At 35.6% G+C, this 71652-nt stretch overlaps 5 protein-coding genes and 2 non-coding genes across 9 annotated transcripts; 2 read left to right on the forward strand and 5 right to left on the reverse strand.

Moving 5' to 3' along the window:
- Positions 1–81: 81 nt before the first annotated feature.
- On the reverse strand, positions 82–12017 carry LOC147277597 (inactive poly [ADP-ribose] polymerase RCD1-like). Of its 3 annotated transcripts, none has more exons than XM_086253684.1 (8): positions 11838–12017; positions 11144–11260; positions 7103–8361; positions 6144–6385; positions 5644–5747; positions 2377–2604; positions 2166–2261; positions 82–297 (listed from the first exon to the last, which is right to left on the reverse strand). In XM_086253684.1, the coding sequence occupies exons 3-8, from the start codon at positions 8233–8235 to the stop codon at positions 277–279; spliced, it is 1824 nt and encodes a 607-aa protein (XP_086109810.1). In that variant the 5' UTR covers positions 8236–8361; positions 11144–11260; positions 11838–12017; the 3' UTR covers positions 82–276. The 3 variants fall into 3 exon arrangements, with proteins under 3 accessions (XP_086109810.1, XP_086109808.1, XP_086109809.1); XM_086253682.1 differs by having other exon boundaries at positions 82–416; positions 11838–12015; XM_086253683.1 differs by having other exon boundaries at positions 82–416; positions 11144–11266; positions 11838–12015.
- Positions 12018–19468: 7451 nt separating this feature from the next.
- LOC147277598 (protein NRT1/ PTR FAMILY 5.9-like) lies at positions 19469–21781 on the reverse strand. The gene is made up of 3 exons (XM_086255669.1): positions 21724–21781; positions 21104–21327; positions 19469–20929 (listed from the first exon to the last, which is right to left on the reverse strand). The coding sequence occupies exons 1-3, from the start codon at positions 21779–21781 to the stop codon at positions 19469–19471; spliced, it is 1743 nt and encodes a 580-aa protein (XP_086111795.1).
- Positions 21782–26986: 5205 nt separating this feature from the next.
- On the reverse strand, positions 26987–27093 carry LOC147277599 (small nucleolar RNA R71). Its single transcript, XR_015124141.1, has one exon. It is a non-coding gene; the product is annotated as a small nucleolar RNA R71 (small nucleolar RNA).
- Positions 27094–33153: 6060 nt separating this feature from the next.
- On the reverse strand, positions 33154–34944 carry LOC147277600 (protein NRT1/ PTR FAMILY 5.7-like). The gene is made up of 2 exons (XM_086255670.1): positions 34759–34944; positions 33154–34584 (listed from the first exon to the last, which is right to left on the reverse strand). Exons 1-2 carry the CDS (start codon positions 34942–34944, stop codon positions 33154–33156), a joined length of 1617 nt encoding a protein of 538 aa, XP_086111796.1.
- Positions 34945–40591: 5647 nt separating this feature from the next.
- Positions 40592–49560, reverse strand: SAR3 (SUPPRESSOR OF AUXIN RESISTANCE 3). Its single transcript, XM_086255218.1, has 6 exons — positions 49407–49560; positions 45683–48284; positions 44369–44492; positions 42908–43059; positions 42131–42228; positions 40592–41100 (listed from the first exon to the last, which is right to left on the reverse strand). The coding sequence occupies exons 2-6, from the start codon at positions 48227–48229 to the stop codon at positions 40905–40907; spliced, it is 3117 nt and encodes a 1038-aa protein (XP_086111344.1). The 5' UTR covers positions 48230–48284; positions 49407–49560; the 3' UTR covers positions 40592–40904.
- Positions 49561–63748: 14188 nt separating this feature from the next.
- On the forward strand, positions 63749–70054 carry LOC147277602 (protein LIKE COV 2). Its single transcript, XM_086253327.1, has 7 exons — positions 63749–63991; positions 64137–64189; positions 64340–64449; positions 65989–66156; positions 66913–67010; positions 68679–68805; positions 69675–70054. The coding sequence occupies exons 1-7, from the start codon at positions 63890–63892 to the stop codon at positions 69779–69781; spliced, it is 765 nt and encodes a 254-aa protein (XP_086109453.1). The 5' UTR covers positions 63749–63889; the 3' UTR covers positions 69782–70054.
- Positions 70055–70363: 309 nt separating this feature from the next.
- TRNAN-GUU (transfer RNA asparagine (anticodon GUU)) lies at positions 70364–70437 on the forward strand. The gene has a single exon. It is a non-coding gene; the product is annotated as a tRNA-Asn (tRNA).
- Positions 70438–71652: the final 1215 nt, after the last annotated feature.

The raw sequence follows: 71652 nt of genomic DNA on the forward strand, positions 1-71652 counted from the left end.
TCAGCACTCTGATAAGAGAGCTACCAAACAGTTCAAAATATACACACACAAAAATGACATATAGCAACTATTCACATTAAGTACACCAGGTTCATACTTTAATATAGTTTCAACGCTACCAAAATATGCCACAATAGGTAAACATGTTTGAGATAAAAAGTTTGATAAAACTCCGCTAAAGAAACAAACTAAATTTTCATATCCCTAAAATACAAACCTTTACTAGATCCAGCATAACACTCACTTCATGTCGACGCATTTCTCCCATGCAAAGCTTCAATCTTTGTTTTCAGATATCTGAAACTCCATGAACAGGCAATATACCATAATCAGAGGCAGGAACATGCTACCATCAACTAGGGGTAGCCAAGATGTGTCTTTGACACTTCATATTCAGTCTTAGATTTAAAGGGTATCTGCAAACAACAAAATTAAGAATAAATTTATACCATACAGGATTTGATCATTCTAAAAGCTCCATTAAACCACTCTTAAACTGAACTGGATGGACCAATCCGACCAGGTTAACTGGGATCCTATCGACCAGCCAGTTTGGTTTACCCTTAAAACCTGTTGACTATAAGAACAGACTGGAGATGATTACCCTTAAAACCTGAGCCTTTTATAATTGATTTTGCCAGGCAGGTGATCAGTATAGAAGTGGAGGAAATAGCTTCCGTTCTGGGGTGTGGAGTAGGTAGATGGCCAATGAAGTATCTGGGATTGTCGTTGGGTGGAAATCCTCAAGCAGTCAGTTTTTGGGATCCAGTAGTGGACAAAGTGGAGAGGAGGCTAGAAGGTGGGAAGAAGGCTTTCTTATCAAGAGGGAGGAGATTAACACTAGTGCAATCGGTTTTGAGCAGTTTGCCCACTTATTATCTTTCACTTTTCAAGATACCGTGCTCTATAGCTACAAGGTTAGAAGGGCTGGTGAGGGATTTTCTATGGGAGAAGCTGAAGGAGGGAAGGAAATTCATTTAATTAGGTCTCCCGGTGGTGTCTCAAACAAAGGAGAAAGGGGGTTTGGGGTGGGGAATTTGGTCATAAGGCATTGCTTGGAAAACAGCTTTGGAGATTTCAGTTAGAGAGAGGTTTCCTTTGGCATGCAGTCATAAGAGTATGCATTGCAAGAGAATGGATGGGATTCGAATATTGTAATTTAAGGCTCAAGCCGATGCTCATGGAAAGACATTTCACAAGGATACAATTATTTCTCCCTTGCTGTCAGTTTGTGGTGGGAAATGGGGAAAGGATGAGGTTTTGGGAAGAGAGATGGGTGGGGGAAACAACTTTGTGCTACTCTTATCCTCGTTTATATGGATTATCACATCATCACAACTCTTCCATTGCAGGGATGTGTGTCAATCCTTTCTTTAATTTGAGTTGGGAAATTGATTTTAGGAGACATTTCATTATGGGGATGGATGGAAGGGTGACATTGATAAAATTTGAAATTTTGAAATTGGCAATTTTTCAAATAGGTTTTCTGGCAACAAAAAAAAAATCAAAATTGGGAATGGATGTACTAAACAGAAATAATAAGCAATATTAGAGGGTCGTAAAGGTCAAATTTTTTTTTAAATCAATCAATGTAGAAACCTCCAAAAAAAACAAGCATTCAAACTCAAATGAAATCAGGTGCAACCCTTACACTCTCTGCATTGTAAATTTAATCAATAATTACGATGAGGATTGAAAGAAACTCAAGACAGAGCAAACCTGAAAACAAAAAGAAATCTAGAAATATGATCGAGTTTGGGCCCACCTTATGAACCTCCAGCACTGTACAAACTACAAAGGCATCTTTCTTACGTTGAAGTTTACATCTTACATGTATAGCTATAGCTTGAGTTTCACACATATAGCTATAGCTTGAGTCTTTACATGTGTAGCTATAGCTTTACAAGTCTCGGAAGTTTCTTTTTACTGGACTCGGACATTGTGTGCATAATCACATTCAAAAGTCTGACTGCTCAATGAGTCAAGACTCACAAAGCATTTTATGGGGTAACCAGAAAACTCCAGACCCATTATCTTTAACATGTAAACTAAAGATCCATGTTGATGTGCATGAGGGTGTAAATATGAGACCAGCTTACATTCTTAATGTTCTCTGTGAAACCACATTGCATTCTAAATGTTTAAACTGCAGAAGTATAATTTACCTTGCATTGAAGTTCCGTTATCGTAGACCTCAACAAATCATCTCCAACAATCAACCTCAACTTTTTCACAAATTCATCACGGGCTATCTTCTTTGCCTGAAAAAATATCATCACAATCAAACACACACAAGTGTCAGGAAATATTTTGAAGCAAAAAACAAAAATTGAAAGTAAAAAAGGAAGAAGGGGAAAATAACAATATTAATCATACCCTGAATAAGTGATAATGAAAATTAACTTGTTCCAGATCCTTGGAAGGAATTTCTTTTGCAATAGCAGCAAATAACATAGGGAAAGGCATCCAAGGCGATCTAGGGGTTCTTTGAGTGGTAGAACCAATATTAGTGATTTTCCCCACAGATCTCCCAGACTCTGAAATCAGTTGACTATCGCTTCCATGAGATCTCCCAGAATTGGAAGTTGGCTGAGTGTCAGTGCCCTAAGAGAAAGAAAACAAATACTACTTGTTGAGTACTGTGGTGGATTAAGCCTCAATGGCCAATAAAGGGAAGAAAGAAAAAAAAAAAAGAACTTATATGGCAATACAAGATTATTGTTAAAAGTAAAAATGTAACTGTAACAACAAAAAAAACCGTAGTTCATTCTAGCAAGAATGAGACAAATAACCAACAAGTGGCACAAAGCATTTGCATGGTTGACTGCCAAATGCAAATTTTGAATTTTGAAGACAAGAAAATGTGTGGCACCCTTCACATGAATGTAACCAGGGCAAGGATGAAAGTGTCAGAAATTCCTTAAATATCAGTACTCAAATTTGTGGATATATCACTGGATAATTTGATATTGATATCAATATCGGTGACCATCAGCCGAAACAAATACTAATTGTTGAGTACTATGCTGGATTGAACCTCAACAGCCAATAAAGGGGGAAAAATGTGGCAATACAAGATTAGAGTTAAAGTAAAAATGTAATTGTAACCAAAAAAAAGTAGTTCATTCTAGCATGACTCTGACAAATAACAACCAAGTGGTGCAAAGCACTTGCATTGTTGACTGCAAAATGCGAACTTCGAATTTTAAGACACTGAGCTGTGTGGCACCCATTGGGCATCACATGGATGTAAGTAGGGCAAGGAAGAAGATATAGGAAATTCCTTATATATCAGTATCAGATTTACAGATATATTAATAGATATTTTGATATTGATATCAATATCGGTGAAGGGTACCGTGGTGGATTAAGCCTCAACGGCCAACAAAGAAAAACAATAAAAAAATAAATAAAAAAGCAACAGAACTTATATGGCAATACAAAATCATTGTTAAAAGTAAAAATCTAACTGTAACAAAAGAATAAAGTAGTTCGTTCTAGCATGGATGCGACAAATATGAAACAAATTGCGCAAAGCACTTGCATTGTTGACTGCAAAATCCCAAATAACAAACAAGTGGCACAAAGCGCTTGACTTGTTGACTGCAAAATGCAAACTTCAAATTTGAGGATAACAAAATGTGTGGCGCCCATCAAATGAATGTAAGTATGGCAAGGATGAAAATATCGAAAATTCCTTCAATATCAGTATCAAACTTACGGATATATTGATAGATATTTCAATATTGATATCAATATCGGAGACTGTCAGCCAAAAAGATGGATATTTACTTCAAGACATGAAAATTTTAATAGAAAATGTTGAATCAATCATTAATGCATGTATTAAACAGATAATTCCATAATATACCGTCTGTAATTATATGATATGTCGGGTGAATGCCAAGTAAGAAAAAATAAAACTTGAACTATATGGATAATTTATACATAACTTCATTGATACTCTTACAATTAGCTTAGTTGTTTAATTAGTTTGTTGGGTTAGTGAATGAGTAAATTAGCATTCGTTTTAGATTCTTACCCGATCAATTTCATTATTATACATACATTGTATACTAATAAACACTAGGTCAATCAAAATTGTTATATATTTATGAAGAAGAATATGTTTATTGTACTCCTTTTATTACTTGTTCTTTAAATATTTATTAGTAATACTAAAAGTTGAGTTCTGGGGTTAGAAAGTAATTATAGATGACAAAATGTTATAATTATTTCCATACTAAATTATATCCAGCTATGATTTTTCTTTCTTTGGAATATTTGGTTATCATTAAATTAAAGTTGAAACTATTAAAGTCTTTTTAATAATTTTAAAAGGAGGGAGGCAAGACAGTTTATGCCACTTTAATTTTGTTTACAGTTGTCCAACATTAAATGAATTGAAGAGGACGTTCCAAATTCCAAGCAGCAATATCGACTGTCCTTATGTTTCCTTTCTTCCTCCAAAACTCTTCTAATCTCACCCCCACAGTGCTATCTGTTGTCCAAGGCTATCCAACCAGCACCGACAATCAGGTTTCATCCAAGTTCTCTTCTTCCTTTTCTTTTCAAAATCAAATATCAGTTTGGGTTGCGCTATCCAAATCAGTGTTTGTTTGGGAGAGCTTCGATCCTGGTTTTTCTTCAAATATCAGATGACTGCCCTTTTTTCGGTGCAGATATCTGCCCTATATTTCACCAATATCAGTGAAATATCAATAAATCTCGTGAAGATATTCCTTCACCCACCCCCTCAATTTCAATGTTGGTAGCTGGAAATTCCGATATTTCTTCCACCAATAATGAAATATCGGTGATACGGCTAATATTTGCAACCTCAGGGTATGGTGCTAAGCAAAACATGGACCAGAGGTATACAAATAATTCTTCATATATAGGTGAAGGCCAACATAAGGCTCCAGATAGCCCAAAGCACCTTTTCTATCAAAGCAATACAAGTCCCACAAGTTTTTGAATGACCAATCATGCTCACCAAGCCTCTAAAAACTACATACATCAGCAAGAATATGCCATGCTATAATGAAACTAATGAAGAGACCCGATGTATATTGGCCCATAATGCACAAACCTTGTTAATTAATTTTACGGAGCCAGCATATCAAGTTATCAACCAACATGCACACTAAATCTAGGCTGAGTGCATTCCATAACCAAAGAAAATTCCCACATGTAATATATATCGCACAGTGAAAATTGGTCTTCGGTGTAGATGGTTCTATAAAAGCAACCAAATGCCATCAATCCAAACTACATAATCTAACTATATAGTAATTTAATCTCAGCACAACAACTAGAAAGCCTAACGTTTCCCTGAACAATTCCAGTTTAATCAATCAAACAGCAAGAAAATAAGGCCTAAGCAGCCCCATGGAACGGAACCTACATACCAAACCCAGTTCATTAGACTTTCAGGTGGTCTGGTGGCCACTGCTTGAATTGGCTGAACATGGTATTATAGTTAAAGCACTCTACAATGCAAAATAGTAAATATAAAATGGAAAAAAAATAAACAGCACAATAATGCTTGCTGCATATAAATGATAGGGTAAAAATACAAGCATCCCAATGTTACAAAGCCAAGAAAACCAGGAAAAAAAAAAAATTTATGATGGCACATACTGTATCAACTGCAGATGACTTTAATTGCAACCAGCCCTGAGGTCCTTGACAGGGTGTTGTAACTCCTGAAACACCAAGCTTATTCTCACTACCAACCAGATGCCCTGTAAAAACAACATCAAGTACCAGTTCTCAAGTGCTAAAAAAAATTTCAAAAAATTAAATCATGGTATTCATACAGTATTTGTAGAAGATACAGCCAGCTATCACATTGAATCAGTAGTTGGAGAGGTGATTCATCATTCATCTCTTGGATTTGGTCACAAAGCCCAACCATGAGTTGATGTCTATGATCAATGGATGAAGCCCTGTTTTCTTAAACTAACTTCTAAACATTTTCCATCCAAATTGAAACAGAAATTGGGCAGATGTTATCAACTAGTTTGTTTCTGTTCCGTAGATTTAGCAGCAAATAAAAAGCATGGGCAAACAAGTTCCCATGAAATGTTAGCTAAAAAAATGAAGAAACAAACAGGAAGCTATAAGGAGTAGTGTATCACCTTCAGTATTAGAAGAGACCTTGAAACTAACAAAAAATTCTGGATATATGTGTGTATTCATGTTCATATTCCAGACAATATAATGTTTTGGATCCTGAAGATCATCCACTCCACTATCAAAGTCTTTGCTACTGGGATGGAATTGTTTACTTCCAGGATGGAGTAACTCCATATTTCCCATTATGACACGACAGAATAACATGTGTCGTACCCCATTTTCGTCAACATCACAATAATTTGCACTGCGAACAAATGAAAAGTTCATTCCTTCTCTGATAAGCATGTTCATAAAAGTAACCAAATGTAAAATTAACCATAAGGACAACAAGTCAAATTATCAGAAAAGAAACAATATTAGCAATCAATACCAAGAACTTCTCCTAAATGGCAGAGGAAGCAAACATCAGCATATAATCATAACAATACAATAACAAAAACCGAGAAAGACCTGGAATGTCAATACATTTATAAAATGGAGGTAGTGCACCCAAACTAATGGTGGACTAACACTTTAGCAGTGTCACTCAAAATAGCCCCTTGACAGACTAATATTAAAAAACAGCTTCGAGCCCTAGAGGGATATCCCAAATGGAGTATCTACATCTACTAAAGCATTAGCTGGCAATAACGGTGTAACACACAGAAATACCATCTCCATTACTTCGCAGTAATCATGTACAGACCTCAATACCATCCACTACAATGCAGAAAATGTTATTCAACAGTCATTATCATATCAAACACAAGAAGCCACACTAGGTAGGCAGCTCAAAGGGGCATACAAAAACAAATCTCCCCTTTGTTTCTCATATGATATGACAAAATGATGGAAGAAGTTAGCCCCACCCATGGAAGAGTTAACTATTTTCAAATATGTCATCATTAATAGTAAGCAAAGATTCCACTTCAACAGTTTGAACATAATTGACAAATGAAAAACAAAACAAAAAACCACTAACCAGGTATTAGAGAAGCTAGCTGCGGTGAGATGAACACCAGTGCCATATATGGACTTAATTGTTGATAGTCCACAATGACCAAGCCCATACATCATTATAGTCGACAGTTCTCCTTTGGAAGAAGCAAGCCAAGCATATCGTACATTGGCATCCCCATGAAATTCTTTTGTAATTTCTACCTGCTTCTGAAAAAGTTCCAACCGAGCTTGCATCAGAGTACTTGTGCATTGGTACATATCAAGTATCTCTGCACCACCAAAGGTGCTCATTCCTTTAAGAAATGTCTCGCGCACAGTATCACAATCCAACTTTCCATTTACAGTGTCACTTTCTGTAGTTAAATTATTTTTCATCTCTTGATTATCCCCAACATCTTCATCAACTTTTGGATCACGTTTCCTGTTGCAACTATTCTCAACTTCCCTAACGTAATGATTACAGGAAGGTATTTGATCAATCTCATTCTTCTTTACTAAATCATTTGACTCCCCACTACATTCCTTCAACTCAGATTGATCCATTACATTTATTTCAATTTCCAATTGCAGTTTAATCTCATGAGACCTACAACGCTCTTCAAACAAGGGTTCCTGACCTTCGCGGCCATCATGTAGGTAGTTCCCCTCTGGCTCATTATCATCATCAGCATAAATTTCTGGAAAGAAGCACCTACCAGCTTCATCAATCCAAGCAATGGGTTGCTGCAGACCTGTTTTCAAGTCCGATCGGAACATATGCAAAAAGTCCAGCAAATAATGTTCACCATTTGACTCGATGTTCACAGTTGCCTTCTTTACCTGAAGATCTTTCCTAACCAAGTCAACCATATCCTGAGGAAAATCGGCCCATTCACCATTCTGATAAAACATCAGACGCTGTGGCACACCGCTTTTTGTATAATTCGAATAAGATGCAAGTAAGGATCGTCGAAAATGAGATCCACTGCTCATTTGCTTGCTTTTGCATCCATATAATTTCCTTCGCTTTCCAAGCTTAATCAAGGTCGGCCTCTGTGGTAACACTCTCTGGGTAGCTCCAGGACGATATACAGCATACTGAGTTGCCCGCTTTCTCTTTAAATCGAGCATAACTCTTTGACCACTACCCAATGCCTTTCCGATCTTTGCTTCCATTTCTTTCTACTAGACCAATATCTATCAGCAAGTTAAAATCCAAAAGCTCAAATGTAAACTTAAAACAGAACTCTAGCCCTGACCAGTCTTAAAGAAGCTAAATCACTGAAGATAATTAAGCATATCCTGGGTAGGAGAAAATAGTCAGTATATATGAGAACAAAAATATTATCAAGTTTCTATATAAAAATCGGACAGAATAGATAAGAAAGGTTAAATGAACACAAATAATATCATGCATGGTTATGCAACCAATTCATTCAAAAACAAAACAACTTAAATAGAACTTGAGGGTGTCAATAGTTTAGTGCACATAATTTAGTAGACTAATGTTCCTGTAAATGAATAATATTTACAAAATCAGGGTAAAAAACATATCATGGTACAGTTGTTATAAAATCAGCTGCATTCTGGATGATGTGTTTCATCTGTGACAGGAGGAAGAAACATTTAATAGATTTTTAAGGTCTCGTCCGAAGCAATAAATGCATTGGCATCCACCTCATAATTTAATATTGATCATCTTAAATTATATCCCCCTAGATTTAACACAGTAAAATGTATTACAAATTAAAAAGTTTCAATTGATTCCTTCCACACTTTTGCCAAAAGCTTAGTAACAATTAATAAAGATTACAAAGAGAATAAAACAAATAGTACATATATGGGCACATTGGCTTAAGGCCACCCAGTGACCAATGAGAGTTATGGAGATAACTTCTGCATAAATGAATAAAAATTTACAATAGAAGCAATTAGTGAATTCAATAATACTATAATAGCAAAAAACCAATAAAACTGATTACTCAAGTTACCAATCTTAATTTACATGGTTGCTACACCTTAAAATCATATTTCTAATAAATAAAAGTAATAATATAACTCAAGAACATATTTTATTTCACAATTTAACAATGGTTTTCGTTTCTTATTTTAATTTTTAAATTTTGATCAAACATATTCTAGAGGTGATCTTGCTCATGTTTATCCCAACTTGCTTAATTGTTTAATAGAACAATAAAACAAAATTTTAATTTATCCAACCCATTTCCATCGTTTAGTAACAAACACTTCGCCTAATTCTTTTGAATCCCGACCCAGTTTTCCCCCCAAAAATTAGGGCCCGTCCTGGAGAGAGCCAAGTGAGACAAGAACCTCTGGCCCCCAAATTTTAAAGACCCCCCCATATATTGTGTTTGGCCCAAGTAATGGAAAAAAAAAAAAAAACAGCCTAATTCAAACAGGTCCAACTATTCATTAAACCCACAGCCCAACTATTCATTAAACCAACCACCCATATAACCTAACTAAATAAAACAAATAAGTAAAAAGATAAAAACCCCCAAACATGAAAAAACAAAAACAAAAAATTTTAGTACGTTTGGCAGCTAAAAATGCAAGACGAGTAATGTTTAAGTTACACTTTGATGCAACTACAAAATTTTAGTTTGTGATATATTTTGTTTGTTGTTCTGTTATGTTACAATCTTGATTTGGAGTTATTATAATTATTTTTTTGAGTACATGATGAAAGAAGAATCGCGTATAATGGTATAAGTATATGGAGAGTCAAGGGCCCCATTTTTATGGTTCGCCTCGACCCCCGAAATCTAAGGACTGACCATATCCAAAATAAACAAATAATTAAAATTATTCCATAATATTATATGTATTTTACAAAAAGAAGAATTTAAGAAAGCGGTACTTTATGAATTCACATCATACATGAATCAAAGTTAATTTCATATAACATTTAAGATCTTAAAAGATTTGAACTCTTTAAAAATAGAAAATAAATGAATTACTTAATTATATTGAATAAAATATTTGAAAATAAAAATTTTATTCTAATTCTTTTGATAATAAAAAAAAAATCTTATTCTAATCAGAAAACATTTAAGTGAAATGCATGTATCGTGACGCTAGTGATACCATACCTCCCGATGACAACACCCACCACCACCACCCCCCCTCCCCCAAAAATAAGAACAGAAAAATGAAAACAATCCAACATCTTTCAAAGGCATGGGAAGATGACACAAACAACCTTAAATTAGGGTACGGGAGAACAGCATGGGCCCGCTTAAAATGGACACAGAATGTGCCATGCTCTTGGCACAGGAACTCGCACCAGTATTGGACCATCCCACCAACCCAGTACCCCTGCATGACTCGAGTAAGTAATGGGTACATGCAAGGCACAGGCTGAGCACATTACGGGCTCATGTTTGACACAGCCTGTTAAGTTTGTTTCCTTAAAAAAGGAAAATATCTGTCAAATCACATTCTGTTTAGATAAGTCACCTTTGTGCATTTTTTCTTTCAGATGCCACATATAATTTGTTATCTTCTCTTAACAAGTATAGATATGTAGCCTGCTTACCTCTTAGTACATAAATCAAGCAAGAACAGTGAAACTGAAAACAAAAAATAAATCCTCAAAGGACATTTGAATAAAAAAAAAGTATTGGTGATAGAAAATAATATATATTATATATGTATTCACGCATCATTTATATGTCTCCGCCCATATGTAAGATGGGTCACAGTGACGGAAAAGAAGGTGCATGTTCTTTTTTTTTCCTCCAGTTATTTAATGGATCCCCATCACATGACCATTTACATATTCTAAACTGCTCTTTCACCTTGATATTGAGTTACCTTGGCTGCAAGCAGTTCAATGTGTCCGACCAAAAGGTAGGTTACGTTAAATAAAAGAGTGCCTCCCATTCAAACCAACGCACCCCCGCAAAAGAAAAAAAAAAAACCCATGACTACGGCTACTACTCACAAGCAGTACAACGAAAACATGAAACGTGTAATAAAAAAAATTATATGCAAATATAAGAGTGTATACTAAAATCAAGTGATCATGCAGGAAAGATAAGGTGCAAAAACCTGTACGTACCTAGAATTGCTGTTATTGTTCACTCTGTACATGTTCCTCCTGTCTATGAACATTGAATTCAATACAATTCACAAAAGAGAAGCCAACTGCTTATTTACTTTACAAGACCAACGCGCTCTGCTCCTAACACAAAACATATAACAATATAATTTAGAAACTTCTAATTCCAGAAAGACTGGTTGAGTTCTCAGCCTTATACTGTGACTAAAACCCAAAAAAACAAATTACAAATTCAGGCAGTAAATTTTAAACTCCATAAATTCAATTGTTCAAATGTTTAGCTTCCTTAAGTTTTTTTTTTTTTTTTTTCAATTTACTAGTAACAAAAAAGGCAAAGATTTTTAGACTTTTATAATGTAATTTCAACAGTTTTTCTTTATTTTCCCAGCAACCAAACAGATCATAACCCAATTAAGCAACCAGCACCTCTGGTCTACCGATTTGAAACCAGTTCATACAAATTTGGACTAAGACCACAAAAATGACTCCTAAAGTTACATAATTTTACCAAACCAAAAACAAAAAGAGACAAAATTTCATATCTATCAGAATCGACTCCGATCTATGCCAATTCCGCTTCGAAACCAAAAATAAAAAATATATATATAAAGCATAAATCAAACTCCGGAAAAAAAAAATTATAAAAAAGTAGAAAAAAAAATTTTTTGAATTGAATGAAATTCGAAGAAATCACCTGCGAATACATAGAAATTTAGCGAGCCAAGAATTGCAAGAGAAAGGGTTTGGAGGCCGAGACGAAAACCCTAATAAGCCCTTTTTCGTTCCCTCTTTCTCTGCTTCTTTCCAGTATTTTTTTTTTTTTTTCAGCCTGAAGCAACAAACTTTATTTGACTTGGAACCAAAAAGATAACCACTATTTGACTTGTCATCCTACGAAAGCACCGACTGTCATGCTTCAATTATTATTAGGCCCGTTTCGGATTATAATTGGACAATCAAAAGTGATCGTAAATGACAATTTTAGGTCTGTAATAATCCGGAAAATAATAATAAATATAATAAATAAATGAATTTTTTTATTAGAAAATTAGAATTAAATGTTAAATTTTAATAATTTTTTGGTATAGCATGAAAACCATATAATATTTCAATTGAACTACCAAATTTAAATGTAGTTTTTTAGATTAGGTCACAAACATGTTGGCCCTTTTGATTTGAGCTTTTTTCATTTGACATTTTTGTCCTTTGGCCTACATATGATGGGTGTTAATTAAAATTTATAAGGTTTTAACAAAATTATCCTTGAGACTTTTATATTATCTTGAAAATTGGCTAATGTAGTCTCAACTTCACATTTAGTTGTGATTGTATGACACTCAACTTTAAATTTAGTTGTGACTGAACAACAGTCACATCTAAGTTGTGAAACAGTCACAATTAAGTTGTGACTTAATTGAATTTTCTTTAGAGAAATTATACTACAATATAGTATAAATAGAGGTCAAAACAATACTTTTACTCAAAATAATATATAGTATAGTGGTGTGAGTTGTCTCTTTCAATTTACCAAGACAGTCACAGTTAAGTTGTAACTGGATTGATTTCAAAAAAAAAATAATAATAATAATACAATATAGTGTAAATTAATGTAATATTTGTGATGTAATATTATTTTTATTATTTTATTGTAGTAGCATGTGATGTAATATTTGTGAATTCTAATGCATTTTACTCTATTATTTTATTTGACTTCTCAATTAGTACTTAATCTAAAATGTTATTTAATTTTGATATCTAAACTAAAAAGTTATATAGTATATAATTATATAGTATATGTTATATAATTTATGTTATATAGTATATAATTATATAGTATATGTTATATAATTTATGTTATATAGTATATGTTATATGTTATAAGCTATAAATTATATAAAATATAAAGTATAAACTAATATTTTTAGACTTTTTTGCAATGATAATATTTAAATAGAGATCTAAAATAATATCTTAAATCTAAATGAATGATATATAAAATATATTTAATTTTATGAATTATTATATCAAGTCAAAATGAATATATATAATTTTTGTTTACACTTAATAAAAAATAATAATAAATTTTGGTACGATACGGGATGGTATGAGATTGAGATGTTGAAACCACTCTCATCTCATTGATGATCGGTACGATATGGGTTTGGTATGAGATATTGGTCGGTATTATTTTTTGGCACGAAATTGACACGGAACGGAATAGAATCGGTATGGTTTTCGGTATACAGTATTGGTGCCTAGTCCTAGATTTCATAAATTTTGTGAACTTGTATTTTGCTTGAAAACTTTAAAGCTCAACTATTTTCTTTAAAAAGCCTAATACTTACCTAGGTAGCAACAAACTTATTTTACCCACTAATCCTTTAGCAGCCCAACCCATTGAAAAATAAAAAAATAAAACGGAACGAAAATAGCAAATCAAACAAGTAAGGTTTTAACTAGATAGTTAGATAAATAAGTTAATTAGTGGTAAGTCATACCCCTACGATTCCTAAATCAATTATTGCCAAGAGAGGATAAGGAGACTCATCTAAGTTAAATAGTAGTGTTATATGATAATCTGGAGAGCACACAACAATATGAAAACAGAGAAAGAAAGAATGTGTGTGTGAGAGAGAGAGAGAGAGAGAGAGAGAGAGAACTGAAGGCTCTGTCAACATCATAGTAAATAATTTCAACTCACCTTAGATAGATACTTGAAGTTTTAATTCCAAAGTAAAAGATTAAACATACTAACTCTTTATACATTTTTTCTTCTATTTGTAGGCTCTATTACACTGGTAACCTAAGTTGAAAGTGGAAATAGAAGGTGAGCTTAAGAAATCCATGGAAACATGGGTGTCCTTATCAAATTTTTTTTCAAAACAATTTTGTTTTAAAACTTTGATTTCACACTTTGGTTTAATGTCATAAAACTAAAAATAAGTTGTATATAACCTTATTATAGCCCTAGAAATATGTTTTGAGGTTTGTATTTGAACGAAAGTGAAAAATAAAGAAAATTGAAAAATATAAATTTTTTTCCAGAAAATTCACAGTTTCAAATGGCTTACTTTCGAGCCTTATAACTTGAATTCTATAACTCTATTTTGAAATGTTTTTATATGGTCATAAAGATCGTGTTACTAGCTTAAAAAAAAAGTGTAAGGTTGTAGGATTTGATGAAGTTTTGATAGGGTAAAATACTGGTTAAAGTCAGACAAAAAATCTATTCAAAATCCAGAAAACAGAATGCTAGAGGTTGAAGATGACCTCTTCCAGCCAACTTCCAGTTGCACCACCGACGTGTGTCAGCGTGTGTCGTGGTTTTCAGCGACCTCAACCCCTTATTTTTAATCCTCTTAACTCTAATTTTTGAATTATGTTCAATGGTATATTTTTTGGAACCATCCAAAACCCAAAAGAAAGAGTGTGACTAACACTCTCTTCACATAGTGGAAAAAAATATAGTTTTTACACTAACTGTTTCTAAAATAGTGTTTTACTTGTTAAATAGTTCCAAACACATAGGGGAATCAACCTAGAGCATTTATAAGTTTGAACTTCTTCAACGACTTTGAGGTAGGTCATATCCAAGGGTTAGCCTATATAAATGTATATTTCATTTGAGTACTTGTCTTGAGTATTATAGACATGATTCATATCATAACATACATGTACATTATTAAAGACAAATGTGCATGGTGGGTATGACTAAGGGGGGTGTCCTCAACTTAGATTTCAAAGGATTTTAATAGATTTTAAAATACATAGAATCTATCAAAATCTAAGGGAATTAGCTAGAATTCTCATAGAATTTGTTATGTGTAAAAAATGCATTAAAATTCATCTAAATCCATTAAAATCATTCACTTAATAAAATCCATGACTTTTTGAGAACACCTAGATTTCATTGGAATCCATTAAAATATGAGTTGGGGACACCTTGATTTCTTTGAATTCCATTAAAATCTGAGTTGGGGACACCTAGATTTCATTGGACATTTAAAATCCAATGAAATCTAAGTTGGGGACACCCCTCCTAAACTTAATTATTGTTACCCTAAAAAATCGTCACGGCCTAGATATGGAAGACCGCGAATCAAGTATAGCTTTTCGTCCTTTTGGTGTGATTGCGGGCGTGCCACTATTCGGCTTAGAATAACCGTAATAGAAAAGATTAATGAAAATAAGATATTGCGTCGAAAATAATCTGATTTCTAACAAAACAATTGTGCGACAAGTAAAGGAACAAGAACTTGTTTAGGTTTGTTTCTTGCCTGTGAAAATTAAAAGACTTTAGTAGCATGAACAACCTAAGAAAAATCAAGAGCAATGGAAATTGATTGAGAACTGAGCAAAATATTGAAATTATTATAAAATCGATACCAAGAAGATTATTCTTAGCAGAGCTACAAAACAAGGGAATTGACTAAGAAAAATCCTAAGAACTAAGAAAACTGTTTGCTTGAAGAGCTTGAGGAACTTGGTTGCAAGAGTTGCTTGATTTGTTGATTTGTTGATTGTTGTGTTGTTGGAGAAGAGATTGTGTAATTAGAAGAGATGTATTTATAGGAGTATGACAACCTAGTGCCAAGCAATCATTGAGTGAGTAAAAATCGGCTTCCTTGGTCATCAAGTCTTCAGAATCCTTTCCTAATTGCATAATATCTTTCTTGATTTTCCTTCATTCTCAAGTAAACTACACAATTAATATTCAGTAAAATCCACCAAAATCTCAATAAAATCCCTAGAATAATTAATGATAATTATCCTAATTTCCTGCTAATTTCATCCAACGACAGGTGCCAAATTTGGGTATAAACATAAGTTCTCTCATTTCCTTGAGCATCGACCCACCGGCCGATTGGTTAAGGAAATGTTAATGTTTTTATAATGTTTTTCTATCCATATACACCGTTTAATTAATCACAACAATTTCTCACATCGAACATCATATTCTATGACTAAAGTAAAAACTCTCGACTGAAGCAAAATTGCTTTGAATTTCTTTTCCAAAAACTCACGGCCAAAACAAAGCTTAAATAAAGGCCGTGACTTCCATGTAGCACTTTCCCACCTCCTAAAGTATTTTATTTGGCCGTTGAGTTTTTGCTTGTAACAGTACCTCTTGGCTCGATATCTATTTTTGTGTAAAGATACAAAATCTTCTTCCTTTGAGCGTTAAAATCTCAGCCAGAAATGACAGGATGTTTCCCAACATGTAACTTTGCAAATTTGCGAGCAAAAACACCTTCCTGAACTGTCTGCATTCAAATAGCCATAACTTTTCTTTGAAAAATGAAAATCTTGAACCATAAAATTCCTCAGAAAGCTAACATCCATATCTTTCCAATGGTATAAGGCTCATCATCCAGTTCTCTATGAGGAAGTACAGAATAATCCAGGAAGTTGGCTGACCTACATAGGAATTTTCTACTTTCCTTTGAAAGTAAAGTGTCTTTTCATCAAAAAATAAAGTTTCGTCGAGTTACTTGGTCTCGGCCATACAAGTGAAGAACGTATCTTGGCCATATGATTCTTTGCATCGTACCACCTTGATTTCTTTTTCCTTGGCCGAGATTTTTCTCTACAGTGTAATATAAATTACACTCACATATTCTAAGCTAGTGTTTTTCATAAGTATTTATCATTCTCCACTTGTTAACCAAAACACAATATCAAGCACATACTCACTTTCTAAATCGTGCAGCAAGCTAGCCATTCATCAATCATTCACAAAAAACAATAGCCAAATTTGACCTCACACTATTATAGTAGTATCACCCACGATGGGTCTTCAACATTAATCAAATGCATTACATGACCAACTAGAGAGATATATATATATACCAAGTCAAGCAAGCACTCAAATGTCCTTAAGAAACTCTTTGACATAGGTGCTTAAAGTAGAACACATGCATGACTAAAAATCCTTGGAAACCAGCCCCCCTAGCCAAGGTCTCAAAACTCTTTCTTTGTCCTCGATCTCTTGTTGGCAGCTTATAGTTGGACCCCATCTTTTTTGCATTCAAATCACATGCAAAATTAAAGATAAAACCAAGTTGGTCTCTTAGAAATAATGTAGCTTCTGTAATTTGGTATTAGGTGGCACAGCAGCCTAACTAACTTAGTTAAAACCACACTAAGTTACATGACCCTAATTTTTTGCTTACGTGTTGAGTCAAAAACTAATCAACCAAACATAAGTCTGAACCTCAAATTGAGTTTGCAAACAATTACATCAATGTCTCAATCAACTCATAGCAAATGTGTTCAACTACCAAGTGACAACCTAAACACTCAAATGATCCATCACTGTAGGCATCTCAGCGCTATCAACAACTAGAGTGGTGTGTGAATTGTTAGCAGGTTTAACTTATCATTCACAGATTCAAGTTATCATGCTCATGGGTGAAGTGTGTGTTCTTGTGTTTATGTTTCCAGTTTAACAATAAGCAACACAAGAGAAACAATCAATGAGGAAAACACAATATTGTTCACCTAGAAAAACCACTAAAGGGTTAAAAAACTGGGGGTCTTTTTGGGCTGCCCAAGCAATCCACTATCAAGAGTTTCAATACAATGAATCACACAAACAAGCTCAATCACTTAAGTCCTAACTCTAAGTGGCAACTTCTTACCCTTGTGCATCATTGTGAAACACCTTGAGCCAAGTAGTCAGTCAATCATGTCATTGACAGCTCACTCCTTGAGCTCTTTAATGTACTGCACCAACATCAACCAAGCATAGCGGATATAAGAACAAATGAGATTAATGCAATTGAGGATTCTTTAAGAATCAACTTCTTCAAACTATCAAGTCTTGAATAAGTCGATAGAGAATCCAAGCCTAAAATCTATATGAGTGTTTGATGAATTTGATAAGCACAAAAAGCAACTCATATTTTAGGAAACCATAAATTTGGATTGAAGAATCATTTTCATTTAAAAAGAATTTTTCTCTTCAAGAACTCTCTCAGCCCTAAAACCCAAAGCGAGAAGAACAAAATGAAAGAGCTGAGAAAAAATGTAAACTGTACCCATCTTTTCATCAAATCCATTCTCACCTAATTTGGACACTTGGAGGCTTCTTACTTGGTTGCTAGAAGACAAAACTAACAAAAGGAATATCCAAGTATCATGCTATGAAAAGATTAGGATGAGAATGATAATGTGGCTGTAAGAAAGAATTTGGGCAAAAGAAATTTCAGCCAAGAAATGCATCACTATGCGTGTGTGTGAGAGGAGGAAGAAGATCTACAGTGGATATGTATATGTGTAATGAAAGCTGAGGAAGACACCCTCATGTGCACAACACATGCCATTTTAAATAATGAAAACAAAACCTGAAGGCATTTTAAAGACTCATCAAACATGCAAAAATATGATGCATGAAATACATTTTACCTTGGTCCATATGCTATGAGACTTTCAACTTGATTTCTTCATCCTATAAATAAATCATATGAAACTGGAATCTTAATTCTATTCTAGGCTTGTTGAATGTGGCAAATGTACAATTATTACAATAATTTTTTGCAAGGAAGAGCCAATATACAAAATCCTAGAACTAACAGCTTCGTGTCCTGCCATATATTGCTTCCTATCCAATATCCATGCACTTGCCGTACCTTCTCAAAACCATGTAGGCAAGGATTCCACCATAATTGTATTTGTCAAAATTCAAACTTTTATTTGGCATTTTTTCGCTGGAAACTTCGTATTTTGTTTTTCTTTCATGTTTTGTCTCTTTCTTTTCTATCATTAGACATTAACATATATCTTCACCCACAAAACTTTTTTTTTTTTTTTTTGGAAAAAGATGTTGCTAATGAATTAGATACTCATAGTTCTGAGGTTGTACATGTATAATCAGTGCTGTTAAAACAGAACAATAAAATGATCCAACAGATTAAGAAATGGAATACTTATGTCAGTACCTTCATAATTATTTCATAAACATCATCAGCAATCAGAGGAGCCTTCTTCCCACTCCTTTTATCAAAGTAGTTGTACATGGCTCTGATCCTGCATTACCCATTGATACAATTTCCACACTACTGAATACTGATCATTGAAACAAATCTGTAACACCGGTAAACTACTGTTTCCACGAACCATATTCGCCTGCTCAAAATGAGCAAAACTCATGTAGCTTAATGGTTACAGTTTTATGGCCAGAAATCAAATTAAGCTTATTGCTTCACAAGGAAATTTTAAAGAAACCAAATTAAGCTTACTGCTTAGGAAATTGTAAAGAAACAAACGTAAGGGGACCTCATCACCAACAACAACAATCATTTTTTCCCTTCCACTCTGCTTTGTTTATCTTTGAGTTGAGTCCGCACCAACTATGGGGACCTCTTCACTATTGATATCCGGGACTTCATCACCATTGGTATCTGGGACCTCATCAGCATTCATCTCAACATCATTGGTCTTCAGTACTTCTTCCATTAATGCACTAGTTTGTTGGTTTTCTCTGTCTGCAGATTTTCGTGATTTATCATTGCTATAAAAGTAGAAGGAGATGCACACGTAATAGATCACGTTAACAGCACTTGAGATTGTTAATGCTTTGTAAAAATTATCCAAACGACTCCTGTTTATGTAGTCATGAAACCAAGTTTGCCCAAATACTAAAATACCTAGAGCTGTAAATATTTTTCCAACACCTAGCACGAAGTCATTGATGTGAGATGCATAATACCTGGACCTTAGTTTATCTTCATTTTTGACTCGATCAGCAAAAAAACTAATCACCCCATCCAGGGCTAGCCCTTTCATCAGTCCCAACAGGGAGAACTGTGGAGCTAACCAACAGACGCTCATAGAAATAGTTCTAGTTTCATCATCTTCAAGTCTCTTCATCTTAATTTCATCCAACCTGTGATTCTCAACCTGCCAAGCAGCAAAGCAACACAGCATAGAGCAAGCTAATCCCAAACCAATTCTCACCAGCGTAGAGTGTCTCCACTGCTTTGAAGCATAGTCGTATAAATATGAGATTATCAAGCTTGACAAGGAGCTAAGTACTGTGAAATAAGCTGGATGGACCGTAAATGATCCAATATGATAATTCAAGTTACTCATTTGTTCAAAAAAGAAGGTGCTCCCCGTTGCCTCCACCAAACTGTATATGAACAAGGCTGACCACATAATCAACACTTCTATGAAAAAACGATATTCCTTCTTTACTTTTATTGGTGTCCAAAACTTTCTTATTTTTGCTTCTTCTGCTGGACAGAGCCTCACTTCTATGTTTGTGTGAATTTCCCTTCTTTGTGCGGCTTCTACCTGAAACGATGTCACTGTTGTGGCTCTGCGAAGTTCTCTTGTTCTTTGTTCTTGTTCTATTGGACATGATGGAATGGATAATTTTCCAGGATACTCCAAACTTGACTTCCGTGTAGCTTCTTTGGTGACTATGTGACTTCTATTGCTAATGAAGTAGTAGTAGCCAAACAAGAACAGTGAATAAGAACCTCCCATCAAAATTGTTGAAACCATGAACATACCTTTCCAATATAAACTTGTAAGAAAGAGAGGTGCAAGTGCACCTAAGAACCAAGGAAAGTCCCACAAAGCTTTTGTACAGGTTTCCTGTTCTTCTTCATTTGTGCAAGGTGTATGCTTTTGTTCACTTAAATATTGATGGTCAAGAAACTCCTTCAAAGTAGCTGATAGACCAGCTTCGCCTAATGCCAAGAGTACCACAGCTCCATAGAATATCTTAGCTGCGGTATCCGAGCTCATGTACCCAGCACAACATAATAAGAACAGCCCCTGCAGCAAGAATATGTAACCAAGAGCATAAAGTTGTTTGTATTAATATTCATTAGGGGATGAAATGTTTTAACTAGTAATAGTGGTCAATAAGTTTTTAACAGTTAATTAATGTTAATTTTCTAACAGAAGGCCTGCTTTTGGGTAGCTGAAACTTAAAAGATGAGTGCTTACAAGAAAATAGGCAACATTTGTGGTGACAATTACTTTAAAACCACCGTTCTTGTAGGTGTGTGAGATACAAGCAAGGACAAGGACCATGATTTCTGATACCCCTTCTTGCACATTCGTAACAACGGCAGCTTTTTGAAAATGTGTAGTCTTCCAATTCTCCGTGAGATATACTATCAAGATAGACATTATCGCATGATTTGCGAAACTATGGTTGAAAACCAAACCTATTTATAGTATGCCATCACAAACAAATAGAAGAATTTAATCACAAGTTAGTTTGAATCACCACTTGAACCTGTTGGAAACTGTTTTTAGAAAACCTAAAGTGTTTTCATATAGCTAAAAGCACTTTTTGTAACGTTTAACGCAAAAGTAATTTTTAATGCTTTCTGAAGAAGTACATATCTTTCCTCAAGAAGCGCTTACAAGAACATTTTGATTTTAAATAAAATAATTTATTGCTTCTAATAAAAACGTTACCAGCAAACGTGCTAGTGGCAAAAAACGCTTACTACGTACAAAAGCAATCAAGCCAATCCCCTTATAGTAAATTACATCTACGTTTCTCCAAGATAAACTTAAGATTCAGAAAACAAGTGCAAGTTTAAGAGATCAATCACCCCGGATGCATATAGTAGCATTGGAAAAGTAGAAGTGGTTGCCAAACCACTTTCTCATTGATCGAAAGCATGTGAAGGGAAAAATGTTGTAACGACTCCAAGTCGTGGATGTGCGAATTAATCTCGATGGGTGCTTTATTATTGGTGTCATTGCTAAGGGAACTGTGGACGACAATCTTCAATGTAATGGAAGTGAGGGGGCCTACACAGTGGGCTTATGGCAAGAAAAACCTGCAATATATCCACTATCAAGAGTTTCAATACAATGAATCACACAAACAAGCTCAATCACTTAAGTCCTAACTCTAAGTGGCAACTTCTTACCCTTGTGCATCATTGTGCAAACACCTTGAGCCAAGTAGTCAGTCAATCATGTCATTGACAGCTCACTCCTTGAGCTCTTTAATGTACTGCACCAACATCAACCAAGCATAGCGGATATAAGAACAAATGAGATTAATGCAATTGAGGATTCTTTAAGAATCAACTTCTTCAAACTATCAAGTCTTGAATAAGTCGATGGAGAATCCAAGCCTAAAATCTATATGAGTGTTTGATGAATTTGATAAGCACAAAAAGCAACTCATATTTTAGGAAACCATAAATTTGGATTGAAGAATCATTTTCATTTAAAAAGAATTTTTCTCTTCAAGAACTCTCTCAGCCCTAAAACCCAAAGCGAGAAGAACAAAATGAAAGAGCTGAGAAAAAATGTAAACTGTACCCATCTTTTCATCAAATCCATTCTCACCTAATTTGGACACTTGGAGGCTTCTTACTTGGTTGCTAGAAGACAAAACTAACAAAAGGAATATCCAAGTATCATGCTATGAAAAGATTAGGATGAGAATGATAATGTGGCTGTAAGAAAGAATTTGGGCAAAAGAAATTTCAGCCAAGAAATGCATCACTATGCGTGTGTGTGAGAGGAGGAAGAAGATCTACAGTGGATATGTATATGTGTAATGAAAGCTGAGGAAGACACCCTCATGTGCACAACACATGCCATTTTAAATAATGAAAACAAAACCTGAAGGCATTTTAAAGACTCATCAAACATGCAAAAATATGATGCATGAAAGACATTTTACCTTGGTCCATATGCTATGAGACTTTCAACTTGATTTCTTCATCCTATAAATAAATCATATGAAACTGGAATCTTAATTCTATTCTAGGCTTGTTGAATGTGGCAAATGTACAATTATTACAATAATTTTTTGCAAGGAAGAGCCAATATACAAAATCCTAGAACTAACAGCTTCGTGTCCTGCCATATATTGCTTCCTATCCAATATCCATGCACTTGCCGTACCTTCTCAAAACCATGTAGGCAAGGATTCCACCATAATTGTATTTGTCAAAATTCAAACTTTTATTTGGCATTTTTTCGCTGGAAACTTCGTATTTTGTTTTTCTTTCATGTTTTGTCTCTTTCTTTTCTATCATTAGACATTAACATATATCTTCACCCACAAAACTTTTTTTTTTTGGAAAAAGATGTTGCTAATGAATTAGATACTCATAGTTCTGAGGTTGTACATGTATAATCAGTGCTGTTAAAACAGAACAATAAAATGATCCAACAGATTAAGAAATGGAATACTTATGTCAGTACCTTCATAATTATTTCATAAACATCATCAGAAATCAGAGGAGCCTTCTTCCCACTCCTTTTATCAAAGTAGTTGTACATGGCTCTGATCCTGCATTACCCATTGATACAATTTCCACACTACTGAATACTGATCATTGAAACAAATCTGTAACACCGGTAAACTACTGTTTCCACGAACCATATTCGCCTGCTCAAAATGAGCAAAACTCATGTAGCTTAATGGTTACAGTTTTATGGCCAGAAATCAAATTAAGCTTATTGCTTCACAAGGAAATTTTAAAGAAACCAAATTAAGCTTACTGCTTAGGAAATTGTAAAGAAACAAACGTAAGGGGACCTCATCACCAACAACAACAATCATTTTTTCCCTTCCACTCTGCTTTGTTTATCTTTGAGTTGAGTCCGCACCAACTATGGGGACCTCTTCACTATTGATATCTGATGAGTGTGCATTTTGCATCACTTTATGATACTAATTCCTTAACCTAGAGTGTTAGAACTCGCTATTTTGTGTTTCTTGTCTTGTTTTTGTGTTTTCAGGTCAAATGAAGCAGAAATGAGAAAAAGAAGCAAATGGAGCCATTTTGGGACAATTCCTGGTCAAACCAGGAAAACGAGTGAAATCCTGGTCAAATCAGGAAAAGTGCAGAAATCCTAGTCAAATGAGGATTCCTAGTCACACTAGGAAACATCAAGTCCAGAACCATCATTGCGGAGCCAGAAATGTGAAATCCTGATTCAAACAGGAATTCCTGGTCGAACTAGGAAACCTAACCCAACTAGGGAAAGGAGTCCTAGTGACACTAGGAGACCCCAGGGGCAATATGGTCATTACGAGAAGTCGAAACGGATAAGGAATCTCTCATTTCCAAGAAATCCTAGTTGCACCAGGAAATGTTTTTCAAGGTTCCAGAAGCTTCCAGAAGGTGGTGGAAATCCATGGAAATGAATAGAGGGAAGAAATGAATTTGAATTCAAATGGAAATGAGGGGCAAAATGGGAAGTCAAAAGTGGAGGGCCCATGGGCCCTAGGGATGCCGAACCAAGTGGGCCATGCATGCACATGCATGGGCCCAAACCCTAGCAGCCCAAAAGCCACACGCAAGGAGGAAGATGGCAGCCCATGCATGCGCATGCATGCCATGCAAACCCTAGCAAGGAAGAGGCCATGCGCAAGCCCAAGATGGAAGCCCATGGAGTGAAACCCTAGCCCATCTTGTGCAAGCTACTGAAGCCCAACATGGAAGCCCAACATGCAAGCCCAAAGCCCAAGACTACCAGCCCATGCGCCAAGGAGGGACCCTAGCTAGGCTAGGCGTGAGCCACTCAAGCCCAAAAGGGAGCAGCCCATCACGCCAAGGCCTAGTCCAGCTGGACCTAGCTGAAGCCGCAAGGCACTAGGAGAGAAACCTAGCCAGCCGCAACTAGCTTTCCTTGGCTCTCAAGGAAAGCTTCTCCTATTTAAACCCCCTCTTATTCAGACTTTAGGATTGATTCTTTCTCCCCTCCTCCAGCCGAATTCTCTCTTCTCTCTCCTAGTTTATTTTTCTGTTTTAGGGTTTTTAGCTTCAACTATTATTTCTCTTGTAAGGTGAGCCAAATTCAGAGAGGGACTTAGGAAGAGGGTGGCGTGACATTGAGAGGGGAGGATCACCTGCTGCCACAAGCCCAAGCTCACCTTGCCGTGAGCCAATTGCTTGTGCTGGTGCTTCCTTCTTCTCCCTCCTTGCCGCAGCCCCCACTTGTTGCATCTCTGATTTTTGTTTTCCTTTTCCTTTTAATTTCTATTGTTGGATCATGTTACTGATTTTATTAAATTAAATTGCTGGTTTAATTTGGTTGTCTTTTTATTTATTTTATAGTTTTGGTTCTGATTTTAGTTAGTTGTTATTTAATCTTGCAATCTGATTTTGTTATTTACCTCTTATTGCTTTGAATTCATGTTGCTGATTTCCATTGGTTTATGCTTTTAGTTTCTTTAATTTTGCGTTTCTGATTTCATTTAATTGATGCACTTTAAGGTAGTTGTTTAGTTTATGCTTCTAGGTTCATTTAAGTTGCGTTTCTGATTTCCTTTTGCAATCATGAATTGGGACTTTGTTTACTTGCTGCTGTTTTATTTCTTTTATTTGTTTTATTTAATTATGTAGGTTAGTTATTCTATCTTGCATGTTAGTCGTAGGTTGATTAATGGATTCGTATGCTTTAACAAATCGTTTATCCGTCTCTTGGTCTGTTAGTTTGATGTTTGCACATATTAAATTTCCACTATCTATTAAAACCCCCGTCACTAGTTGTTTGCATCCTTTGACTGGCCACCTTAGGGTAATTGCATCTAGTTTATCCGTTAGGTTTAGCTGTGAAATAGTCAAAGACACTAAACCACAAGTAACAAGGGAATAAGGGATTATTCTTGGTAGTGGGGTTGGGCGACCTCTATAAGGAAATAGTCAAAGCTTATATGTTGTGCATGTTTGACGTTCTCATAAAACTTAATGACTCCTGCATGGGTAACAGCTGCCCTAGCTTGAACTAGGGAACATGTAGGTTAACTAGCTAAGGAAGGCCCAAGAAGCTCTTAGTTTATGCATTAGGAGAACAATGGCGAGAAAGTAACTAGCCAAACCTTTTTAGCTGTCAAACTTTAATATGTTGTGTTCAAATTAACTGTCATTAGCCTTGGATGGTTATTGCATGCTTATCTGATTTGAGACCGAAAACTTGACATTGCAAGATAGAATAAGGTGTGTGTGCGTGTGGTGATGTGTGCGTGTGTTTCCATCTTTCAAAACCCCCCATTAGTTATTCTATTGATTATTTGCACTGATTTGTTGTATATTAACCATTCCCTGTGGGATCGACCTCGTGCTTGTACGCTTTGCTACTAATGCGATTCGTGCACTTGCGAGTAAACTTAGAATGAAGTGATTGTTTATTTTATTCTAAGAAAACATATCAACAAGTTTTTGGCGCCGTTGCCGGGGAATGGTGTCTAATATCAATGAATTGGTGTAATTAGTCATTAGAATTAGGTTATATTAGTTAGATTTCAGTTTTTGTTAATTTTTAGTTTTTAATAAATGCCATGCCTTTATATGCATTCTTTCTACTGATTGTGTGTTTTTCTCTTAATTAGGTGTGTTTATGAACCCTGATCTTGTTGCTAGGTTAGAGAGGCTCAAGAACGAAGCTTTAGGTGCATCACAAGTCAGCCCGCAACCTAGTGCATCAGATTCGAGTAGTGAAGAGACTGAGAGTGTCGACATGGCTGAAGCAAATGAGATAGTGCCGCAGCCCCTGAGCCATTTTTCAGCACCTTCGCTGCCCACTCAACCATCATGCATTCGGTATGCCACCATAGCCACTGATTTCGAAATCAAGAGTGGTCAGATTCATTTGTTGCCGAGCTACCATGGGCTGAATGGGGAGGATCCGATCCACTTTTTGAAGGAGTTTTCCGGGGTTTGTGAAGCCGCACAATTGAGGGGCCTGAATGCTGATCAGTACCGTTTGAGGATGTTCCCTTTTGCGCTTAAGGACAAGGCAAAGAGGTGGTTGTATTCGCTGCCCAGTGGTTCCATTTCGACATGGGATGATCTTTCGAGCAAGTTTTTGAACAAGTTCTATTCCATTTCCAAGACTAATTCGATTCGGAAGGAGATCCTTGGATTTGTGCAAAAGGCGGACGAACCATTCCATGAGACTTGGGACAGATTCAATGAGTTACTTACTAGCTGCCCACACCATAACTTATCTCCTTGGTATGTGATTTGCTGTTTTTATCAGGGATTGTTGGAGAGAGACCAAGCCAAGGTGGATTCGGCATGTGGTGGTGCATTCATGTCCAAAACGGAGGATGAGGCTACAGAATTGTTTGAGTCGCTTTCTTTGAGTTCTCAACAATGGGATTCCAATCGTGCAAGAGGAGGACCAAAGAGAGGGTTGTATGAGGTAGCTGATGTGCCAAACACCATGGAGGGACAGATTATGGAAATCAAGACTATGGTGCAGAAGTTATCTTTGGCTCAAGAGAAGATGATGAGTGTGCAAGGACAAGGGGGTGACGTGGAACAAGTGAACCAGGTTGGGAGCTATCCTAGGGTGCCGTATGACCCATATTCCAACACTTACAACCCTGGATGGAAGAACAACCCGAATTTCAGATGGAGCAACAACAATGGACAGCAAGCTAGTGGGAGCACCAACAAGCCGTATGTGCACCCTAATGCCGAGAGGTCTAGTTTGGAGGACAAGATTGCTCAGATTGCTCAAAGCACCACTTCCCTTGCCCAAAGCACCAATGCCTTCATGAACCGTACCGAACAGCAGATGCAAGCCAATTCGAAGGCTATTGCACACTTGGAGAGTCAAATGGGTCAGATTGCCACTACTTTGGGTCAGAGAGAGAAGGGGAAGTTGCCAAGTCAGCCCATCGTCAACCCGAAGAATGAGGAGCATGTAAATGCTATTTTGAGGACTACTCCAAGAAAAAGAGTTAGAATGGTCAAAACTAAGGTGGTGAAGGAAGTAATTGAGATCAGTGATAGTGAGGAAGAGGAGGATCCGGAAATGACTGAAGAGCATAAGGATACACGTGAGATTCCCCTCATTCCGGACATCGACATCACCAAATTTCCAGCAACCATGAGGGAGTTGAAATCTATTGAGAAGAAGGTTGAGAAGCAAGGGCATAGTCACAATGTTCCTAGGGAGATTCGTGGTTATCTCTTTGCATCTTTTCCAAGCAAGAAGAAGGATCCGGGCTCGTTGGTCATATCATGCAGCATAGGGGAGCATAAGATCACTAGTGCCTTAATTGACAGTGGTGCAGCTATCAATGTCATGCCGCTGGTTGTGTTCGAGAGGCTTGGATTCAAAGAGGCTGATTTGCAACCAGCTGATGTGAACATTCGCTTCGCCAACTCTTCAGCCCAAGAAGCTTGTGGTATGCTTGTGGATGTTTTGGTTAAATGTCGTAAATTACTAATCCCCTCTGATTTCATAGTGCTAGATGTGCCGACAATTCCGGGCGATGTCTCTATTATTCTTGGGAGACCATTTTTGTGCACCTCTAACATGGAGTACAAAGCATTGGAGAGCGCCATGACAATTCGGCACTACGCCAAGCGAGAGTTGTATGTGCTCACTTCCGAGATGCCAGAAAACGAGGAGGTCACTTTTTATGGAGAGGAGAAGTCCGAGATGGAGAGCTTCCTCAGTTCGATCCTAAAGAATGCCGAAAGCAGCAATGGCAAGAGGAAGAGGAAAGAACGCAAGTAAAGGAGATGGCAATGTCAGGCTGAAGACAGAAAAACAAGCGCTTATTGGGAGGCAACCCAAGTTTTTAGTTTCGAATAATGGAGGAGAAGTCATTGAGGACCAAGGAGGCCGCGCCTACCCTTGGAGTGTCCACGCTTGCGTATGCAAGTAAACAGTTTCTTTATTTCGCTTCATAAGACAATTGTTTCATTTTGGTGTGTTTATTTGGTTTTGGATATTTGCTATTTCCCGTTTCGCTTAATTTGATCATTCTTGCATTTATTTCATATACATTGAGGGCAATGTATCATTTAAGTGTGGGGGGAAGGGCAATTGTCATTTGTTAGTGTTTTTAGGTTAAAACAAGTGTTTAGAGTGTTTTAAGTGTTTTTGAGCGTTTTTAGAAAAAGAAAAAAATTTTTCGTTTTTAGTGTTTTTAGGTGTTTTTAGGTTAGGAAAAAACTTTTTCCTTTGTTTTTAAACTTAGGGTGTCACAACCCACATCAAAATGCACGTTTTCATTAGATCTCATTCACCTTAGTGATGGATGTGATTCTTTGGAAGTGTGCGACATTGTTTTAAAAACAAAAAGTTTTTGAGTCATTTTGGTTGTTTCAGGTTATTTTGAGTCCCCAACTAATTGATTTGAGTGTGCATGATTGTTATGAGCATGTTTTAGTATTGTGTGTATATTTGGTGTTCTTTTCATTCTAATAGTGTTCCATAACATATCTTGCAATTCTATGTCATTTGGCCTTGTTGATATGAATCTAGGTTGTGATTAGCATTACTAATGATTATATGCATAATAGAGTAGACTTGCATGACCTAAGTGAGCTTTTGAGCCCTGTTCTTCAATTCTTGAGTGTTGCGCGCCACTCTAATTCTATCATTGTCATATAAGTCGTTGTTTTGATCTCATTATCTTTCATTTGGTCATTTGCTTGGAATATGCATAATCTTGAATCAATGAGCTAGAACTCTTTTCTTGTGTACACAAAGCATGCCGTATTTGCATAACTCTTGAGAAATGAATTTAGGCCCTGTTTGTGTACCCCATAGCCTGAAAGCCTACCCATTACATGTTTTATCCTTAGTTACCCATTTTGAGCCTTTTAAGCCGTTTTCTTTGTTACCCCATACCAAACCCTAAGTTTGGGGGTGTACCACCCCTTTCATCCGTTTTACCCTTTTTATGGTGTTGCAAGCTGTCTATATGTTGATTGAGGTGAAAAAGAAGTGAAAATGCATAGCTTGTACAAAAATGTGTTAGAAAAGTATGTATGCCGTACCCAAAGAAAAGAAAAAGAAAAAGAAATCAAAGAAAAGAAATGGGACGGTTTCAAAAGAAGAAAAGAAAAAGTGAGCAAAAAGAGCTCAAGTTAAGCTATGAAGTGCAAAGAAGCAAAGTGTACCTCAGAATGTTCTATTGGTGCTTGCAATTCCTTGAAATTAGCCCTTTGTGTTTTCCTTTTCATTTCAATACCCTATCCTAGCCTAAGCCTTCATTACAACCCTATTTAAAGCCCTAGCTGATCTCAAGAGGTGTGTATTATACTTATGTGGAGTCTATTTAAGAAGGGAGCCTATGGTTATTGATTCTATTTCAAGCATTTGTATTCCTTTCATGAGATCAGTATTTCTTTCTAAATGTGCCTTTATTTCATGTACATATGTGAGCTAATTGCTTTTGTTACATATTTTCTCTCACATATACTTTTGAGTGCACATATCAACCCAATTCTTGAGTGTTTATCATTGAGAGTATGCCATAGTAAGAATTGGAGTTGAATCTATTATGTATGTATTGATTTAGTTCTGTTTGTCTAAGACTTGGATTTGTGTCAAGGATGGCCTATATGACAATAGAGGAGTGAGGTATGTTATTTGAAATGTTATTAGAATTTGAAGAATATCATTTATATGCCTTGCTATTTTATGTGATTAATGGTTGTGCGCATGAATTCAGTTGTTGGGATGTTGGAGTCAGTTTTGAGTCTTTTCTTTCCTTTATTTGCTCGAGGACTAGCAAAATCTAAGTTTGGGGGTGTGATGAGTGTGCATTTTGCATCACTTTATGATACTAATTCCTTAACCTAGAGTGTTAGAACTCGCTATTTTGTGTTTCTTGTCTTGTTTTTGTGTTTTCAGGTCAAATGAAGCAGAAATGAGAAAAAGAAGCAAATGGAGCCATTTTGGGACAATTCCTGGTCAAACCAGGAAAACGAGTGAAATCCTGGTCAAATCAGGAAAAGTGCAGAAATCCTAGTCAAATGAGGATTCCTAGTCACACTAGGAAACATCAAGTCCAGAACCATCATTGCGGAGCCAGAAATGTGAAATCCTGATTCAAACAGGAATTCCTGGTCGAACTAGGAAACCTAACCCAACTAGGGAAAGGAGTCCTAGTGACACTAGGAGACCCCAGGGGCAATATGGTCATTACGAGAAGTCGAAACGGATAAGGAATCTCTCATTTCCAAGAAATCCTAGTTGCACCAGGAAATGTTTTTCAAGGTTCCAGAAGCTTCCAGAAGGTGGTGGAAATCCATGGAAATGAATAGAGGGAAGAAATGAATTTGAATTCAAATGGAAATGAGGGGCAAAATGGGAAGTCAAAAGTGGAGGGCCCATGGGCCCTAGGGATGCCGAACCAAGTGGGCCATGCATGCACATGCATGGGCCCAAACCCTAGCAGCCCAAAAGCCACACGCAAGGAGGAAGATGGCAGCCCATGCATGCGCATGCATGCCATGCAAACCCTAGCAAGGAAGAGGCCATGCGCAAGCCCAAGATGGAAGCCCATGGAGTGAAACCCTAGCCCATCTTGTGCAAGCTACTGAAGCCCAACATGGAAGCCCAACATGCAAGCCCAAAGCCCAAGACTACCAGCCCATGCGCCAAGGAGGGACCCTAGCTAGGCTAGGCGTGAGCCACTCAAGCCCAAAAGGGAGCAGCCCATCACGCCAAGGCCTAGTCCAGCTGGACCTAGCTGAAGCCGCAAGGCACTAGGAGAGAAACCTAGCCAGCCGCAACTAGCTTTCCTTGGCTCTCAAGGAAAGCTTCTCCTATTTAAACCCCCTCTTATTCAGACTTTAGGATTGATTCTTTCTCCCCTCCTCCAGCCGAATTCTCTCTTCTCTCTCCTAGTTTATTTTTCTGTTTTAGGGTTTTTAGCTTCAACTATTATTTCTCTTGTAAGGTGAGCCAAATTCAGAGAGGGACTTAGGAAGAGGGTGGCGTGACATTGAGAGGGGAGGATCACCTGCTGCCACAAGCCCAAGCTCACCTTGCCGTGAGCCAATTGCTTGTGCTGGTGCTTCCTTCTTCTCCCTCCTTGCCGCAGCCCCCACTTGTTGCATCTCTGATTTTTGTTTTCCTTTTCCTTTTAATTTCTATTGTTGGATCATGTTACTGATTTTATTAAATTAAATTGCTGGTTTAATTTGGTTGTCTTTTTATTTATTTTATAGTTTTGGTTCTGATTTTAGTTAGTTGTTATTTAATCTTGCAATCTGATTTTGTTATTTACCTCTTATTGCTTTGAATTCATGTTGCTGATTTCCATTGGTTTATGCTTTTAGTTTCTTTAATTTTGCGTTTCTGATTTCATTTAATTGATGCACTTTAAGGTAGTTGTTTAGTTTATGCTTCTAGGTTCATTTAAGTTGCGTTTCTGATTTCCTTTTGCAATCATGAATTGGGACTTTGTTTACTTGCTGCTGTTTTATTTCTTTTATTTGTTTTATTTAATTATGTAGGTTAGTTATTCTATCTTGCATGTTAGTCGTAGGTTGATTAATGGATTCGTATGCTTTAACAAATCGTTTATCCGTCTCTTGGTCTGTTAGTTTGATGTTTGCACATATTAAATTTCCACTATCTATTAAAACCCCCGTCACTAGTTGTTTGCATCCTTTGACTGGCCACCTTAGGGTAATTGCATCTAGTTTATCCGTTAGGTTTAGCTGTGAAATAGTCAAAGACACTAAACCACAAGTAACAAGGGAATAAGGGATTATTCTTGGTAGTGGGGTTGGGCGACCTCTATAAGGAAATAGTCAAAGCTTATATGTTGTGCATGTTTGACGTTCTCATAAAACTTAATGACTCCTGCATGGGTAACAGCTGCCCTAGCTTGAACTAGGGAACATGTAGGTTAACTAGCTAAGGAAGGCCCAAGAAGCTCTTAGTTTATGCATTAGGAGAACAATGGCGAGAAAGTAACTAGCCAAACCTTTTTAGCTGTCAAACTTTAATATGTTGTGTTCAAATTAACTGTCATTAGCCTTGGATGGTTATTGCATGCTTATCTGATTTGAGACCGAAAACTTGACATTGCAAGATAGAATAAGGTGTGTGTGCGTGTGGTGATGTGTGCGTGTGTTTCCATCTTTCAAAACCCCCCATTAGTTATTCTATTGATTATTTGCACTGATTTGTTGTATATTAACCATTCCCTGTGGGATCGACCTCGTGCTTGTACGCTTTGCTACTAATGCGATTCGTGCACTTGCGAGTAAACTTAGAATGAAGTGATTGTTTATTTTATTCTAAGAAAACATATCAACAATATCCGGGACTTCATCACCATTGGTATCTGGGACCTCATCAGCATTCATCTCAACATCATTGGTCTTCAGTACTTCTTCCATTAATGCACTAGTTTGTTGGTTTTCTCTGTCTGCAGATTTTCGTGATTTATCATTGCTATAAAAGTAGAAGGAGATGCACACGTAATAGATCACGTTAACAGCACTTGAGATTGTTAATGCTTTGTAAAAATTATCCAAACGACTCCTGTTTATGTAGTCATGAAACCAAGTTTGCCCAAATACTAAAATACCTAGAGCTGTAAATGTTTTTCCAACACCTAGCACGAAGTCATTGATGTGAGATGCATAATACCTGGACCTTAGTTTATCTTCATTTTTGACTCGATCAGCAAAAAAACTAATCACCCCATCCAGGGCTAGCCCTTTCATCAGTCCCAACAGGGAGAACTGTGGAGCTAACCAACAGACGCTCATAGAAATAGTTCTAGTTTCATCATCTTCAAGTCTCTTCATCTTAATTTCATCCAACCTGTGATTCTCAACCTGCCAAGCAGCAAAGCAACACAGCATAGAGCAAGCTAATCCCAAACCAATTCTCACCAGCGTAGAGTGTCTCCACTGCTTTGAAGCATAGTCGTATAAATATGAGATTATCAAGCTTGACAAGGAGCTAAGTACTGTGAAATAAGCTGGATGGACCGTAAATGATCCAATATGATAATTCAAGTTACTCATTTGTTCAAAAAAGAAGGTGCTCCCCGTTGCCTCCACCAAACTGTATATGAACAAGGCTGACCACATAATCAACACTTCTATGAAAAAACGATATTCCTTCTTTACTTTTATTGGTGTCCAAAACTTTCTTATTTTTGCTTCTTCTGCTGGACAGAGCCTCACTTCTATGTTTGTGTGAATTTCCCTTCTTTGTGCGGCTTCTACCTGAAACGATGTCACTGTTGTGGCTCTGCGAAGTTCTCTTGTTCTTTGTTCTTGTTCTATTGGACATGATGGAATGGATAATTTTCCAGGATACTCCAAACTTGACTTCCGTGTAGCTTCTTTGGTGACTATGTGACTTCTATTGCTAATGAAGTAGTAGTAGCCAAACAAGAACAGTGAATAAGAACCTCCCATCAAAATTGTTGAAACCATGAACATACCTTTCCAATATAAACTTGTAAGAAAGAGAGGTGCAAGTGCACCTAAGAACCAAGGAAAGTCCCACAAAGCTTTTGTACAGGTTTCCTGTTCTTCTTCATTTGTGCAAGGTGTATGCTTTTGTTCACTTAAATATTGATGGTCAAGAAACTCCTTCAAAGTAGCTGATAGACCAGCTTCGCCTAATGCCAAGAGTACCACAGCTCCATAGAATATCTTAGCTGCGGTATCCGAGCTCATGTACCCAGCACAACATAATAAGAACAGCCCCTGCAGCAAGAATATGTAACCAAGAGCATAAAGTTGTTTGTATTAATATTCATTAGGGGATGAAATGTTTTAACTAGTAATAGTGGTCAATAAGTTTTTAACAGTTAATTAATGTTAATTTTCTAACAGAAGGCCTGCTTTTGGGTAGCTGAAACTTAAAAGATGAGTGCTTACAAGAAAATAGGCAACATTTGTGGTGACAATTACTTTAAAACCACCGTTCTTGTAGGTGTGTGAGATACAAGCAAGGACAAGGACCATGATTTCTGATACCCCTTCTTGCACATTCGTAACAACGGCAGCTTTTTGAAAATGTGTAGTCTTCCAATTCTCCGTGAGATATACTATCAAGATAGACATTATCGCATGATTTGCGAAACTATGGTTGAAAACCAAACCTATTTATAGTATGCCATCACAAACAAATAGAAGAATTTAATCACAAGTTAGTTTGAATCACCACTTGAACCTGTTGGAAACTGTTTTTAGAAAACCTAAAGTGTTTTCATATAGCTAAAAGCACTTTTTGTAACGTTTAACGCAAAAGTAATTTTTAATGCTTTCTGAAGAAGTACATATCTTTCCTCAAGAAGCGCTTACAAGAACATTTTGATTTTAAATAAAATAATTTATTGCTTCTAATAAAAACGTTACCAGCAAACGTGCTAGTGGCAAAAAACGCTTACTACGTACAAAAGCAATCAAGCCAATCCCCTTATAGTAAATTACATCTACGTTTCTCCAAGATAAACTTAAGATTCAGAAAACAAGTGCAAGTTTAAGAGATCAATCACCCCGGATGCATATAGTAGCATTGGAAAAGTAGAAGTGGTTGCCAAACCACTTTCTCATTGATCGAAAGCATGTGAAGGGAAAAATGTTGTAACGACTCCAAGTCGTGGATGTGCGAATTAATCTCGATGGGTGCTTTATTATTGGTGTCATTGCTAAGGGAACTGTGGACGACAATCTTCAATGTAATGGAAGTGAGGGGGCCTACACAGTGGGCTTATGGCAAGAAAAACCTGCAATATATCCACTATCAAGAGTTTCAATACAATGAATCACACAAACAAGCTCAATCACTTAAGTCCTAACTCTAAGTGGCAACTTCTTACCCTTGTGCATCATTGTGCAAACACCTTGAGCCAAGTAGTCAGTCAATCATGTCATTGACAGCTCACTCCTTGAGCTCTTTAATGTACTGCACCAACATCAACCAAGCATAGCGGATATAAGAACAAATGAGATTAATGCAATTGAGGATTCTTTAAGAATCAACTTCTTCAAACTATCAAGTCTTGAATAAGTCGATGGAGAATCCAAGCCTAAAATCTATATGAGTGTTTGATGAATTTGATAAGCACAAAAAGCAACTCATATTTTAGGAAACCATAAATTTGGATTGAAGAATCATTTTCATTTAAAAAGAATTTTTCTCTTCAAGAACTCTCTCAGCCCTAAAACCCAAAGCGAGAAGAACAAAATGAAAGAGCTGAGAAAAAATGTAAACTGTACCCATCTTTTCATCAAATCCATTCTCACCTAATTTGGACACTTGGAGGCTTCTTACTTGGTTGCTAGAAGACAAAACTAACAAAAGGAATATCCAAGTATCATGCTATGAAAAGATTAGGATGAGAATGATAATGTGGCTGTAAGAAAGAATTTGGGCAAAAGAAATTTCAGCCAAGAAATGCATCACTATGCGTGTGTGTGAGAGGAGGAAGAAGATCTACAGTGGATATGTATATGTGTAATGAAAGCTGAGGAAGACACCCTCATGTGCACAACACATGCCATTTTAAATAATGAAAACAAAACCTGAAGGCATTTTAAAGACTCATCAAACATGCAAAAATATGATGCATGAAATACATTTTACCTTGGTCCATATGCTATGAGACTTTCAACTTGATTTCTTCATCCTATAAATAAATCATATGAAACTGGAATCTTAATTCTATTCTAGGCTTGTTGAATGTGGCAAATGTACAATTATTACAATAATTTTTTGCAAGGAAGAGCCAATATACAAAATCCTAGAACTAACAGCTTCGTGTCCTGCCATATATTGCTTCCTATCCAATATCCATGCACTTGCCGTACCTTCTCAAAACCATGTAGGCAAGGATTCCACCATAATTGTATTTGTCAAAATTCAAACTTTTATTTGGCATTTTTTCGCTGGAAACTTCGTATTTTGTTTTTCTTTCATGTTTTGTCTCTTTCTTTTCTATCATTAGACATTAACATATATCTTCACCCACAAAACTTTTTTTTTTTTTTTTTGGAAAAAGATGTTGCTAGCCATGCATTACAGAATCAAGTCTTCAACCTCAAAGCCTTTTTTTGGAAAAGAATTTTTTTTCCTTTTTTATTATTTGTTGTGTCTCCCAAACAAAGTTGAGTGGATTTGAGAAATCGGTAATGAACTTGGGCAAACACTTGTAGGAGTGTAAACGATTTCCCCATGGCACCTTGCTGTTAGGTTCTATCATCTTCTGGATTCAAGTGTAATCCACAATCACCTTTGTGCTGAGCAAAACCACAGATGTGCCTTACCGTCTTGGCAACACAATAAATCTTAGCCAGCTAAGAAAATTTGGCTGCCGGACATGCATCATCTCTGCCTTAGTCGGAGTTATCTCCGTCATAAATCGTCTTAATTTGGGTCACTCGGCATGCCCTCCATCTCGACCTCAAATATTTCCGGTTGAAAACACCACCTTCTTCTCTTGCAGATGCGATGTTGTTCGATGATGCCCAGCCGTAAGATATCTTGGCCGTAAGTGGAAGTAGTTCTCAGTCGGAAGTGAACCGTAAACTATCTTGGCCATGAGTGAGAATTATTCTCAGCCATATATGTCAAGGTGCTCAACCGAAGATACAAAAATTTCATGTTGTTCTAATGTAATTCCTTGGATTTCTCAAAATGCAATTATCCCTAACCAATCAACCAATATCAAAATCCTAGAAACTAATATTTAAGAACTCAGGGAATAGATTTTTGAGACTTCTTACCAAAATATTCCTCGAAGGCAGCAGGCTGCACCTTTCTCTTATTCTTCTGAATTCTTGATTCCTCTTGAATTTCTTCAACTCTCTCTCTCTCTCTCTCTCTCTCTCTCTCTCTCTCTCTCTCTCTCTCTCTCTCTCTCTCGCGTTAGTTCTGAATTAATGTGGGAAATGCTCACTCTCTCTCTCTCGTTAGTTCTAAATTAATGTGGGAAATGCTCACTTTCTCTCTCTCGTTAGTTCTAAATTAATGTGGGAAATGCTTGTTTGAGAGATAGTTGGTTTATAAAAAAAGAGTTTTAGTTGTTGGAAGAAAAATGAAAAGTCACCTCTTCAGTTTTCTATTTTGGCGTGGGAAAGGGTTTATGAGATGACTGTCAGATTTTTAGTTTCCCAAGAGTGTTTTAATTGGCTTAACTAATCCCTTAAGGCCTACTAAAGTGGATAATTAACCTACTGAACTAGGCTTAACAGCTCATTATCCAATCCAAGGCTTTTCCTTGCTTAATCCTCTTAATTAAAACGCATCATATCATTTTTCTTTTCTTTCTCAAGGCCAAAATCAATGCACACTCAACCTGCTAAGTCATGATTACCATCTCATGCCAAGGTTATCTTCCTTATCTAATCTCCAAGTAATCTAGGTTTCTAATCCTAGTCACTAAGGTCGGTCCACATTAGGGTTCAAGGGGTCAAACCTTTAATCCTTTGGTAAGCCTAACAACTAACCATGCATGCACCATTATACACATGTCGAAAACAGCTTTCAAGTGTACAAATAAAATGTTAACCAAGTTAATAAATCAAACTTTAAACCAAGCTAGTCACAACTAGCATAAATTCATGCATAACAAGTAAATAATCATAGAGAAAAAGTAATTTTTCATAAATTTAAATTTGTGGACTAAATCCATACTTGAGTTTCAAAATGTAACAATTAGTGCTAAACTAATGAATTGGTAAAGTACCACCCTTAAACCAAAACCATTAAAATTTGGATGCTACACCGGTGTTGACCCATTTTCTAGCCAAATCATAGCACCAGACTTACTAGGCTTTCTTCCTCTCATCACGGTGAGTCCAATTATGTCCTTAGATTCTTCATCGGACCACCGTGCACGGCGAATTGACGCCGAGAAGCCATTTGCTTTCCAGCAGCTTTTTCGACGATTTCGGAGGCGTTTGGCCACAATTGACGTATCAAAATCGATCTTCTCTATTTGCTCTTTCTATTGGTTGGGCTTATTTGACCCAATTGTGTGCTGGAGTGAAAACCCCAAACTGGAAGTCACGACCATCGCCAACTCTGCCACTTGTGGCAGCAGGTTGGTGGTTGTTTATTACTGTTCTGCCTCCTAAGAACCTTCAGACACTATTTCCAGGTCCAGTTGTTAAGTTCGGTGAGTTTTTGTGAACTATGAGTGGTTGGCAGCCACTGCGCGTGGCGGTTGTCGCCTGTTTAACGACCATTTTGTGAACCTTGTTTGATTTGTTGGTTTGTCTGGTCTTAAACAAGTATTTGGACTCGGGAATCCTAATTTCAATGGCACTTTGGTTGTCGGATTTGAAAACCGAGCAAAGATGTCGTTGGAGGGCATTTTGGTCATTTCATGTGGTTAACGTGAAATGGTCAACCGAGCATTGTGAGTGAATTTTGTCTGTGTTGTTTATTTGCTTCCAATTGTTTGCTTGTATGCTAGATTTTGGTAAAGTCTAGGATTGGATCCTGAGATTGAATTGATGATGATTTTGATCATAAGTGCATAATTTGGATTATTAAGAAATGCCATGAGGTTATAGATTTCTGATTGTGAAATACCTATTTTGAGATGGTTGGTTAATCAATAGGCTTTGAATTGCCGGAATGATCTTCATGCTATTATTGGATTATTGTGCATTATTGATGAAATTGAGGATTATTATTATTTATGCCTAATTTATTGTGAATTGAGGATATCTGTTATTTCACTCATACAAGCTCTATGAGCTTACCAGGTTTGTATTGAATCCGGTGCACAATGAATTGGACATGGTATACGGTTTATGTTTTACAGGTTAAGCATAGCTAAAGAGGCATTGGGGAGAAGACGAGGTAGTTGATCTCATTTGGATTTATTAAATGTGTTTTTACACAATGATTTTGTAGAAATGTTTTTAAACCAAACAGTGGTTTTGAATAAATGTATTTATTACTTGGCTCATTAAAAATGTATTGATTTTTCACGGGCCCAGAATTTGAGGCGTGACAGGGTAGTCCCCAGTGTTTGCTTCAAAAGCTAAAGGCCATAGTTGGAGTACGTAATACATTATCCATTAAATACTATCAAAAAATCTTCTGGTCGAGATAGTCCCCAATCCTGGTTACAAAACGAGTTTCACTGATAATATGTCTTAAGTGCTCGATGTTCCAATTATGCAAAAGAGGTTTGCCAACTAGGGTGGTCAGGCAATAAGTAACCAACCTGACTACAACAGTGATCTTGTAAGGGCCATTCCAGTTCAGGTCGAATGAGCTTTCTTTGACGACTCTTCCTCATGATTGCTAGGCTCCTCAGAACCTTGATCCGGCATGACCTGTCTAACGTACAAGATCAAGTCATCTCAAATCTTGTTCAAAAACCAAGCAACAACTCAGTCTCTGGACCCTAATTTGTTTATACCTAGGTTTATTTTAATTTATTATTGAAAAGATTAATCAAATATGAACCGTGACCAACTCAATGCATGAGAAAACTGAGGGAGCTTTGACTAAATACCCAACGCTCGTATACTCATGGACTAGTCTTAGTCATCATGTCATTTGGTTACCACTACTATAGTTTCAATATTTATTAATTTGAGTTTACAACAACAGTTAAATAATGTTTCGTCTATATCCACAACTTAAATAACAACAGATTAAATAAGCTAGATTAAAAATATACATGTTGAAGATCTCTCATGGGCAGAGTCTCGGTACTACTAGACTTGCTAAGTAACAAGATTAAAATAATCTAATTAACAAAAGATTAATCTAATAAAATTTCGACAAAACTTCCACAGGTATTAAGAAATAACCTATAGTGCTCTAAAAATGACCTTAAAACTTCAATAAAACCTAGCCTTCACTACTAGAATCAAAGAACTCGTCGCCACGATCGCGTAGGCGAAAATGGATCGTCGATCGGAGCTCTAAAACTCAAGAAAAACTCAACACAAACAAAATAAAAATATCCTAGCAAGAAACAAACGAACAAAATACAAGTCACGAGTCTACCATGAAAAGCACTCAATTTTTACAAGCCATGCAAAAAGGGGAAAACCTAAGTAGCAATCTCTGAAAGAAAGCATGTAAAGAGAGACACTGCATCTTGCAAATGACTTGAGCGCAGGTCTTCAGGAATGGGAGCACTAAAAACAGTGTCAAAGCAACTTAATTGAGCATCTCGTGTTTGGCCCTCGTCAATTTCTGATAAAAGCAAACTGCATACCTCATCTGCCATCTTCGAATACACTACCCTGTAACACATTGGTAAATGTATGAATTTTATAATTGAACCGCACAAATATACCACCATCCACCAGTAGACAAGACTAAAATGGAGAGGCCCCAACAATACTAAAAACCATAAATAATATATTCACTCAATTGTTTTTCAAATATAAACTATAAACAAAAACAAATAAATAAATTCTTTTCCCCCATAAGTTCTTCCTCATGTAAGTTCTCCACAGTTGCCCACTAGAAAAACCCTTTTTGGTGGTCAAGCTAAGCGACACCAAATAAGCAAGGTTCTTGTTCTTGTTTTTTGTAAGCAATATGCGTAGGGATTCAGTAATGCCATTAGCACCCGATTCTATGTCAATCTAAAGATGTGACATTGGAGGTATATATTGAAGACATAAATCTGTAGAAAGATGGATTTAGAACTACTATGGGTTACAATTGATTTCTTTGTGGCTATTCTTTTTCGGCTATTTTGTTTCATTGGAAAGCAGCTATAGTTTTATGTCTAGTTTTCAGTTCTGTTTGGTTGTTTTTCTGGTTTAATCTGGGTGTTATACTCACTGAGTCACTGGTAGTTTTATGGCTGACAGGTTTTGTTTTCTTTTGTTAGTTTATTGTGGTGGACTATTTGTCCACTGGGCTTTGTAATGTTGCTTTTGTTAGTAGTAAAATTTGTTTAATAACGTAGGAAACAAACTCAGCCCAATGTTATTAGGAACTTTAGCAATTATGCAAAAACTTAGAGGTCATATAATTAATATAACTAAAAATAACAATTTCTTTTCACAAGGAATTGGTCAGTATATTATTAGTGCATTAAAGCTGCATTGTGAAGGAAAAAACCAATGAATGGAAACAATTTAAATCATGCAGCAGCACTGACAGGAAGTCAGAAAAATTGATTAAACTAGTGAATGTTCTGTGGCTACATAAAGGAAAAATAATATATTAGACTGCTAACAAACAAAGTGTCTTAATAAAAATATAAAACACTTAGTTTTTCATCCATGCAAAAGCTGAGCCAAGGATTGTTAAACATACCTCACATCAACTGGTAACCTGACACCCCAAACAGCCAAAGACTGATTTAACTGACCAAGAAACTCTCTACAAGCAGCATTTTTGCTTTCAAGAGAATCCTGCGGTAACAATACACAGTGTCACCACTCATTTGAAACAGAATGACAAAATGACTATTGCAATCTATTTTTTAGTATATGGCATAAATTTGGGCCTATAGTTTAAGATTTTCACTCTCAATTAATTTCACAAATATAATAAATATAAGAAAAGAGAAATATCATCACTTTTTTCAAGCCTTTCTAACACAATAAAGATCCTGTTGCACGGAGTCAATTATGCAAAGATGGAGTAACCTTTAGTAACACGGAGATGGAGCTATATATATATATATAAATATATATTTTAAAAAGAAACATACTTCAACTACCCAGATAGGTACAACAGGAAGAGCAAGAAGTGCATCAGCAACTGGCCCAATATCACCACTCATGTCCCAAATGATGAGTCAGAGATAAAATTGGATAGATGCTGCATATTCATTAAATTATTTTCTGACACCCGGCCAAATGTAGAAAACATAAGCCAAGCCTATCAATATACTATTGGTCAGTACATCGATCAAGTGTTGAAGCCTATACCTTAAATTACTACAAATGGTGACCTAACAACAAAGCAAACCAAGCTTTGGTCTTTTAAACAATGCAGTTGGTAGTTACTATATTGCAGGGTTGATAATGATGCAGATCTACCATATATTCAGACTTACAGCCTTATCATATATGATATGCATCATACCAGTTCGCTCATGTTATTGTTAGCTTCCTCCTGCAATGAACTTCTCATTAGATAGAATGAAATATAAATCCCAGCTCCCAGGTCCCAATTTTCAATTTCTGATTTGTGGTCCTCCATGGAAGTTGCAATCCTCCATATCTCTGAGTGTTCGGCTGCATTTAGAAGAGAAAAAAAGGTTTTACAGATTAATATAAACAAAAGCAATCAGAGTCCACATCTAGTGAAAGATATAATATTAACAGTTTTGGCAACCAAATCATATAACGATACATTGTCCCTAAACGAAGGCAACATCCCTATCTGCTTATGCATTCACTAGGTCCAAAAAACATAACAGTGCACACCAGAAATGATACTACATTATCATGTGAGAATAGTGACAGTTAAGAACTGTTCAAGTAATATACAAGCCTTGTACTTTTTGCCATCCAATATAATTTCTAATATATGTGTAAATTCCTCTTCTTATCCTTTGAGTTGGGACTTTGGGTTCCGAATAAACCCAAATGGTCAAGGTATCTTGCAGTGCATTAGAGTATCTTTTCTTGCTGTCTCCACTATTTTGGATGTAATTTCTTTGCTGGTTTTTATTACTTCAGCTTGCTAGTCAGGATTTGTAGACCAGTGCACACGATGTCCTCTGTATTGTACTCTTTCAATTACTATCACGGAAGTATGTTTCTTATAAAAAAAAAATAATAATTAAAAAAAACACACAAAAATTTGTTTCCAAGAAAGAATGAAATATGCATGTTGATAGAAATATCAGTGGTCTGAATTTACAGAAATATTAATGGATACATCAATCTCAATATCGGTAAACGTCAAAAGAATTGATAAATATTTTCTTAAAAACATGGAAATTTTAAATGAAAATTTATGAATGTAAAAATAATCAATGATGCATCAATTACACTTATAAAATTCATGAAATAATGCAAAAATGAACATTCTATGAAATAGGATGAATAGAGTGCACACTAATGAGAACATTGATAGTATCATCTTAAAACTTCAACACTAAAGTGAAACACATTTTTAGTTTATTAAATTCTTAATCTATGACAACAACTTACATACTCATGTCAATCTTTTGGTTTTTTTTTTTTTTTTTTAAAGAAGAAACCTATTATTATTATTATTATTATTTTTTGGGTTTAGGGCGGGCCTAAGCCCAGAAAAAAGAACAGCTACACAAGGATAGCCCTGGCAGTGACTACATGAGTAGCATCATCAAGAAACCAATCATTAATATAGCAACCAATACAAGGTGGACAAGTTCTCCACCACAGAAGTACAAAAGAAATACAACTCTAGCACACCTTACAAAATAAGCTAACAGCAATCTAACAAGGTGATTTTATTAACAACTCATTTCAATTACATTAAATACCACTGAACCCTAAACTTAGGAAATTAGATTGCGAAACTAGATAGGACATAGAAGTTATTAAATCGTACCTGACAAGAATAATGTGTGAGCAACAGAAGTTATGAAAATAGTATGCGCTCTCTGCCAATTTTCACATTCAAGAAATTGTTCAAGGGCCTTTGAAAGATCCCCATAGTAATTGAAATAGACAGCCTGCAGTCGATGAAAAGAAATTATTCAACCAGCAGAATAGTATGGTCTATAATTGGAAGACTGAATTCCAATTCAGTTTCCAGGACTTTCAGATCGAACCACCCACAAGAGATATTAATGGAGAACACCAGACATCAAAGTTTTAGCTAAGAACCGTTTTATTTTTTTCTAATATTTTATTAGACCAATAAAGTCATTTGAACAAGGAGTCCACAATTGTAGAACAAGTAAAACTCCAGATACACCAAGATCCCCCTCTCGCACAAAGAGACCGCATCAAAACTCAAGGACATTCAACAGAAGACATTACAAAAACTTATAAGACTTATCTATCATCCCAACTGTAAGCATCAACTCACAGCTGCCCCCCAATCTAAATAGACAGTAGAAAAAGATAGTTCCTTAAACTCCCTAGGAACCGAAGCCCAGAGCGAGGACCAAAAACAAATTTTCTCCCATATTTCATCCACTCCCACTCCAACTTTTCAAAAACCCTCCACTCTCATTCCATCCAAATAACCCAGAATACAGCCATCAACATACAACCAAAAGCACTTTTGCTTTCATACCCCTGCGCCCACCTATATGCCTTTCAGATAATAGAGAAAAACAGCTCCTCAGGATAACCCACAGATTTGCCACCCTAAAAGCCTCCACCAGTCCTATGTGACTGGATGGAAGGATTTAAAATGAGGGATTTAGATTTGAGCTTTTAGTGTGAATTGCTTGATTGAAGTTTACAAATAATAATTTCTTATGTTATAAAATCCACAAATAATGTTGATTATTTAAGAAAAAGAGGGATTTCAAATACTCAAGAGAAAAGTGTTACCTGAAATTCCTCATTTTCTGAAATAATCAAATTTATATATGAACTTTATAAACATAAGAAACTAATATTGTTGAAGTCCAATTAAGAAATTTACACTGAAAACTCAAATCCAAAGCTCTCACTTTACAACCATCCAAAAGGACCTGTACAAAATTCCAAATAACACAAAGAGACTGAAAACCAACATAAATTTACTTGAATAAGGGTTTCAAACTAAATATAGTCATCCATTGTTAACAATCTACTAAGCTCAAAATTATTGGAAAATACGATTTATATTCTACGTATGCTAAGACAAAGGGAACCCCAAAGAGGTTTGGTATATATTGAGCCAGAAAAATGCAAAAATATGACATACCATAGCCTCATGAAGCCATGCCCTAGGAATACCCAAGTTCTCAATAAATTGGCGTTGTGATACTTGTGAACTCCAAGATTCACAATATTGGAACAAGATTTCTCGAATAAGATTAGCATGGAGATATGGAAAATCTGCACAGGATGACATGTGAAGAACCACATAGATGGCCCAATGACATTCCCCAAGACACAACAACTGGGAAACAAATCCCATGTCAAGAACATGAAGATCATTAGAACTGATTGCCCCAACTGCTTCCAACACTGCACACTGATGCCAGATCATATGGTAATCAAGTGGATCATGTGTTGATGAGAAGGCACTGAACATGGTTTTAAGAAAGCCAAATTCACTATCTTCATTGGCATGAAGCAGCATAAGATAATATGATATGTCATAACGTTTCTTTGCACTACAATTTACATTGTCTTCTACCAGTCCTTCATCAATGTAAACCGGAACAGGATATGGAGCCTTACCATGATCAAGAAGATGTTGATAATTTTGAAAAACAATGGGCAAGGAAGTGTTAGGTGATAATTGATACCACATCAATAACCCTAGAAACCTCTTCCAATCAACTTTGACATCGTGAAAAGCACTATGGATATTACCAGCAAGTAACTCATAAAGCCTAATCCTGTCTTTCTCAATGAAACTGAAATCCAGCCCATTGATCCTCCAAACATCAAGCTGTCGAGCAATGTCAGAACGATTGACTATGGAACCACCAGCCTGACTTAACATACAAGCCAATCTCACATCTCCCCGGGAAGCAGCCAGTTCCACAGCTGCATCCAGCTGACGCCCACTCAGAAGTAATAATATGTATTCAAGATAACTGGACTCATTCAAGGAGCTTATTTTTTCTTGTACTCGATGGCATACATTCTCTTGCAGCCAATAACTGAAATCTGCCCTCCGAATAAGAGGGAATGCTTCCCGGTCAATTTCTTGAGAAGCTTCCTTCACATCCTGCACCATTTCTTCCTCATTATCAGCACCCAAAGATTTCATTTTCCCACCATTTTCCCTATCAGAAAAAAGAACTTTTATCAATTCCCAAATCATGATTTGGTGTGTCAAAACCAAACGTGCAGAGGAAGATAACCCAGGAACCTCCAGCTGCTTCTCAATAATATCTACATAGCTCCTGCAAATCTCTGAAAGCGTCGTGCGATTAGAGACAAGCTTTTGAAGCCTCAGGTTGAAGGATCCAACTTCAACTTCTTTGGTCTCATGAAATATTCCCTTGTGAAGATTCAACGGAGAATCAATAGCCATGTCAACAAGTTCCTCTCTAACTTTGTTATTTTCATCCCTGACAACATTGTCAATAGCAACCTTCTCTACATTGATTATGGATGACAACATCGTTTGAGAACCCTTACTCCCAATTGGTGTTCCAGCATGGACAAGGATTCCATTTGGGCCCCACCCTACTCGAAATGACCTACCCATTAACAAACCTGCATCAACTATGTTGCGAGAATGATTTCTAGTTACTGGTGTTTCATGCTTGAGATCAAGCTTAAAACCTTCCTTTAATGTCTTCAGAGGCATGGCCTTATTTTCTTGGGCCATTAGAATGGATCCAGGAGAGTTTGAGTCAAAACTACCTTGCTTGTACTCAAGCAATGCTAGTGGGGTTTTTCGTGCTGCTGGTGGAGTCATCCTTTGAGCAGCATTTTGTAAAGGAGATCTTATGTATTCTCTACCAAAGGATTTATTATAATGTGATGGTAATTCATTAAAATCCTCAGCCTCGTCTTCCTCATCAGGAAACATCAGCATTCTCATTTCTTTCATCTTTACGGGGTCAAGCCCAAGATGAGCAGGAAGAGAATGTGAAAGCACAATCCCAGTGTGATCCATTTGGCTTCCATCATCAGCATCAGCAATCTCATCATGGTTCACTTCCACAGGATCTTGAGTTGCAGCATCTACCATTGTAATATCTTCTTCATCATCCTCACTCAATCCAAATCTGCTGAAATGGTGAACAAAGAATTTCCATTCCCTGTTTGATAGATTAAATGAAATAAAGTGAGCTCCTTGCCGCTCCGCAATCTGCCTCAATTTTTTCACAATATTATCCTTCTGTCTCTCATTAATATTTGACGGTCTTGTTTGTAGCACTAAAGTTACTTCAGCAGGCTTGTTAAGGCCCTGGCCAACCAAGGGCTTGCCACTTTCATCTTCATATACAATTACCTCATGCCTGCACAACTTCACAATTTTGTCTAAATCTAAAAACCTAATGTCAGTCTTCCCGGGATACTTGACAGATCCGTAACCAAACCTACCAACCGTAAAGTCCACAACTCGGCTACAATAACCAGGATCCACAAGTTCTTGAGCAGCCAATTCCTTCAAAGACGGCTGCATATAGTAATCAGCTGCTCCTAAAGTTGGTAAGTAGGGTAAGGAACTTTCAGGATGACTAAAAGTCTCACACAACGAATTGTCATTGCTCCAAGAGATCCTTCTTTTTTTGTGTTGACATGAAACTAGTGAATTCGGAGTCCCAGCATGAACCTCCATTCTACAGGTTGTAAATGATGTATTGCCACTTGTATGATAAAGTTTACAACAAGTCCTGACAATGTGAAATACAGCACTATCTTTAATCATAAATATTAAGTAGGAAAAACATATTTAATTATAAACAAAAAAAAATAAAATAAAAAAACCACAATCATGACCCAATAACTCAATCAGATTTAGGGCTGCCCATCGGTCGGTTCGGATCGGTAAAGGGCCTTACCAATTTGAAAACCGACTTTTTCGGTATTCCAATTTCAATGCCGCTTACTGAACCGACTATTTCGGTTTTCGGTATTTTCGATCCTTAAGTATTTCTGTTTTATTTTTGGAATTTTGGTAAAAATTGATCATTAAAAGCAGTAAATAAAATCCTGGCAAAAAAAAAACCAGTAAATAAAATAAATTTATAAAATTAAAAACTAAGCCCTTTCCCAGCACACACACCCATTATATATATATATATATATATGATAATATGACATTAGAGCTCCTGCCATATACCATACTAAAATCTTTCAGAGATCAAAAACCAGCAAGCATATCAGCTATTGAAGATAAATTATAAGATATTCAAAATTAATAGACTTTTGAACCCAGTTTAACTAGAAGTCTAGAACCCAAATAAACTAGAAAAATCCAAAAATTACAAAAACAATAGGAACAAATTATACAATCCAGAAAATAAACTACTACATAAAAACCAGCTTCAAGACCTGAAAATAAACTACAATCCAAGTCTTCAAGACCTGTAGCATATCTTCCCATATCAGCCTCCACAATCTAAAAATAATAGGAAATGTATAAAAACCAGCAAGCATACAAACAATCGACAAACCGACTTTGGTGATTTCCCAAAGCTAAAGTCGGTTATGGTTTGGCCCGACCATAACCATTTGTATTCTTTTATTACTTCAAATGAAGAAAATAAAACAAAGAATTGGGAGGGAAAAAGAGTTTGAGATTGGAAAGCAAAACCCAACTTCTAGAATTATATATAAAAAAGGAAGTAAAAGAGCAAAAACCGAAGAAAGAAAATGAAAAAGAAAATGTTTTGCCACTTCCCAAACACCAAAGAAACCCAGGAATCGTGTAAATTCCCAAAGCCTGCAAAACATAAGAGTGCACACACACTAACCAAGAGAGAAAGGAAGAGGAGAAGAGAAAAAAATTAAACCTGAGTGAGCAATGTATCTAGCGGCAGCGAGAGTGTCGAGGGCGAGATCAACAGCTGAGAAGTGGGGGAGGTCGGGGTTGCTGTCGCCGTCGCCGGTGATGAGAGAAGATGAGAGACTGAGAGCGAAGAAGAAATCGAAGGAGATTGAGATCGAGTTTCACTGTGGCAGCTAAGACCTGAGAGATAGACAGAGGAGTGGGCTTGGGCCTGGACCTGGTATTTTTTTCCCGCACAAAATCACAATTCACACACACACAGTCCAATGTGCAAAGGCCCACAATTTTACTAATAGTCAGTTGTATGGGTCGGGTCGGGTGGTGCGAACCAACTTTCACCTATTTTCAAAACCGACTTCAACGAGTCGGTTGGTACCAACCAAATCGACTACTGTAAATCAGTTTTCGGTTGCAACCGACTCCAAAAAAAGAAAAATTAGAGAAAAAAGACTCTAACATATGTGTCAAAATCAGAACTCATGCTTCAAGAGTGCATCTATCAGAACTATTAGTTCACTTAAGCGTCAAATGAGGTTATTCCGTCAAAATTCGTCCGTTAAAATTAATGGAATTGACATTTTTCACTATTAAAATATCTATAAAAATAAAATTAAAAGAAGAAAATTAATAAAAAATAAAAAACAAACTAAAAGAGGAAAAAATAAAATTAAACTAAAAGAAGAAAAAAAATTAAAAAAAAAAGAAAAATATTACAAACAAACTGAAAAAAGACAAAACGAGGGAGGAAGAGGGAGGAGAGAGAAGCAAAACGAGGCCAAAATCGACGGCCAAATGGGGAGGATAGAAAAGAGAGAAAATGGGGGGTGGCTATGGTTTTTTTGAAAAAAATGAGGGGGTTAGAATTGAAATTTTTCTATTTATAAAACACAAAATTTTGAAAATTACAAAAATACCCTTGAATAAAAATGCCCGTAACTTTTGAATCGTAATTCCGATTTACGCACGATTTGCGTGTATATGCTCGTAGAGCTGAGTACTACCCACCATGCCAAAATCAAAGTCAAAATCCAAATATTTAAATTTGGTCAAAAATCAGGTCAAACTTTGAAGAGATAATTTTAACAAAAGGACTCTTACTATACCCTTAGTCGTAGTTGAGGATGCGACATTCACTTTGTTTCAATTAAGAATCTCAAACTTTCTATTTAGCTCAATTAAGGATTTTAGATCAAACATACTAATTTTGAGGGGTAAAAACGTCTTTTTACTTAAAAAATTATTAAAAACTAATTATAAAAAATTATAAAAAATAAAAAATAATCATAAAAAAAATAGGTTACAAAATAAAACTAAAAAAAATAACTATCCAGCTCCTCCATACCTCCCCCCCCCCCCCCCAACCCCAACCCCAACCCCAACCCCAACCCACCTCCTCTCCCTCACCCAGCCTTGCCCCGCCCCAAGAAGCCCTGCCCGGCCTAGCCTCGCCCAGCCCAGCCTCTCCCCCAGACTAGCTCCCCCCCACACCCTCCATCTTCCCCCTTCCCCTCATCCCCGACCCACCTCTCCCCTTTACCCAGACCCCACCTCAAGCCCTCGCTACCCCACCCCCACACCTCATTTCCCCACCCAGCGCCAACCCACCCCCTACCCCTCACCCAAGCCTGACCCACCCCTCTGTTAGAAATAATAGCTTGGGATTAATCATAATAATTATTATTATAGAAAGCGCAGTATAAAGAATACATTAAAAAATTTTTATCAAACCCAATACCTAAGATATGATCATATGCATATATGGAATTCAAAACAACGAACAATAATAAAGACATACCTTCTTTTGTTCGTCGACAGAGCTATTCTTGTCCATGGTGGTTTCTTCTACTCTCTTAATTCACCAAAGCACCACAAGTGTCGTGACTCTAAGAAATAGTCCACAAAGAAGTGATCAAACAAGGTAGATGAGAGCGATGATTGGGAGTGCTAGCTTCCTTCAACTCTCTTTTCTCTCTATGGTTGGCTACCCTAGGTGGGTTTTCTCTCTGTTTTCTACTCTTTCACAAACACACAGCAAGTGAAAGAATGTACTCTCAAAGTCTGAACCTTATGTGGACTCTCACACGTTAACTGATGATAAATAACCTTTATTTATACTGTCAATAGGAAACTAATTTTTCCTAAAATCCATAGGGGTGGCCGGGCATATATGGGGGAGTGGGTTGTTGGGATATTTTATTTATTTTACTTTTATCCAAAATAAATTACCAAGTCAAACTTGGTTGATCAGACTTAGGTTGATGATTTTATCCAAACCATTTACTAAGTCAAATATCCATAATATATATACCTATATGCATATATATTTATAATTAATAATTTCATAATATATATATCTCATATTTATTATTATGGGTTTTGCTTAAATTCAACTCACTTGGGCTTTGGGCATTTCTTAGGTCCGACCCAAATATCAATTATAATTACAAGCTCAAATCCAATTTGAACTTAAATTAATTATTCTCAATAATTAATTTCCAACCCAATAATTAATTAATCTCATCAATTAATTATATCTTCCATCTACCGTTCTATTGCTTGGTCATCAACCTTATATAGAGTGTAACCTCTTAAGTTCTAATTCTTTTGACAGTGGAATATATCGTTTTCCATTAAAAACACTTCTAAAATAAGAATAATTAATAAATAATATTTATTAATTAATTCTTCATTCCACAAGTCATGAGTGACGCCTAGCAGAATATCATAACTACCCAGAACAATCAAAAAGTTGGTGAACCTATTCAATTATTATCGAATCGTAATATATCATTTTATCATACAATAACCCGAACATAAACAATAGGGCATAGATAACTCTTTGTCAATCCCCTGTAAATGTTCTTATGTCTAGACATCTTCTAACAGATGTTGTCCAATCTATATAATTTGAGAAAACTCATTTCTCAATTTATAATGCAATGCTCTTGTCAGAGTTTCCAGGACAACTATCATAGAATGTCACATACGTTATTCGCCTTCTTTACGAAAGGTGACAAATTCCTTATTGTACGACTATGATCCTTCGTACATGAATCACTAGACCCAAGTCATTCGCACTCCAAGTCCGTTAGTTGGGTATGGGTACATTGTATAGTCAAAGTCTAGCCACGCATGCACAAGGTGACCCATAGTGTCTCAGATCAAAGGATTCTTTATGATGCTATAATTAAATATTCTTGTTTGATATGTCGTAAAACTCCATACAAGAAATCATTTTAACAGTCACGTTCAGTGAACTTAATCTCTGATTAAGCACCCACTTGTTTATCATAGTGTCAACCTACACGAATGATTTGAGACTCATCATCCACCCAAAAAGGTGCTAATATAACAAATGTTAATATAGAATCACATGTGTCCGATATGTGATCCATTAATCAGGAACGTCTTTAGGAAATAAGAACTAAGGAGTAAAGGTCTCACCTATTCTACTCACAAGAATACTCTCTCCGTATTTTAATATTCATGGACATTTAGTTTTGTGGATTTTTTTTAGTTTCATTTAGTTTTTTTTTTTAAATAATTATTTTAGTCTTTTATAATAATTATTTTGGCAAATAGACGTTTTTGCCCCTCAAAATTTGTATTTTTTATGAAAATTCCTTAATTGAGCCAAACAGAAAGTTTGGAATCCTTAATTGGAACAAAGTAAATGTGCTATCCTCAACTACGATTAGGGGTATACTTAGAATCCTTTTGCTAAAATGATCCCAACTTTAAAATAAAACAACAATAATTAAAAAATCATCCCAAAACTTTACTTCTTAAAATCTCAAAATAAAATTTGAGAAATTTACGAGGTCTCACACCACCTGTTTTCTACTCAAATAATGCTAGTTGTCCCACATTTTTTTTCCCACATTTATATCTCACTTGATGTGTCATTACTTTACTGGAATGGTATTTCCTGTTTCTTTTTTAGGTTTTATTTTTTAATTTTTAGTGTCCAATATATGAATGTCATGTAAGATGGTATGAAATTATGGTATAAAAATGTGGTAAGTGTAGCATTACTGTTTCTACTCACCCATTTTGCTCCACTTTTTTCCACTTGGGTCCCACCATTTTCTTGGCACAAAAATTTAGCAAATGCTATTTTAGCTTTAGCAATAGCCTTAGCATTAAGAGCATGTACAATGGCTTTTTGCTATATATTATGTTATATGCAAGGGTTTAAATTTCGATTTTTAAGGGTTCCGAAATTTTAACACTAATTCGACCAAATTTCGAAAAATTTCGCCGAAATTTCGAAAAATTTCGCCGAAATTTCGCTAAATACCCAGCTGAAGCCAGTGAGGGATTAAGGAAGGAAGAGGAGACCAGAGGAAGAGAGGGGAGAAAGAGGCGAGCTGGCCTCATCGCCGACCGTCGCCGAAGGCAGTAGATCGAAGAGAGAGAAGAGATCGGCGTGGGTCTGGTGGCTGGGCATGCAGTGGGAAAGAAGAAAGATAATGGGTTTGGTGGCTGGGTAGTGGCAAAGAAGAAAGAGAAGGAAAAAAGATGAAGTCACGGGAAGAAAGAAGAAAAGAAGGAAAGGAAGGAAAGAAAAGAAAAAGAAAAGAAAAGAAAGAAAAGAAAAAGAAAAGAAAAGAAAGAAAAAGGAAAAGAAAAGAAAAAGAAAAGAAAAGAAAGAAAAGAAAAAAAGAAAAGAAAAAAAAGAAAAAAAAAAAGGAAAAAAAAAGTTTAGAATTGGTTGAGGACTTGAGGTTTGGGGTCTTTGTGTAATTAGAAAGAAAAAAAAATTTGGGATTTCGTTTAATTGTTTTTAAAGTTTAAATCCTATTACATTTTTATATAAAAATAATTAAAAATATCTTAAAGAGCCTAAACTTTAATATCTTATACCATATCTTAAAGAATATAGAATACACATTATAAAATATATAAAATTTAGTGTATATATTATAGAGTATATAAGATTTAGTATATAGATTATATATGATTTAGTGTATAAATTATAGAGTATAAAGAATATAATAATTTTATTTATTCATTATATTAATTTTATTTACTAGTATTTGCCTCCAGCGCGCATTATATTCATTACATATCACATGAAACCTACCATATAATTTGGTTTTTTCAATGTTTTTTTATCAATGTAGTAGATAATATGTTAAATAAACATATGGTAAAGTTTCATTCAAAATTTCCGTATTTTGATAACAATTTCCGTCGTTTCCGTCGAATTTTTGTCGAAATTTAAAAATCTTCGAAATTTCCGTCAAAATTTCCTCGAAACCCGAAATTTTATTCCTTGGTTATATGCAATATTTAGCTTGACTTTTAGCTTTTAGCATTTAGCAATAGCTTTTGAGCTTTTTGCTGCAATGGCAAAAATGCTATAGCTATATGTTAGTATATTTATATTCTAATATATTCATATATATCTTTATAAATTAAATTTAATATATTAAATTATTTTAATAATTATATCATTGTAAATATTTTAATGAGATCTTTAATATGAGCCTAATATTAAATATTATTATTTTAATACCCAAATTAATATTTTATTATTTTTCATGTTAAAGTCAAATTAACATTCTAACATTTTAATAAATGGCCAATCAAGCCATGACAGCTGCACCATCTTTAATTCTTCATGCCTTTTGCTGCAAACTTTTCCTTTCCCACGTGAATACCATTTTCCTTCTCTCTCCTTGAGACCCATCACTTTTTCAACCAATCACTTCTCTTTCACTTGGTTTTTTTATTCTTTCTTTACCCATATTTTTTAGCTGGTAGACCCACTTTTTTTTTTGAGTTCCTCAATAGCAATTGCTAAATTTTTTATTTTTTGCTATATATAGTGAAAAATTTAGCAATAATATAGCAAATGCTAAATTTAGCTATGTCATTGTAGTGAGCATTTTATCAATTCTGCTATATTTAGCCATTGTACATGCTCTAATGTAGCTTGATTTTTGAAGAAAATTGTTAAGTTTAGCTATAGCTATAGCTTTTAGCACTAACATTGTAATGCTCTAAAGTAGCTAACCGGATAACTAATATGTTGGAAAATGATTTTGGGAAGAAATAAGCTAATATAGCTAGGGAGAAGCAGATAGCTAAGTTGTTGGAGATGCTCTAACTAGTTTAATTAAAAACCTTATACTAAAACTATATACATTACTTATTTACATATGTTTTAATTGATGTGTTTAATAATTTATATAATAGATTTCATATAAAAACTAATTAAAAATATCCAAAACCCTCTAAACCTTATACCCTATACTCTAAATCATATATCATATACCTTATACTAGTATACTCTATACCATATCACCATATATATTAGTATACTCTAAATCCTATACTAGTATACTCTATACCATATACTAGTATACTATATACCCTATACCATATACCTTATAACTATAATAGTTTTAGTATATATAGTTTATAGTTTATATTTTATACTTTAATTCTACTATATATTATACAAACACTACAAGAGAAAATAGCAATTTCGTCATGATCTGATGACAGCAGCAATTTGCAAAGTAGAAATTATGCAACAACATAACCGATGTTGCAAAGATTAGAAAACTTTGCGACGACAAACTATGGCCATCGTACAATCTTTCACCACAGGTTACTTATGTCGTTGTCACTATTGTCAAAGTATAAGAATTAATAAGGAATTAGTTGATACCATGGTGAACTAGGTTGCCTAATGATGAATTTTGTCTCTGTTGTCTTATTGCGATTGTCTTCTACCAAGTTTTGAACTTTTGGCTGCTCAATTCATCATGATAAATCAACTGTAATTTGGTTTTATCTTTTACACATGGCTCACTTCTTCATGCTCCAAAACACTTTTTTTTTTCTTTTAAATAATGATTAAATTTAAATGGAAGAACAACCCTTTAGGCTTTAAACAAATAATAAAAGAGATTAATTCCTCAAAATTCTTGCATGTTTTATAAACTATAAATTAAATTATTGTATAATTCACATATTTTTTTCTTTTAGTTTCAAAGGACCTTGGCCATGTGGTGATAAGTTCATGCTCTATAACTCTTAATTAGTTGACCAGAATGGTTTACTACTAGTTGACTAGTAATTAGCGATTGGTTAGTGATAAATTGTTCTTATTTTTTTGATTGTACTGTTTAGCAATTTTTAATGATTGTATAGTGATGTTTTTATCTAATTCTTCTCACATTTGTTCATTTGAATGTAGAGTGTGCATCCTCTAAATGGTAAGAGGTACGAGAAGATAGTATGAGACACTAACACTAGTTAATAATCGATAGATACTCGTTTGATTTCCTTTAATTATCATGTTGATGTATTTGGTGACCTTAATGTTGGACTTGTCCTGGTATCTTGTTGGTTTATGGATGTGGAAAGAATTATTGTTGGATATGAAACATTTAAGTATTAGTTTGTGAATATAAATGTATTGAAGGATAAAAATTACTACTGCATGGAGTAAAATGCAAATTATCATGTAGTATTCATTAGTTTTTTTTCAAAATCAAAAAAATCTTTTGCGACAGCAAAATCCCCGTTGCAAGAAAATGTGACGAAGCAACGGTCAGCCTTTGTGACGGCTGTGTGTCGTGGCACAATTGTCTACAACGGTTGTTTGTTGTCGCAAAAACATTTGCCTCGCCACCATTCGCAAAGCCTCTCATGCCGTTGCAAAAGCCACTTTGTGACGACAAAGTCAAAAATTTTTGTGACAAATAGCCGTTGCAAATGTAATTTTTTCTTGTACTGAAACTATATAATAATTAAATAGAAAATGTTGGCAAAACAACCTGGTTGTAGACATTCTTTGCTTAGATCCCCAACCAAATAGATCAACAAGCTAACACAAGGGATTTAAAGCTAAATTATTAATCAAAACTTAATTTAATTAACTTAACCAAGTTTAAGGTTCTTACCAGAATACCTTACTTTCAATACAAGTCGAAAATTCGGCAGAATATTTGATTGTTATGTTCCGAGTGCAAAATCCTTAATGGGCACCTTATGGAACAACCCAATCAAATATTTAAGTAGGAACTTCTTTAAAATGATACTTATTCTAAAGAAAATTTTTAAACCAAAGGCTCCTAACAAGTGGTTTGTCTCAGAATGGTAGAATTGGAATTGTCCCAATATGGTATATTTTCACAATTCTAGAAAGAAAGAGTTTTAGAGAGAGATGCTCTTAACTCTCCAAAACCCAACTGAGAAATTATGAAGGAAATGGGAGGGGTGGCCTCCTATTTATAGAGGAATGTGTGGGAATGGATGGTTGAGATCATCTCTTGAAAATGGGTTACAATCAAGGGTTGAGATTTGTCCAAAAAAATGCAATCCAAAGGCTAGATTCAAACTGGGTCATTCGCTACCCGTCGGGTTAACGTGCAGGTTTTATGTGAGTGTAAATGGATTAGATCCGTGGGTAAATGGGTGGAGAAAATAAGATAGAAAGGTGGGTTGAGGCAAGAGAGAAAATGAGTCGGGCATATGACTTGTTTCTAGGATACGCGAATCCTGGGTCTAGTCCACGGGTTAAACAACATCCAAATGATGTTGTTTTGGCTTGCGTCTGTTCGCATTAGCATCCGCGTGGGCGCTCCGTCAGCGATTCCAGCCAACCGTGTCTCGCCATGTGATTTCTGTCAGTCCAGTAAGCATTTTCAAATTCTTTTTTTGGCCATACACTTTCGAATTTTCTATTTTCAAAAAATCCTCCAAACTTAAATAATTCACCAAAAATACATCTGAGCTTTGAAATATCACCCAAAAAATTCTACGGACATGTATGACTGATTACTATTAAACTAAAGCCTCAAACAAATATTTTAACTTCTAGAATTTTTATGAAAATTTTAACTTCCCAAAATTTAATTTCAAAAAATCAAATAATAACTCTAACTTCAAAAATTCATAATTCCTTCTTCTGAATTTTGATTTTCACCAACTAAACGTCATTGTTCTCGGAAAATCAAGCACTATACAATCATAGTCTCACCTTAACTATTTGACTTTGGAAAAATTGGTCAAAGCTAAAGAATAAATTCTGGAATAAGTCAGGAAAATTCTAATAATTACAAGGCAAAAATAATTGGGCAAAAATAAATAAGAAAAAATTTAGTTTTACGACAATTTGAGCCTTCATGCATGATCTAATGGGCCAGATCATGCCACATGGTGGGATCTGGTGGTTTTCCAATTTATTTATTTATGATATTCTACCAATTTTGAAAATTCTACAAAAATAGCTCGAGACTCTAAAAAATTTCCCAAAAATTCATACGAACTCATGTTGACTAGTACTATTTATCTATGGGTCAAAACATCAATTTGACTTCCTAAAGTTTTTATAAAATTCCAAATGCTTTAACTAATTTCTAGAAAATTAAAATAACCTTTAAAAATTAGCAAAATTTTGGAAATTCATAAAATAATTTTCCAAACTCCGAAAAATACGAGGGTGGTACTGGTTGGTTAGTAATGGTGAGTACTACATTCCCGTGGTCTTGCCTTGGTCAATAAATCACTTTTGTTGAACTCCAAAATTCAACACCAAAGAGTAAAAAAATTAAATTTTCTATCCAATAATTCAAGAAAAAATGTAGAATATCCAAAACAATTCCCTAAATAAATTTGGAAAATTTCCAAGTATCACATGAGTTTTATTTTAAAATTTTGATTTAACTCAATAATCTTTTATTTTTCGCTATTGATTTATCTCTGATCCAATCCGGCTATAAAACAAGAGTCCACCTTAACATTGATTATTTAGTTCTAAAAGTGAGTGTTTGGTAATTCATTATAGGGCTAGATGGTCAATGTAGCGGTTGTTGCATGTCCAAACCTTCCGGCCCCTAGTTTGAGACGCGACAATATGGGATTCAAAAACCAAAGAAGAATTTGACTCAAAGTGGATGAATGTGGGTGTTGAACAAAATTTGTAAAATAATAATAATATTACCCAACATAATTTCATTTAAGGAATAAAGGTTTTATTATTTTGGGTACGACCCATTCAAGACGGAGTACATCTCTTATTATCCAACATAATTTCATTCAAGGGAATATTCTTTGATTCCAATTGCAATGAAACCAACGATTCACTTTATAAGTGTTCGGATTTCCAATAGGTAAGGGTGCGTTTGATACGTTTTACAAAACGGTTTTTCATTTTACAAATTTAAAAAATAACAAAAATGTGTTTGGTTGCCGTATTGAGAAAACAATTTTTGAAAAACACAAAATATAATTTCCAGTTTACAGTGTAAATTCAAAAAAAGACTAAATGATGTTTTCAGTGAATTTAGAAAACATAGAGAACATGTGATACAAATAAAAAAATACAACTAAAAAAGCAAAAAAAAAATTGGAAAAATGAAAAAACATGCGATCTGCACCTCTTCCCCACCCAACCAGACCCACCTCTGGCGGCAGCCTTACCCGCCGCCGCTGCCCACCTCACCCATCTCTCTTCATCTCTCCTTTATTCCTCTATTTCTTTCTTTCTCTCTCTTTCTCTTTCTCTCTCTCTCTCTCTCTCTATCTATTTCTCTTTCTCTTCATCTCTCCTTTATTCCTCTATTTCTGTTTTTTTCTATCTCTCTCTCTTTCTCTATCTATTTCTCTTTCTCTCTATCCATCTCTGTCTTTCCGGGATGTTGATGTCGGGTCTCGCCGACAAGTTCTGGGTACAAATGCTTGCATCTGTTCCTTTGAAAAGGCGAAAACTTGATTCCATACTGGGTTTTGCTGCTTCTCAAAATATATGCTTTGTAATAATCCCTATATAGTTTCCAATTCTCGCATCAATAAACGGATCAAGACTCCCCGTAACATCCATGACAGGAAGCTCACGAGCCTTAACAACCCTTACATTAAGAAAATACATCGTTCAACTAGACTATAGGTGCTTGCAGTCTTGTCTCCATGAATCACACGGCCACCAACAACTCTTCCACCTCCAAGGTAGTCGCGTCGACCGAGGTGGGTTGGGTTTTATGAAACTCCTCTTTTTTTTAATTATTTTATGAAATTGGTTAATAATAATTTATAATTAATATCTTTTGTGAATATAATTATTTGGTTGTAATAATTGGTTAATATCCAATGTGTTTTCGTTATTTTTGTTTCATAAAATTGTTTTTCAATTACGCTACCAGACCCCTTCTCATATTTTGAGAATGCAAAATTTAATTTGTCATTTTCATTTACAATACAGTTTTTAGAAAATTGTTTTGTAAAACGTTAGCAGACGGACCCTAAAAGACCCATTGAAATATAATTTATTTGCGATTGCGATTGCACCCATATTTTAAGTTGCCTATGTACCCATTACAAGATCAAACTTACGAAATTCAAAGTTTTTGGGGATTAAATGGGTGAGTGACCCATTTAAATGATTTGAGTAATTTGGGTAAGTTTGGAGCCCTTGGATTTGATTTGAGAAATTAATTCGGGGACTTTTGTGTATTGAACTAATTTTTGAAGAATTTGGACGGATTTGATTTGGTGCCAAATTAATTCAAAAAAACTTGTATGAATTAATTCCTAAGGGAATTTGGAGAATTTTGTGGATGCGGTTGAATGTGAATTTCGCTCACATTGCCTACGTACTCATGACAGGATCAAACCGGACATAGTTCGGTAAAGAATTTGACTTGGTTGGCTTTGTGCCACTTTGGAGTTGAATTTAGGATTTGGATTTAAGAAATTTGATTTTGTACCAATTTGAGAAAGATAGTTTTGTATCATTTGAGAAAGTTGAATTGGTTTTGTACCAATTGAAAGAGATGAGTTTGTACCATTTGAGAGTTGTGTTTGAGATTTAGGATGGAAGAAAATGTGTCACTAATTATTTTGTATCAATTATTTATTAATTGACACATTTTATTTTTTAATGGCGAACATGAATTTGGTTATGTGCCCACTAGTTGCTTTGTATCAATTATTTATTAATTAACACATACTATATTTTTAATGGGCATTTTAATTTAGAACAAAACCCCATCTATTTTGTCCACTTAGATCTTGTTAGACCAATTTTGATTTGAAGATCCAATGTGCTAGCTGCTGCTGCATTTCATGGGCTAGTAGACATGACCACGTGATCTAAGAGAGCTTCACAAGTTCCACTCATTGACTAAGTGTGATTTTGCATTTGGCTTTGAATATCAAATTTGGTGGACTCCACATTTCCTTTCTTTTGGTATCTTTATTCCTTTTCTGATTTACTTCCCTTTTGCTGCATGGTTGGAATTTAGAAACCATGATTTCTTAATTTTGTGATCTTGTATAGAAAAAACCCATCTCTTGAAAGAAGCCCCTTTTTTTTTGTTTGCAAAACTCCAAACTTGCCGACAATATTAGCGAATTATATAAACATGAGTTCAGCATTTTATTTTGCTTTATGCTTATCTTGCTGGCGTGAGACTTGCTACAATGAGCCTTTTTTTATTTGCTTTCATTAGATTATCGAATCCTCTTGTAATTGAGGATTGATGCAATCCTAAGTTTTGGGCACTTTGCACGCAAAAGCCAACATTCAATAGAGTTTGGGTTGATCTTCTTTTTGTGAGCCTATTATCCCTCTCTCCTATTTTTGCATTCGTTGTTTTCTCTGAATTTAAGAAGGAAAGCCAGCCTCTTCCTTGATTTGCTAGCTGCAAGAACAAACTTCATTTTATTTTTTTTGTCTTCTTGGCCTTCCATTTTTTTTAGCCTTAATTTCTTTACTGGCTGACAACAGTGAAGGACTTTTTTGTTGTTGCCATCAAGCATCAAGTTTGAGTTGATGCCCCTGAGCATGATATTTTGTCGATGCTCTCGAGCATCACTTCTTTCATTGATGCACTCGCGCATCATCTGGGTGATGGGGTAGACCATCTTTTTGGTATACATAGTCACCGATTTGGGATTCAGTTGAATCCATTTATTTATTTTTTGCAGATTCGGCTGAATCCAAATTGAAGATCATGATGGTTTCAGTCGAAACCAAATTTTGGGGGATCAAGGATTCAGTCAAATCCCTATATTTGAGAGATCGATCCATCTTTAAAGGATTCTAATCGAATGCAAAGGCCGTCTTGAGAGGATTCTAAACGAATCCAAAAGTTTGATTCAACACGCCATTGGAGGAGTATTTTAGTTGAATCCCAAAATAGAGATGAACTGAATGACATAGAAGGACAACTACCTGTGATGTTTGTTCTGGCTACTGCACTTTTGCTTTGCACACCTTCCTTTTCTCAACCTTTTGGCGTCCTCTCCCCTTTTCTCTGAATCTCTTTTCTCAACTCAGTCCATTCTATTTATAAGCAACGTATGATGCCTAAGAGATGAGTTTGAGATAGACTTAACTTCTTATTTATTCAAAACTCCATTTTTGAAATCAAACTAGAGATAAACAAGTATGATATTATCTCTGAATTTGAACGTAGCTCCTCATCTACTTCTGGCAAACTTCCTTATTTTGAATTCCCCCAACATGGGGTTTATATCCCCAACTGTATTTTTTATTTATTTATATGGTTCAACAGTGGGTAAAAACTCTAACCAGGGTCTAAAGCTTTGAAAGATTAAAGGATTGGAAGAGATGGTGCTCTCTTGTATGCATTCTCACTTCATTGTTTTTTTTTTTTTGGGACTTTTTGAGAAAATTCTCTGTAACAAGGATATGAATTATTTACTATCTCAATTCAATAACATAATAACATTTGTACTTTTATATTTCATCACATAAAGTTTTTTCCAATTTCAAGATAGAAACTATTTCTTGGGATGCCCACTATCCTTGTTATAAGCAAGGATAAAAATATCAAAAATTCATTAAACATCGGTACTTCAATTTATGGATATATTGATTTTGGTAAATATCAATGTAAAAAAAAGTTGAGTTAGATTTTGTTCTTTTGTTGGTTTATTGTTGATTAATTAGTGGATGAGTTTTGATATAATTAGGGTTGGATTTTGTTTGATTTCATCTTATTCTTCTTTTCCTTCTTAAATTTTGAAATTTTTTATACAAATCTGCCGATATATACCGGTATGCTACCGATATTTTGTCAATATATATTGATCTTTTTTTGATATATACTGATATTTTATCGACCTATATCGATATCGGAGAAATATTGATTATAGCCTATTTAAATATTGGTGAATGAAGTTATGGATATTTTGACGAATATATGACAATACGGTGAATATTTTCATCCATGGTTTTTTTTTTGTTTGACTTTGGATTTGTTAAGGGTTAATGCCCACTTAAAATAGTCAAATAAATATAAGCCCTTATAAATCCGGTATACAAGTATACAACCCAGGGACAAGCCTAAACATCTAGAATCGGTCTTAGATATAGAAGTTGTCCGCGCAGCCAAACAGGGTCAGCCATTGTTGTATTTGTACAAGCTTTACCAGGAGAGACTGAAATCTGTGTCTTTCTCAGTTTCTCGCTCTGTTTGCATTGGTGAAGTGCTAACCCAAATGGCGGAAGGTAAGGAGTCCACGTCGAGTCCACTCACTCAAGCTGACTCGGAAGACGAACCCAAGTCTCCGCCAAGCTCTCCCAACTCCTCAACTCGCAAGGTCTGTTTGTCACTCTCTCAACCCTCAACCTCTCCCTCATTTTAACTCTTCGCATAAATTCGAAATTGTTGTTTAATAATTGAATGCTACAATTTTCCTAATTAGCTTTCGGTTTTTGACATTATTGACCCTTGAGTTTGATCAGGCTTGCTATGCAGTGCTCCAGAGTTGGGTATCAAAGAAATTCATGACTGGATGGTAATGATCATAGTATGGATCTGTTTTTTTTTTCCTTTAATTTTTGTAATTTTTAAAATTTATTTACACACACGCACACGCACATGTATATATATATATATATATATAGTTCAATCGTAACAGTATCAAGTTTGAATGTTAAAATTGCAGTATGGTTCTCTTTCCTGTTGCTGTTACATTCTTCATCACTTGGTGGTTTGTTCAGTTCGTAGACGGTTTCTTCAGTCCAATATATGCCAGGCTTGGGGTTAGCATATTTGGTAAGACTCTGAAGCACCAAATTGATGTTTACTTTGGAACTGCGACAGATAATTCTTAAGGAAGTTGAAACTTGAAATCGATGTATGTGTTATTACGGAAGTACTGAAAATAAATAATAATAAGTGCTGATTTAATACCAATTATAATAACAAATAGTAAAATGAATGCTATAGAGGTTTTGGTATTTGAGGTAGTTTGTTACTCCTTACTTGCATATGATTCTGCATATCTCACATAGGATCTTTGTGTAAGTTACTAAGGAGTTCAAGTCCCAATAGCGAGCCGAATTTGATAGGGAGGGAGGGAGGTAGATAAACAATGATTAGTATGGGAGAACGGGGAAGAAAAGTATAGGAAGTTCAATATGAATCACCAAACTTCTTGTGCAGCATATTTGGGGTAATTTTTAACTTTTTCAGCGGTGGCGAAGCATAGTTTACTGATACTTCTTTCATGTTGGAGAAATATCTTTGGTTAATCTTTTGGATATATCTGAAGTTGCAAAGTTGTCTTTCTGTTTTCCACTTGGAGCAGCACTGTGAAAAAGTTTGATGCCATATCGTTTTATTTTAAACATGATGGTAGCGTCTCTGATTTTTATGCATGCAAAACTTCCTGCACAAGTCCTTGGCTTAAGTTTGGACAGTTTCTCTTTGTACAGTGACAATGAGCAAATGACTTGCTGAAACCTAAAACCATGTAACTGAAAATTCTAATATTTCAAATTTCTAGCCTTGCTTTTTGGTCTACTTATGATCTTTGAAATTAGATGGGATCCTTTTCTAATAGACTGGGTACATGAAGAGATGATTCCAGTTTCAAAGTGCTTTTCATTGTCTACTTATCCGGTTACCTTTTCTTTTTATTTATTTTTTCTCATTCGTTTTGTCTTTTTAGAAAAGGTGACCAATTGTTAATGGATGTAGTTTAAACCCTCTACTTTTTTCTTTTTTCTTTTTTATTTTTTTTTTCTTTGTTAAGGGACAATGTCTTATAACTTGATTATACAAGATATGGAGAAAGTCCTGACAAATTGCCCAAAATATTGTGCGAGAATGGTTTCAAGTTTAACCTTAGGTTCTTAGTTTGAAAACAATATATAGTTATATAATAGTGAAGGTGCCCCCCCTACCCTGATTATACATTTTACTCTTCATTATGAAATAAATTATGCCATTGTCCTGAAGGCCATCACAGGCAGTGGTGTTGAATTGCTTTAATTGCATGCTGTCTATATTGGGCATGAAAGCCTTTGTTGGTGTGTCTGTGACTAGATTATGTCATATGTAAGTTTTATGCATTCTTCATCTGGTCGTAAAGTCTTATGCACTATATCATTTTGGTTGTTGCCCCATAATAAAAAAGAATGCCATAAATTGTTATTGTCATGGTTTAAGTTCATACTTAGTTGTGCTGGACTGTATGATTAAATGTTCCTAACATCGTAGATGGCTAATTGCTTGATCTCTAAGCAGAAATCTTTTTTTTTTTTTTGGTGTATTGTGTTCATTATTGAATACTTTTTGCTATTGTTGCAGGCCTAGGATTTGTTACATCCCTATTTTTTATATTCTTAGTCGGTATATTTGCTTCATCATGGATGGGTGCGACTGTTTTCTGGCTTGGGGAATGGTTCATAAAACGATTGCCCTTTATGAAGCACATATACTCAGCCTCCAAACAAATTAGTGCTGCAATCTCTCCAGGTAATTACTGTTATTTCAGTTTCTAGATCGATTATTACCTTCTTGGAAAATGCTTGCATGGTTTCATCCGGATCTATAAGAGAACTAACCCACTTGCAAGCATGTTGGCCTCACTTGAGTCAAGGCTAGGCTTGAGCTGATTTTTTTACCCAGGCCAAGCCTAACTTGAGGCTTGTTGAAATCACGAGCCAAGCCCAGAAATTGGTAGGCCTGGTTCATTAGTCTCATCATCCCATCTGAATTAGCTCTTGGTATGAATTTTGTTTAGGCTTAGCCCCCTGGGAAAGTATACCATACAAGGCTCTTTGAAATCAATTGTTTGATGTTTACTCTCTTCGAATATGGGATGCATTTGTAGCTAATTTTTCACTGCACATATGTTATGCTGTTGGGCTTTAAGTCGAATAATTTTGAAATATAAGTCCCCAAGAGAGGCATATGGCTCCCTGTTTAAATTAACCACTGACCCCTATTTTATGCCATTGGAAAGCAATAGTTAAGTGGTGAGCACCACACATGCAATGGCCTACCTAATGCCCACAAAATAGCTTATTTTATACTATCTGATGCTACTAGGTTGAATATTTCCTGACCTAGTGAAAACTTGTGATGCCCTTTCACTCATGAGTGTGTGTTATGGTGCATCACCTAGGTAGAATTGATGTATTTCTGACTTGGAATTCATTCAGTACTTGTCCTGTTTTATCTCATTTGGCAAAGTCAGAAATTCATTCTGTCTCCTTGTCTCTTTGACAGATCAAAATACCACTGCTTTTAAAGAGGTTGCAATTATCCGTCATCCTCGAGTTGGTGAATATGCATTCGGATTTATCACATCATCTGTAATCCTTCAGGTATATTTGCTCTACTTTCTACCTGATATTTTAGTTCCTGTCACAGCCACCTTGAAATTGTTCATTCAATATTCTATTTGTCAACTGGTTTAGTTTGTATGTTAAGATTGTTTTTTTCCCAATTTCTACTGTGTTGGGTTGTTCTCCACAATATTAGAAGCAGATGATAGTTTAAATTGGCTGTTAATGTTAGCTTGATGTACATTGTTGGCACATTCCTGACAGAATTTTTTAGGGAGTAGTCGTTGTCTAACATGGTATTAGAAATTTGGTTGCAAGAGGTCCTGAATTTGAAACCTACAATCCCCATTGCCCACTTCTTTGTTGATTTGCAAACTGTAGGGTGAGGTTTATTTGTCTGTCTGCATCTGCATGTCTCTCCAAGTGCAGGATGGAGCTGCACATGAGCGAGAGTGTTATCTCAATATATTATTTTGGCTCATATCCTAAAAATGAGGTTTTTTTTAGGTTAATGGAGGGGCCAAAGCCCTACAACAAAGAAAACTAGCTACAAAAGTTGTTTCTCTGCCATCTGTTATTAATCTTTCTAGAGTTAGTTACAATTTGCACATATGTAGTTTGGATGAAGTTGCAATTTGGTGCCTAACGTTCAAAGAGTTGCAATACCAAACCTAAAGTTTTTTAACAGTTCAATGTTTGCCTTCCATTAGATTTTTCATCAGGTTAGTAACTTTTTTTTGCCTATGTGGCACGTATAGGCCCCACTTTTATGCCAACATGGACATCAGTTTTTTGTTGATGCTGCATGAACAAAAAATAAAAATAAAAGAGAGCTAGGCTTTAGGCTTTAAAATTACTAAACATATCAAAATCAAAGTAAAAAAAAAAACAGCTGCTCCTCCATGGAGTAGTGGGAGAGGGCGGTAGCTGGAACCCAGCCCCCTCTTGCTCCTCCATAGAGGAGCAGTGCTTACCCATAGAGGGCAGGTCCTCTTTCATGAAGGATTAGCTTTTCTTTTTCTTTTTGTTTTATAGATATTGTTGACTTGTTTGTCTTCAGATTTTTATTTTTCTTATTTGATTGTCAACTTTTATTTATGTTTAAAAGGCCAGATGGATATTTTTAATTTTTTTGTCTACATGGAACAATTTTGTGTCCACATCAACATAAAAGTGGGGCTCATATGTGTCACCTAGGCAGAAAACAGTTGACCTAATGGAAAGTCTAGAGGATGAACATGGCATTGTTTTTCAAAACGTTAGATCTTTCATTGCAGTGTTTAAGACGGACAATTTCATTCAAACCACAGGGTTGCTAACCCTTTTTTATACTAGTGTAGTCAAGAGAGACTTCTGAGTGCGTTAAATATAATGCAGACTTGTTTATATATACAGGCTGAGCTGTATAATTATTATTATCAGCAGTTGTAGGAAAGTACCAAGGATATCACCAAATTTATTTGAAATCTGAAAAACAATAATTAAAGTTTCGATGAAATATATATTCCAATATTGTTTACAACTATATATTACAATACTGTTTACAATTTTTAGATGTTAAGCTGTAAATGGTAAAACATTTGGTATGACATGGAGAATATTAATGCTCCAATAATTAGTGATGTTGATTGTAGTTTATATCGGATTTTCTTATAACGACCATGGTTTTTGCTGCTTTTGTATCTGATTATTGGTGGCTGTGTACAGAGGGATGATGGAGATGAGGAGTTGTGCAGTGTTTATGTCCCGACAAACCATCTATACATTGGCGATATCTTTCTGGTCAATTCTCAAGAGATCATACGACCAAATTTGTCAATTCGAGAAGGCATAGGTTTGTTTTCTTTTTTGTGGACTTGCACCATATGCATCATATATGTTTCATTCATAGCCATGAAGGTTTCAACTTCAATGTGTTATGCCTCCTGAGTTTTCCAAAAGTTGCTTTTTCAGAAAAAACCAAAACAAAAAACAAAACAAAAGAGGGAAAAAACGGTCCCTAATATTATATATTATAATTAGGGAAGCCTATGCTTAATATTAGTGGGGTAGGGCAACAGTTGATGGGATTTATGCAAGAGAAGGTAAAATAGAGGTTGATAGGTCGGGAAAAAAAATATAGGGTTATGGAATAGAGGCAGATTGGGGATAATTTCAGATGTTTTATAGGTTGCATTACCATTAGAAGACATGCTTTAGTTTATGGAGAGCAAGGGAATAAGTGCAGAATACAAAATAATAACCATAGACTTAGACTTTTGGGGATATTGTTGTCGTGCGGCTTGATCATTATGCCTTTTTAGCCAGGTAAATGTACTCTTTTATTTACTAAATCCTGACTTCTTTCTGCCGAAAAAATGTCACTTGACTTGGCAGATGGTTTACATAGTCAGCCAAGGATGATTGTGTGACTACTAGTATCAATTTCTCCAGTTTTGCAGAGATCTCCAATATCTTTTTGTTGAGTAGCACTTTTAGCAAATGGCGTATTCATATTATTGGACAAGGATCTCCTGCCCATTTTCCTACCATGCTTTGTACAAGGCTAAAATTGTAGCCATTGAACTCCTCTTTCTCTCTCTACTCTCTCTTCAATGGCCAAGATTTTAGCCTTGTACAAAGCATGGTAGGGAAAATGGGTAGGGGGATACTTGTCTATATTATTGCATAATGTTTGACTATTTTTTCTTTTCTGAAATGCAGAGATCATAATTTCAGTCGGTATGACAATGCCACAGGTGATTTCTCCAATTGAAAGGGTTCCTCGTCAAGCTGATAGGATTCCACTGAATAGAATGGTGTCCCTGTAGAAACAAATGATATGGAAGGCTTATAGGAGAGGTGTACTCGTACACGATACAGATGTTCTTATATCAACCACAGGTGTTGTACGCGATAAGAGAAGTGGCTTGCTCAGAGATTACAGCTAGTAATGAGTAAAGCTTTACTTTTGTTCTTGGACTCTTGACTGGGGTTTTCGATAGGATTTCGTTCTTGCAACCATATCATATGTATCAATCATGTAGGTTACTGAGTGCTGTATATTAAGTATTTTTTTTTAATGCCATGATGCATGTTCAGTGTATTTTCATTTTGTGTTGAAAAGGAAATTTGCAATGCTGTTTCATTCTCAATGTATGCGACCTCCAACGTTCAATATGTACATTAATTATCAGCTGATGAGGAAGTCATTGAATAAATATGACTGATTTCTTTGTAATTGTAATGAGTAGCTGAGGCCCAAATTAGTAAATTAACATAATAAAGTGAATGATGAAAAATAAATAAATAAAGGAAATATACTAAAGCCGACCGTCTTAAGACTCTGACTATTTGGTTTGAACTTTCTATATGCCTATTTATATCCAACTTTTTTACAAAATTAGCGGTGAGCTGGAGTAGCTCAGCTGGTTAGAGCGTGTGGCTGTTAACCACAAGGTCGAAGGTTCAATCCCTTCCTCTAGCGAATTTGGGATTTTTTGTTTTTATTTTTTTAATGGGGCTTCAGTTGTAGACTTGTAGGATCCTAGTTAGCCATTTATATAATTATATGTGAGCTGCCATTATTTCTGATTCCTTTTGTAAGATCTAATCAATTCAGCCAATTGTATGCCTGTTTAAGGGGGCAAGTGCATGGCATCTGCAATCAATCATCTCAAGCAATCTTCAACTCAAGTGGGTTTCATCACTAGAGAGAGTTAAGAGAGGGTGTTGTTATGGCCAAAAAATGTCTCAGCCACGTGCACAGCCGAGATTAACCATAACACGCCTCGCTGTAAGTGAGGCGAGGTTTCCGACTTTTAGTGTGAATGTGGACGTACCACTATTCGGCTTGAAATAGCCGAATAGAAAAAGATGATAGTCGATGCGGAAAATAAAATGCGTCAAATTAAAGAGCCAACTTGTAACCAACAATTGTGTCATAAGAAAAGGAACGGAAAACATATCTAGATTCTTTTCTTACCTAAAATTGACTATAACTTTGAATATGAACAACCAAAAAAATAACTAAAAGAGCAACAAGATTTGATTAAAAAGTAATGAAAGATGGCATTAATTTAAAATTGGTACTAATAAAAAGTTCAATATTAGTAGATCAATAAAAGAAATACATAAAAAAACTATGAAGAAAAATATTAAAAGGGCTAGGAACTTGACAAAAATATAAAAGGAAATTAATATAAAGAAAACTTTAAAAGATAGTGAAAACTAAAATATTGAGAGCTTTTGACAACAAAAAGTTGTTGAGCTGAATTGATTTTGTCCTTTGTAAAATGGGTTGTGTGTGTTGTGGAGAGGTTGTGAGCTTTCTTTTATAGTGGTCCAATTGCTTTTCCCTCAAGTCTTTCAATAAGATGCAGCCTCATGCCTGACCAAAATGACTTGTACTTGAGTAGTGAACAGCTGTTTATAAGCTAGGGATGAGCTGTGAATGAATTGAGAATGATGAGTCACTTTTGAGTTGCAAACATGTCCAGCGGAAAGTCATCCAATATGGCCAATCGAGAGCATTATATTTGCATTTGGATTAATGCTTGATGATCATCCTTCTAATTTAACTCACTGACATCCAACTAGAATAGTATGGGGTAATTTTATTAAATAACCCATTTTAATATACAATAAAATTTTTTGACCCTTCCTTTTCAAAATTTACTTTTCTAACCCTTTTACCTGTGAA

Source organism: Dryas octopetala, chromosome 8 (genome assembly GCF_963921425.1).
Source record: "Dryas octopetala chromosome 8, drDryOcto1.1, whole genome shotgun sequence".
Taxonomy (NCBI): domain Eukaryota; kingdom Viridiplantae; phylum Streptophyta; class Magnoliopsida; order Rosales; family Rosaceae; genus Dryas; species Dryas octopetala.

Bases quoted from the DNA above. Each gene is read 5' to 3' on its own strand.
- LOC147277597 (XM_086253682.1), bottom strand. From the start codon at position 8,235: ATGGAAGCAAAGATCGGAAAGGCATTGGGTAGTGGTCAAAGAGTTATG. The intron at 6,386-7,102 runs GTTAGTGGTTTT...ATTTGTTCGCAG, and splicing joins GCTAGCTTCTCTAATACCTG to TGCAAATTATTGTGATGTTG. The intron at 5,748-6,143 runs GTGATACACTAC...TTGTTTTTACAG, and splicing joins GGTCTCTTCTAATACTGAAG to GGCATCTGGTTGGTAGTGAG.
- LOC147277598 (XM_086255669.1), bottom strand. From the start codon at position 21,781: ATGAGAAAGTGGTTTGGCAACCACTTCTACTTTTCCAATGCTACTATA. The intron at 21,328-21,723 runs GTGATTGATCTC...TACTATAAATAG, and splicing joins TGCTACTATATGCATCCGGG to GTTTGGTTTTCAACCATAGT. The intron at 20,930-21,103 runs GTAAGCACTCAT...TTCTTGCTGCAG, and splicing joins CAAATGTTGCCTATTTTCTT to GGGCTGTTCTTATTATGTTG.
- LOC147277600 (XM_086255670.1), bottom strand. From the start codon at position 34,944: ATGTCTATCTTGATAGTATATCTCACGGAGAATTGGAAGACTACACAT. The intron at 34,585-34,758 runs GTAAGCACTCAT...TTCTTGCTGCAG, and splicing joins CAAATGTTGCCTATTTTCTT to GGGCTGTTCTTATTATGTTG.
- SAR3 (XM_086255218.1), bottom strand. From the start codon at position 48,229: ATGGAGGTTCATGCTGGGACTCCGAATTCACTAGTTTCATGTCAACAC. The intron at 43,060-44,368 runs GTACGATTTAAT...TTCTAAATGCAG, and splicing joins TCACACATTATTCTTGTCAG to CCGAACACTCAGAGATATGG. The intron at 41,101-42,130 runs GTATGTTTAACA...AATGTGTTACAG, and splicing joins AGGTTACCAGTTGATGTGAG to GGTAGTGTATTCGAAGATGG.
- LOC147277602 (XM_086253327.1), top strand. From the start codon at position 63,890: ATGGCGGAAGGTAAGGAGTCCACGTCGAGTCCACTCACTCAAGCTGAC. The intron at 64,190-64,339 runs GTAATGATCATA...TTAAAATTGCAG, and splicing joins AAGAAATTCATGACTGGATG to TATGGTTCTCTTTCCTGTTG. The intron at 68,806-69,674 runs GTTTGTTTTCTT...TCTGAAATGCAG, and splicing joins GTCAATTCGAGAAGGCATAG to AGATCATAATTTCAGTCGGT.